Raw genomic sequence first — 60,928 nt, 5'->3', positions numbered from 1 at the left:
AAACTCACAGCAATCCTCCTGCCTCTGCTGCCTCCCAAGTGGCTGGGATTAGATGTGTGCACCACCATGCCAGGGAGAGAGACAGCGACAGAGAGAGAGAGAATGGTATGATAGGGCCTCTAGCTGCTGCAAACTCCAGACATATGTGCCACTTTGTGCATCTGGCTTCATAGTGGTACTCGGGAATAGAACCCCGGTGGTTAAGCTTTGTAGGAAAGCACTTCAACCACTGAGCCATACATATCTCAGCATGTTATTTTTTTTTTTTCTTTTACTTTTCTCTTTGGTTTTTCAAGGTAGAATCTCACTGTAACCCAGAGTGACCTGAAATACACTCTGTACTCTCAGTGTGGCCTTGAACTACCTCTGCCTCCCAAGTGCCAGGATTAAAGGCATGTGCCACCAAGAGCCTAGCCTCTTTTTTGTTGTTGTTGGGTTTTTGTTTTGCTCTGTTTGTTTTTTGAGGTAGGGTCTCACTCTAGTCCAGGCTGACCTGGAATTCACTATGTAGTCTCAGGCTGGCCTCGAACTCATCACAATACTCTTACCTCTGCCTTCTGAATGCTGGAATTAAAGGCGTGTGCCACCATGACCGGCTTTTTTTTTGAGTTTTTATTGACAATTTTCATAGATATCCATAGTGTATTTTGATCATAGTCCCCACCCAGTATGTGTATTTGTGTGTTTTCAAGGCAGGTGTCACTATAGCTCAGCCTAACCTGGAACTCACTTTGTAGCCCCAAGCTGGCCTTGAACTCACTGTGATCCTTCTACCTCAGTCTCTCGAGTGCTGAGATTAAAGGTGTGAGCCACCAAGCTCAGCCCCCATTACTTTTTGTCCCACCACCCCATCCCTTTTCCACTCAACCCCTTCTTCGGTCCAGCTAATCACTCTTCTATTTTGATGGCATCTTCCTGCCTGCCTCCATTATTCATGACATGTTGACGGGCCCAATATTATGCAGGTCTTGTGCAGGTGAGACAACACTATGTGATCATGAGTGCAAAGACCACTTTGTTTCTGGAAGACACTGTTCCAGAGCACTCCTCCCCGTCCTTTACCTCTACAATTCTTTCCACCACTTCTTCTACAATGGATCCTGGGTCTTGGAGGGTGTGATAATGATGGCTCATTCAGTGCTGAGCACTTAGCTGTCACTTCTCAGCACTCTGCTGAGCTCTGGGTTTCCCCAGTAGTCACTGTCATCTGAAGAGATGATTCTCTAACTAAAAGTGAAAGGTTAATATATGAGCACAACCATAACTATTTAGAGGGCATTTTGGTGGGTATAATCTATCTATTCAGCCAAACAGTAGTAGTAGCTTCCCCACTAGTGCTTATGACCTTCCCCAGCCATAAGCTTTTGACTAGATTTTCAGTACCAGGCAGGAATTCCCTCCCAAGAAGCAGGCCTCAAATCCATTCAGAGTGCAGTTACCTCCATAACAGACATGCCACTATGACACTAGTGAACACATTTTGCCTGGCTGACCAATTGAACAGATTGCAGGCTCCACTGCTGGTTAAGACTGTTGATGGGCTGCAGAAATGGCTTAGCAGTTAAGGTGCATGCCTACAAAGCCTTAGGTCCCAGGTTCAATTCTCCAGGTCCCACGTAAGCCAAATGCACATGGCGGCACATACGTCTGGAGTTTGTTTGCAGGAGCTAGAGGCCCTGGAGCACCCATTCTCTCTCTCTAATAAATAAATAAAAATAAAATATTTTTTAAAAATTTTGCTTATCTTTATTTATTTATTTGAGAGTGACAGATAGACAAAGAGAGAAAGGGTGTACCAAGGCCTCCAGCCACTGTAAACGAACTCCATACACATGTGCCCCCTTGTTCATCTGGCTTATGTGGGCTCTGGGGAAATCGAGCCTTGAACTGGGGTCCCTAGGCTTCACAGGCAAGCATTTAAACACTAAGCCACCTCTCCAGCCTCTAATATAAAATAGTTTTTTTTTAAAGACTGTTGATGACTTTTCTCCCCCAGCAGGCTGCAGAGCACTTTCCAGCACTATCTCAGCTAGTCAGCAAAGAAGAGGTTTCCAGCTTAGTTCTATCTTAATTTCTCAGTGACCTTCAACCGAAGCATGGGTGTGTTCAGCAATAGGGTCTTACCATCTGGTTCTGGTGGGCAACCACGAAGGAGCCTTAGTCCTATTTTTTGGAGGGGGGAGGAGGTGTTGAGATAAGGTCTCACTCTAGCCCAGGCTAACCTGGAATTCACTCTGTAGTCTCTGGGTGGGTGGCCTTGAACTCAAGATGATCCTCTTACTTCTGCCTCCTGAATGCTGGAATTAAAGGTTGTTATTTTTTTATTATTTATTTGCAAGCAGAGAAAGAGAGAAGAGAGACAGAGAGAACGGGCATGCCAGGGCCTCCAGCCACTGCAACTGAATTCCAGACACATGCACCACTTTGTGCAGCATCTGGCTTTAGGTGGGTACTGGGGAATTGAACCCAGGTAGTTAGGCTTTGCAGGCAAGTGCTTTAACCACTGAGCCATCTCTCCAGCCTGTACTGCCTTCTTTAGAGGCCCTCGAGTGCATACATAGAGGGTGAGCTGTACCAGTCAACAGCTTGCTCTGTCCCTCCAGCAGTGCTGAGCCATCTCCTGCAAACAGGTCAGGACAAGACTAAGAAGGAAGGACTTCCTTGTCTCCTCCCCACCTCCCCTGAAAGTTCTGACCTAGGACCTGGGACCCTCTTATAACTAACTACAGCGTTAGGACCTGCTCCCACCTGCACCCCCTTACCACCCACTGCCCACATCCCTCAGAGCACCTGGCAGGAAGTGCTGAAGGCCCCAAGGTCACTGTCAGCTGGTGTCACCCGGGACCCTGGATCTTCACCTACCTGCTCTCTTGTCCAGCCTATTTACCAAGTTCTAGCTATTGCCAAGTGCTGGGCTGAGTGCTCCACAGTGGCTCCTGCTGGGCTTGCCCTGGAAGGTCCCTCCTCTTCCTCATTTCCTTCTGTGGCTCTTGGCACTCCCCCCTGTCCCCATAATTCTTTCTTGCACACCCACCCTTGACCTTGCCTATTAGCTCCCAGGTCTCTCCAGGACAGGCTATGGCTCCCAACAGATGTCTGTCTGCCTGGCCCAGTTTCCTGCCCTTCCCCAGACTGGTTTCTGCTCTCTACTGCCTGGCTCGGGTAGTGGGGCATCCTGGCTCTAAGCCATCTCTTTGGTTCCCTGGCTTTGAGAGAAGTAATCTTTATCTTTCCCTTTCCTCCTTGTCCGAAATTTGTATGCAGGCTTTTTGGGGGACAAAGCTAGGGGGAGTTTGTACCATCACTTTAACATCTGAAAGGGTCCTGTGTCATCTATTTGCCTCCTCTCACCCTCCTGGGTTGCCCCTGCGGTGCCCATCCTCTGGGGAGTGGTGTGCAGGGCAGTAGATGAAGGGAAAAGCGGGTCACCCTGGTGACCTCTCCCAGGCCTCCTCCCCCTCCTTCCTTCCAGCTTCTAGGCTGGCACCAGCTTCACACCTCTCTGTGTGTCCCCACCACCCTCTGCCAGCACCTATGGGAGGTGAGAGAGAGCGAGAAAGAGAAAGGGTGTGTGTGTGAGAAAGAGAGAGAGAGAGTGTGTGTGTGGGGGGGGGGCTGCTGGTACCATACCAACACCCTTCCCCTTTGCAGGCAGGTGTAACCAGCCCACAGGTCAGGACCAGGGGCTCACAGCCAGAACCTCTGTTCTCCATCTTCCTAGGCTGCCAGGCCCAAAGCTGTGGATGAGACCCCCTTCAATATACTTCTAAGCCTTGGTTGGCCTGGTCTAGAGAATGGGTCTGTGGCACCATCCTTCGAATCACTTGAGGGAGTGAGCGCACGGTAAAGCCGGAGGCACAACCTGGCCACTGTGATCCCCCCTCCTGCCGGCCCTGCCTGCACTGCTTTCTAGGTCCCGTAGTGCCGACACCCCCTCCCCCTCTCCATCTTTCCCTTGGTGTGTGTCTTCTCCCTCCTCATCCTTCCAAGCCTCCCTGCTCCGAGGCTCTTCTCCCCGCGCAGGGCTCCGCGCTGCCCACCGCGCTCCCAGGCCGCTTTTCCCACCTCCTGCTCTCCCCAGCTCTTCTCCTCGCGCCCTGCCATCCCTTCATCATCATCCATTCCCCGCAAGTCTAGAGTTCTAGGAGTTTCTGCACACACACACCCCGCTTCCTTCTCTCCCTCCTCCCTGCACCGCCCCTTTCCCTCTCTTCTTCCCCTCGCTCTTCCCCCCTCTTCCCATACCTCTGCTCTCCTCCATCCCTCTCAATCTCCCTCTCCTTCCCCCTTTCCCCTCTTCCCTCCATCCTCTTCTCTCTCCCTTCTTCCCTCCCTCTCCTTTCCTCCCTTCCCTCCTCCCCCTCCCCGTGTCCCCCTTCCTCCCTTCCTCGCCTCTTCTCCTCTCTGCCCGCCCTCCCCAGCTCCCCAGGCCACTCTCCCTCAGCGCCCTCCCTCCTCTCTTCCTCCTCCTCCCTCCTCCATCCTCCCTCCTTCTCCCTCCTCCTCCTCCTCCTCCCGCTCCCCACCATCAGTATTCTGCTCGCGTCCGCGAGGCTCTCGGCTGCTCTCGGCGGCTGCCGCACCGTCCGAGGCGGGGGCCGGGGCCGGGGCCGGGGCCTGGGGGGGGTGGGTGGGGGGAGCCGGCGCCGGCGGCCCGCGAGGGAAGGAGCAGGCAGGGAGGCGGGCTGGAGGAAGGAAGGAGGAAGGAAGCGGGCGGCGAGGAAGGAGCGCAGCCCGAGCGAGCGGCGAGGCGGCCGAGCACCGGCGGGCGGGCGGGCGGGCAGCGGGCCGGGCGGGGGCGGAGCGGCCACCGGGACCCCCCCGCCGCCCGCCGCGGACGCCCCCCGGCCCAGGCCCGGCGGGGCATGCCGCCCCTCGGAAGGAGCCCTGCCTGTCCCTGCGGTGAGTAACGGGGCGCGGGGAGGACGGGGATGGATGGGGTCCCTGCGGGCGCGGGGTGGATGCGGCGGGCGGGGGGAGGCGTTGCGCTCGTTCCCGACCGGGCTGCGGTCCCTGCCCCGGCCCCATCCTCATCCTCATCCGCTCCATCTCGCCCCCAGCCGGGTCCCCGACCCCATCTCCGACCCAGTCCCGCTCCCCGGGGCGGGAGTCAGGCTCCCCGCCCTCCTCCCCACCGCCGGGGGGCGCGCGGGCGATGGGGAGGGGGAGAGGCGGGCACGGGGTTTCCTTGGTGACCGCGCCTGGCAGGAGCGGTTGCCGTGGCAACCTGGGAGAACCGGGGAGTTTGGGAAGTGAACACGGGAAAGCCGAGAGGGGGTGACTGGAGAGGGAGACGGCCTCGAACCCACTCCCCATTCCCCAGCCCTGCTGCATGGGGAGGGAGGGTCTCGGCCCTCGGCCCTGCGCCCGGGACCCTCTCTTTCCGGTGCTCCCATCCGCCCTCAGGGCCGCCATCCTCGCACTCGTCTCGCTGGGACCCCTGCTCGCTCCCACCTCGCCTAGCCTCTCCACTCCTCGTGGGAACCCCCACCTCCACTCCCCCATTTACTGCCTAGCCACCCTCACACCTGTTCTTCCAGGGCGTCCAACTGCCCCCGGAAGTCCTGTCCAGGAGACCCAGCTGGGGCCTCCCTGCCTCTAGGCCCCGCTCCCCAACCCTCTCCTCATCTGAGGACTCCAGCCTTGCTCCCTGACACCTTCCTGCCTTCCCAAGACCCAGATCTTTTCGGGGACCCTCTTGGGTGACTACCCTCAAAGGCCCTGTTTCCTACCCTGCCGAGCCCCCCCCCCAATTCCACTCATCCCCTAAACCTCAGATCCCCCTCTCCAGAACCTCTTCCTTGTCTCTTGTCTGGCGGTTCGTCGCGGGCCTGACGCTCCGGCTCTGCCTCGGGTCCCTTCCTTCCCGGTTTTCCCGGGCCTGCTTCTCTGAACTCCTCTCAGGCCAGGGGACCAGCCTGCCTCTCTCCTGGGTTCTGAATCCCCAGTGCCCAAGAGCACCCTCTCCTTCCCAGGCACTCCACCTCGGTCCTCCCTTCCCTGCCCTGCATCCACGGGTGACTCTGTCCCGAGTGAGGAATCCCCCTAGGGAGAGCCCAGTTAGGAAGGGAGGGACCCTTGGGCGCCCCTCGCCCCTCCCCGCCCCCTCCCCAGCTGGGAGCTGCAGCCGCGCCTCCCTCCGCAGCACGCATTGCTATGCGCCGCACATCCCAGGGCCAGCCGCGCAGCGCCAGACAGGAACTCGGGCTCCGGCGGCAGCTGGGAGTAGCCGAGTAGGTTTCCCTCCTGGTCCAGGCCGCCAGCAGCTTCACCTCCCCTCTCTCAAAACTGACGCACCCCTCCCCAGGACCTTCATTAGGATAAGTGGCTCCTCTCCCTGGTCGTTTTCTCTTTGATCATTTCTTACATACTGCATCTCATAGCTTCCTCTCCCCCACCTCTTTCCACCTTCATCCTCCACCTTCCTGGGTCTTCTGTGACTGTCCAGGTACACACAGGCGGAGCAGGAACAGAGAGGAAAACCGCAAAGATGCTTGCCGGGAAGATAGGCACTGTGACACCTGGGAGAGCCGGGAGCCAGAGGGAGACAGGGAGAAGAGGGGACTGGCCTCCGTCAGGGCCAACTGCCATGCAGTCGGACACAGCGTTACTTCATTTCCAAAAGAAAGGGAGATGGGAGCCCACACCATTCCCACAGGCAGCCAAAGACAGACTCAGGACCCAGTTGCATGGTGCCATCCATCCCTGGAGCAGAGGGTACCCTAAATAGGTGGAGAATGGTGCCTGTGGAGAAGACATAGTGTGCTGTAGGGGCACACACACACACACACACACACACACACACACACAGAGAGAGAGAGAGAGAGAGAGAGAGAGAGAGAGAGAGAGAGATTGATTGATTCACAGGGAAGCCCAGAGGTGGCCTTGGAACTGCCTGGACGGTAGTCTCACTGCTGACAATCTTGTAGCGCTGACGCTGAGCCGGACCATGAGTGGAGGGGGCATGCTAGGAGAGCACCAGGTCTCGGGGATCCCCAGCAGTCATCCTTCATCCCACCCTGAGCTGGGCAGGAGCCATGCTTCCCGCCTTGGAGGGCTGCACAAATGTCTACCTTCTTAGAGGCCAGTGGAAGTAAGACCTCAGGCTCTGGGGGGCCTTCTACAGCTCACAGTCTGGGCGCAGGCTCGGGAAGGCTGCTGTCAGGACCCACGTGGAGAAGGTTCTTTGCAGCAGCAGAGGGCTGCTTGGGGAAGGCGGCTCAGCCCAGTCTCCCGCATGGCATGCCTTGTGGCTTGGGCTCCACTGTCCTGCCAGGCTCACCTTCAGGGGTCCACTTCTGCTCCCCAACCCTCTTCTTTGACAAGGTTTCTATGGCAAGGTGTCACCCACACTTACCCTTGGCAGACAGGTAGCTCCTCTTACTCTGTTCTTCCCTGGGGCTGACCCATCACCCTCACCCCAGTACCTACCTGGACACTCCATCAGTCTTTTTCTCCCATCCCAACACTGGGACCCCCCATTTCTGTTTCCTTCTCTGAGTTCCTCTCTACCAGTTCTGTCACCTTTCTATATAGTCTGTCTGCTCCCCTTAATTCCACCCGATGTCCCTGACCGCTTCCTTGTGGAGGGGGATGGTGTTAGTGAACCACAAGAGTTATGTCCACCAGTGCCTTCAAAATATTCAATTTGTTGTTAGCACTTTTTTTAAAAAAAGATAGAAAAGAAAAGAAATTTCATGTGAAAATCCAGGGCTTTGATCTCTTTTGAAAACTTCTTGCTCCCGGGTCATAGGATGCTGTGCTCGGATTCCCAGGGGCCCCCGCCCTCCCTGCCCTGTCACCCCTCAGAGGTCCGCTGAGCCACTTGCCAGCCCTGCCACTTTCTCCTGGCTTCCTCTCGTTGACTGTGTCCTGTCGCTCCACAGTCTTCCCCTTGTGCCTTTGCCAGGGGTTCCCTTTGCCCGTCCTGTCCTCCGTCATTCTGCCCTAGCTCTGGGACTCCCCTGCATCTACCTGGGCCAGAGGCAGGAAGAGTCCCTTATCTAAAGGAGTAGTTCTTGGGAGCTGAGGGACAGAGGTTCCCAGCTAGGGTCTGGTTGGCATTCTGCAAAAAGCCACCATATTGTGGCCTGTCCTCCCCAACTGACCATTTTAGGAACCTTTAGTCTTGTCCGCTGTATGCCAGGGCACAGCCAGATGCAGGCTGCGCTTCCCTTGGGGTGGAGGTGGCTAGACGTTTGGATGTGGCTAGAGAACTGGAGTGTCCAAAGAGTCTGGGGCAGATCCCGGGGAGTAGCCACTTATCCCAGCACCAGGTCAAAGGCCCTTCAGTGTGTTGACAGCGACCAACGCAGTGACTCTGGTGCCATGTATTGTGTCTTCTTGTCCTGAGCCTAGGGACCTTCTGTTCCCACTAGGAAGAAGCCCTCTGCCTTCACTTCCTGGCCCTGAGACTAGGGCAGCTTTTCCAGACAGGGGATGGCAAGAGAGTAACAAGGGGGGCAGGATGCCCCTTGTTGCCTGGAAACACACACTTGGCTGTTGTCATGGCAGGCAGAGGAGTGATGGGGGTGCACAGAACTAGAGATGGGCCCGGAGCGCCTTGCTATCAGGGCAGGTAGGAGCCCATGACAGCTGTGGCTGACAATAAAGATGTGGGGAGCTGTGTTTATGGGGTCTGTGGGAACTTGAATCCTGCATGGGAACTGGAAGGGATGGAGGGAAGGAAAGGGGTGAGGCTAGAGACAGTGAGGGCCCATGCCCCTCCAGACCTGTGCCTGCGCCGCGAGCTGAGCTGGAGCCCAGCGCTCTGGTCCAGACTCTGCCAGAAACTTGAAAGCAGTACCAGCTCAGCTCTGGAAGGGTGGACCCCTGGAGGGAGCTGCAGAGGGCAGTGGCCCTGCTTTCGCACTGATTTCTGGGACAGAGAGCCCAGTGGAACCATGATAATGGTGAACATTAATGGAGCCATCCAGAACCATCCTTGTGCTAAAACTTCATGTGGATTCCTTTCCTCCATTCCTCGTGGTAACCCGACCAGGAAGGAACAGCCACCATGCCCAGCTTGACAGGGAGGAAACTAAGGCCCAGAGGGTTGAGATACCTTGCCCAAGATTGGACAGCTATAGAAAGGGCAAAGCTAGGACTTAAAACCCAGGCCTCGGATGCCTTTAAGTATGCTCTACCTAGCTAGGACCTCTGCTTTACAGGGGTGGGGGAGAACTGAGGCCCAGAGTTGGGTATATGCTGGGTCACTGGACTCTCAAGTAATAACTGATACTGTGGATAATAAAAAGAACCAGGAGGTCAATAGGTTGAATTTCTAAAAAGACATCAAAGGTCTCAGAGGGACCTGATGTCACAAGCTTGTAATACTAATTTTTTGAGAGGCTGAGGTAGGAAGATGGAAAGTTCAAAGCTAGCCTGGGATTTGTAGCAAGACTCTATATAAAAATAAAAAGAAGAGGGCTGTGATATAACTCAGCAGTAAAGTGCCTGCCTAGGATTCACAATGAGAGGCTGGGGGCGTGGCTCAGAGGTAGAGCTTCTGCCTAGAATCCACAGTGAGGGCTGGGGGCGTGGCTCAGAGGTAGAGAATGAGGGGCTGGGGGCGTGGCTCAGAGGTAGAGCTCCTGCTAGAATCCACAGTGAGTGCTGGGGGCGTGGCTCAGAGGTAGAGAATGAGGGGCTGGGGGCGTGGCTCAGAGGTAGAGCTCCTGCTAGAATCCACAGTGAGGACTTTGGGGGAGGGGGTGTGGCTGAGCAGTAGAGTGCTTGCCCAGCATGCCCAGACACACTGAATTCAATTTCCAGTACTGGGGAAAAGCAAGCAAATGAATAAACAAGCTCCCATAACTCAGCACTCTGCCTCTCTAGCCATGCTCGTAAACCTTGAAAGGACTAATGTGCCCGGCTGAGCATTAGTAGAGACTTGGCCCTTACCAGTGTGTGTGTGTGAAGGGGATGTGTCCTGTTTGTGGGAAGGGCAAAAACTTGGATCATGTTTTTAGGGGCATCTGATCTCTGACAAAGGAGCAGCTCTGATCCAACCGGAAATGATGAATTTTCTGATACTACCAGGCTGAGTCAAAGAACATGAATAAAATAACTTGTGCTTCTGGAAAAAAAAAGTCACTTTTTCCAGGAGGTTCAAGTAGGCCAGCCTGGGCTACATAGAGACACCTTGTCTCAAAAAAAATCAGAAATGTGCTGGAGAGATGGCTTAACAGTTAAGGTGTTTGCCTGCAAAGCCTAAGGACCCAAGTTCGATTCCCCGGTACCCATGCAAGCCAGATGCACAAAGTGGTGCATGCATCTGGAGTTTGTTTGCAGTGGCTGGAAGCCCTGGTGCACCCATTTTTCTTTCTTCTCTCTGTCTCTGTCTCTCTGTCTCTGTCTCTATATCTCTATCTCTCTCTTCCTTGTTCTCTCTCAAATAAATAATATATTTTTTTTAAAAGGAAACAATATCAAAAGTGAGTATGAATGGGACCTTTGAATGTAGCTGTGTCACTTACAGCCCAGCGCTGTACCCATCACTTTGAATCCTCACCAAGCTTGGTGTTGTGATCATCTCAGCTACAGGGGAAGAGGCAGAGTGAAAAGGGAACAAGTTTCAGCCCAGTCCCACTCACACACACCGCTGCCCTTTCCACCACCCTGATCTTCATCTTAGAAGGACAGTTTAAGGGCTGGGGAGATGGCTCAGCAGTTAAGATGCTTGTATGCAAAGCCTATGACCAGAGTTTGATTCCCCAGTACCCACATAAAGCCAGATGCACAAGATGGCACATGCATCTGGAGTTTATTGGAGGCCCTGACCTATTTTCTCTCTCTCTCTGCCAGGTATGGTGGCACTTGCCTTTAATCCCAGCATTCTGCAGGCAAAGGTAGGAGGATTGCTGTGAGCTGGAGGCCAGCCTGAGACTACATAGCGAATTCTAGATCAGCCTGGACTAGAGTGAGATCCTACCTCAAAAATAATAATAATAATAATAATAATAAATAAAATTTTTAAAAAGGACAGTTTAAGATACAAAGATGGATATTCTCAGTTATAAGATGATTTTTTAAAAAAAAAATATTTATTTATTTATTTATTTGCAAGTAGAGAGAGAGAGAATGAATGCACCAGGGCCTCCATCTGCTGCAAATGAACTCCAGTTGCTTGCAGCACTTTGTGCATCTGGCTTTATGTGGGTCCTGGGGAATTGAGCCCAGGTGGTTAGGCTTTGCAAGCAAGCTCCTTAACTGCTGAGGCATCTCTCCAGCCCAAGACGATTCTATTGAGAACATTCCCCAGGCCAGAGGTAGATGTGGAACATGTCTCATTGGTCTTCTAGGAGTGGACTACCACCTGTTCTTTTTCTCTCTTTTTTTAAAAATATTTTTTAAAATTTTTATTGATTTATTTAAAAGTGACAGACAGAGAAAGAAAGAAAGAGGCAGAAGAGAGAGAATGGGCACGCCAGGGCCTCCAGCCACTGCAAACAAACTCCAGGCACATGTGCCCCCTTGTGCATCTGGCTAACATGGGTCTTGGGGAATTGAGCCTTGAACCGGGGTCCTTAGGCTTCAAAGGCAAGCGCTTAACTGCTAAGTCATCTCTCCAGCCCTTCGCCTCCAGCCACTGCAAATGAACTCCAGACACATGTGCCACCTTTTGCATCTGGCTTTATGTGGGTACTGGGGAATCAAACCTAGGTCCTTTGGCTTTGCTAGCAAGCGCCTTAACCACTTAGCTATCTCTCCAACCCCTCTTGTTTTTTTAAGCAGGATCTTTCTTTTGTGATACTTGGAACCTCTGGCATCCATCCCCATGGGGAACATAGAACTTCACCCCAACCCTGGGAGCACCCTCAGAGCCTATATTGTGGAGGAGCCCCAGACGATGTGGACTACTCCAGTTGACAGGGCACACTCCAGGGTCTCCTGCCACTGCAAAGGAATGCTAGATGCACATACCACTTTGCATCTGGCTTTACATGGGTGCTGAGGAATCTAACCCAGGCCAGTGGGCTTTACAAGCAATTGCCTTTAACCATTGAGCCCTCTCCCCAGTCCAGCCTTCTGATGTTCATGAGTTTCACTATCACCTTTTTTATTTTCCTTTTCTTTTTTCTGTTTTGAAGATCAAAGCGATATCATTCCATAGCCCACGTTGGTCTGGAACTCACTGTGTTTCTCTGGCTGACCTCAGACACATCCATTCTGCTGCCTCAAGTCTCCTGAGTGCACGGATGACAGGCATGAGCCACTACACTTAGCTGCTAGTGCCCTTCCCCCACACCAAACACTGATGCACACTCTGAGACAAAATCAGGCCCGGCACCCTTGTCAGGCCAGAATCTGGGCTAGGCTGGCTTGGTGGTGTCCCTGCCCCCACGAAGACTCACCCTCACTCCCCGCCCTGAGCGAGCCTCAGGTGGTGAACATGGCTTCAGTGCCCGATGATGCCAGGCCAGGCCCTTGTCTTTCCTCATCCTGCTGAGTTAAGTTCAGGTTCTCTCCTCTGTGTCACAGAGAACAAGGACTTAAAAGTCTTGATTCTACCTCAAAGCTAGCCTGGGAGTGGGTGTCCCAGGGACCGTGGTGATGTTCCCAGACCTCAGTCTGCCCTTCTGTGAAATGGGTTGGTGTGGCTCTGCTGTGGGCTTCTGGACAGGCATGGATGTGCCTAAGAACACTGCCTGGTACAGGCCTGGCATCAGCAGCCCTACCCCAAACATGCTGCTGTCAGTCATGCTGCATTCTTGGAATTCATGGCCACCGCAGCTTTCCTGAACCCCAGGAGCCAAAACACCATGCCACCTAGAAGAGGCTGCTGCAGGCTCAACTGGACTGAGAGATGCTGCCCTGCATGGTGGCTAGATGTGTCTATTTCAGTTGAATGACAAACTCAGGCCAGGTGTGCTGTGGGCTAGAGTGAGACCTTGTCTCAAAAACAAACAAACAAATAAAAAGGGTCGGGGAAGATGGCTCAGTGGGAAATAGCACTTGCTGTGCAAACATGAGTATCCATATCTGATATCCAGCACCCACTAAAAATTTGAGTATGGCTACCCATGCCTTGGAACACCAAGACTGAGAGGGATGGAGACAGGATCTCTGGTCAGCCAGCCCAGCCGAAAAACAGAGAGTTCAAGGTTCAGTGAGAAATAAGGAAACAAGGAAATAAGGTGAAAGAGCCATAAAGGAGGACTTCTGACATCTTTCTCCAGTCTCTGTACTCGTGTGCACAGGGCATGCACATTTGCACACATATGCATACACCATGCACACAGAGAGAACATACTACACACCAAAAAAAAAAAAGAAGAAGAAGAAGAAGAAAGAAAGAAAGAAAAGGAAAGAAAGGAAAAAAAGAAAAGAAAAGTGGTACTAGAGGTGTGGCTCACGTGGTAGATGCCTGTCTAGTATGGACAGAGACCCGGGTCCAGACCTCAGCACTGAATAAACCAAGCATGGTGGTACATGCCTGAAATCCCAGCATTCAGCACTTAAAGGCAGAAGGATCAGGAGTTCAAGGTCACTCTCAGCTATATAGCAAGTTCAAGGCCAGCCTACAGGCTGGGCTCCATGAACCCTTGTTTCAAAAGAAAAGAAAAGAAAGAAAGAGAGAGAGAGAGGGAGGGAGGGAGGAAGGAAGGAGGAGATGGAGGGAGGAAAGGAAAGAAGGAGAGAAGGAAGAGAGGGAGGGAGAGAGAAAGGAAAGAATGGGGAAGAAAAGAAAAGAAAGTCTGGGGAGATGGCTTAGCAGTTAAGATGCTTGCCTGCAAAGCCTAATGACCTGGGTTCAATTCCCTAGTACCCAATAAAGCCTGATGCACAGAGTGGTGCATGCATCTGGAGTTTCTTTACAGTGGCTAGAGGCCCTGGCATGCCCATTCTCCTTCTCTCCCTCTCCTTCCTCTCCCTCTCCCCCTCCCCTTGCTCTCTCTCTCTCTTGTTCTCTACTTGCAAATAATAAGTAAATAAAATATTAAAAAGAAAGAAGGTAAAAAGAAAAAAACAGAGAAAGAAAAGAAGAGAAAAGAGGGCTAGAGAGATGGCTTAGTGGTTAAACGTGCTTGCTTGTAAAGCCTGACAGTCCTGGTTTGATTCCCCAGTACCCACATAAAGCCAAATGCACAAAGTGGCACATACATCTGGAGTTTGTAATAGCAAAAGGCTCTGGCACGCCCATATTCATTCATTCATTCATTCTCTCTCCTTTTATTCCTCAAATAAAATACATTTTTGTAAACTTTTGTATATTTATTTATTTGAGAGAGACAGGCAGAAATAATGGGCATGCCAGGGCTTCAAGCCACTGCAAACAAAATCCAGATGCATGTGCCCCATTGTGCATCTGGTCCTGGAGAATTGTTTGAAAAAGAAGAGCAAAGAACCAAAAAATAAAAACAAACCACCCAGTCACATCTGCAGCCCATGGCTAGCTGTGGCCATAGCCTCCTGTCACACAGCAAGGCCAGGACATCACTCCAGAGCTGTATGAGAAAGGATCAAGTTAAAACTTCTCAGTGGTCCTACACTAGCTGCCACCCTGTTCTGTCCTTGTCCCCACCCTCTCTGTCCTCTGTCTGTCATAGTATATCTGGGGAGGTTGCAGAGGAAAGACCAGGATCCCCCATCCTCGAGAAAATCCTTAGCAACAGAGGACAGAAGACTGCAACTTCTTTTTTTTATTTTTGAAAAATATTTATTTAAGAGAAAGAGAAAGAGAGAATGAACATGCTAGGGCCTCTATCCCACTGCAAATGAACTCCAAATGCATACACCACCTTATGAATTTGGCTTTACGTGGATACTGGTGAATTGAACTTGGTCCTTAGGCTTTGCAGGCAAGTGCCCTAACCTCTGAGCCGTCTCTCCAGCTCTGCAACTTCTTTTGTTGTTTTAAATATTTCTATTTATTTATTTATTTGTAAGAAGAGAGAGAATGGGTGTGCCAGGTCCTCTAGCCACTGCAAACGAACTCCAGATGCCTGCGCCACTTTGTGCATCTGGCTTTACATGGTTACTGGGGAGTTGAACCCTGGTCGTTAGGCATTACAAGCAAGTGCCTTAACTAGTAAGCTATGTCTCCAGCCCATTGTTGTTGTTTTTATGTTGCGACAGTCTAATGTAACCCAGGCTGGCTTTGAACTTCTGATCCTCCCACCTCCACCTCCTAAGTGCTAGGATTAGCAGCATGCACAACTCTGCCTGGAGGATGTGGTGCTGCGGACGGAGCCCAGGGCTTCCCGCATGCTACGCCAGCACTCTAGCCACTGAGCCCCTGGTTTTTCTTTTTCTTTTTTTTTTTTAATACATTTTTGCTTATTTTTATTATTTTTATTTATTTGACAGATAAAGAGAGAAGGAGGCAGATCGATAGAGAATGGGTGTGCCAGGGCCTCCAGCCACTGCAAACGAACTCCAGATGCGTGTGCTACCTTGTGCATCTGGCTTATGTGGGTCCTGGGGAGTCAAGCCTCGAACAGTGGTCTTTAGGGTTCACAGGCAAGCGCTTAACCGTTAAGCCATCTCTCCAGCCCTTCTTTTTTTTTTTTTTTTTTTTGAGATGTCATTATTAGCATAGGCTGGCCTTGAACTTGCAGCAATCCTCCTCCTCAGGCTCTAGAATACTGGGGTCACAGGTGTACACCACCACCCCCAGCCTCCATTGTCATCTTCTTGTTGTCACATAGTGGGTGTCCAGCTATTAGTATAAGAACAAAAGTTGTCACTGTGGGGCCTGTGCTCAAGGACTGTCCCTTGTCCTTGCCCTATTCCAGATCCTTGCCTTGGACATCTCCCTTCTGGCTTTAAGGACTTAACCCAGGCTACATGGGAGCCTGGGCCCTCCTCCTCCTCCCCTGTCCTGCATCTAGGTTTGGACACCTGGCTGCTGCTTGTCATTCTTCCCTCCTGTTCCCTTGTCCCCACAGCCTTGGCCCTTCTTCCCTCGGCTCAACTCCTCAGGCCTCCAATTTCTCCCATTCCCAGCACCCAGCCTACTTGGCAGGAAGGAAGTAGATGCACCCCGCCCCCCCATCTTCATAGTCTCCACACCTGAGCTGAGCTCCACACAGCTCCTCCTCAGCTGTCACCAGCCTCTGCACACTCTGGTCCTTTCATCTGCACCTCCTGGCTTGTCCCTCAAGTCTCCAGGTCTCAGCTGTGACAACCCCACCAGCTAGAGGACGCCTCCTGCTCATTCCTAACCCCTAGCCTGGGTTTCTTTCTCCCTTTCAGGGCCACTGACTCCCTGAACACCCAGCTGTCACGGGCCTGTCACTCAGGGGTCCTGAGACTTGGGGCTGCAGGTACTGCCACGCACCCCAGCTACTCCCCTCAGCAAATGGCCACTGAAGTCCCAGGACACACCACAGAAACCCCTGGCCTCTCTGATGGCAGACAGATGACCAAGGCACCAGGAAGTCACCAAGTACACTACCCAGAGGCCAGAGTAAGGGGACACCCCACAGCCCAAGGCAGAGGAAAGGCAGGAGAAAGCCACGTCCCTTCCCTTGGCCTTGACTGGAGAGAAGACAAGCCCACTGCGGTCACCCCGCCTCACCACCCCCTGGCCATACCGGGGTCTAGAGGGCCCAGGACTCGGCTCTGCCCTTTTCTTAAGAACCTACTCCCTCCAGGGTTATGGGACATCAATCACTGAGACGAAGGGCTCACTCTTATGTTGAAAACCCTCAGGGCAGGCGCTGGTGAAGAGGGAGAGCTGTGAAGTTATTTTATCCACCCCTGAGTCTGCAGCATCACTCCCCAACCCCCACCCCATTTCTTAACAGCTCTGGCCTTGCTTATGATGACTGTCTAGAAAGCAGCAAGTGTTCAGCTGTCCCCAGCTGTGACACCTCTTCACCCACCAGCCACACACAAGGAAGTTGCTCTTTAGCTTTTGCCTCCACCCCTCTGGCTACCGTCCTCTTTCTTCTTTTCTTTCTTTCTTTTTTCTTTTTTCTTGGTTTTTTGAGGTAGGGTCTTGCTCTAGCCCAGGCTGACCTGGAATTCACTCTGTAGTCTCAGGGTGGCCTCTAACTCACAGTGATCCTCCTACCTCTGCCTCCCAAGTGCTGGAATTAAAGGCATGTGCCACCACGCCTGGATGTCTTTTTTCTTTCACCTGCTGAACTTACCCAGAAAAAAATGAGTGTGCCTCACAGGACTGCTTCCTGCCTCCCTTTGCTCCTAGCCCTGCCTGCCGTCTGCATGAAGCTTCCAGGAACTGTATCTGAGATGAGAAGTCTCCTGGAGCTGGGGACTCTGGGGGTCTCTCTGTCCCTGTTTTCAGCCCCGCCTCTCACTGTGCCTACTGTGTGCTCTCCGCCCTGGCTGTCCAGCCTCTCTGTCCTTCTGGTCTCTACCATAGCATCTCTGCCTGTTCAAGCTGAGCGAGGAGCATGGACAACTGGCCAAGACCCAGGCCCAGAGTTGCAATCCCCCTGTATTGCTGAGGGGCCATGGGGTCTTAGCCAGTGACTCCAACCCTTCTGAATCTTCATCCCCATTGGTGCAAGGGGCAATGTAAACAGTCCCTACTAGTGGCTGAAGGAGTGGGCTACATTGAATGCTCTGGGACTGGCCAGTGGGGAGAGGGTTAGCTGCTTTGCTGCCCACCAGAAAACAACCTCTCCAATAGTGTTACTGTGGTCATGACAAGTCTGGGAAGACTGTAGGATCCCATAACTCTGATGAGAATAGCTTAAAGGCTCCATTTTCTTTTTTTTGGCAGTATTGGAGATTGAACATAGGGCCTCCTATAGACTACACAAGCCCACTACCAGTAAACGATGCCCACCAGCCCTCTGCGCCACGCCCCCAGCCCTCACTGTGGATTCTAGGCAAGAGCTCTACCTCTGACCCATGTCCCAGCCCTCACTGTGGATTCTAGGCAAGAGCTCTACCTCTGAGCCACGCCCCCAGCCCTCACTGTGATTCTAGACAGGAGCTCTACCTCTGACCCATGTCCCAGCCCTCACTGTGGATTCTAGACAGGAGTCTACCACTGAGCCACGCCCCCAGCCCTCACTGTGGGTTCTAGGCAGGAGCTCTACCTCTGACCCATACCCCAGCCCACACTCACTGTGGATTCTAGACAGGAGCTTTACCTCTGAGCCATGTCCCCAGCCTTCACTGTGGATTCTAGGCAGGAGCTCTACCTCTGAGCCACACCCCAGCCCTCACTGGATTCTAGATAGGAGCTCTACCTCTGAGCCACACCCCCAGCCCTCACTGTGGATTCTAGACAGGAGCTCTACCTCTGAGCCATGCCTCCAGCCCCTCACTGTGAATTCTAGGCAGGAGCTCCACCTCTGAGCCACAACCCTCACTCGGGATTCTAGGCAAGACCTCTACCACTGAACCACACCCTCAGCCCTCACTGGTGGATTCTAGGCAGGAGCTCTACCACTGAGCCATTCCCCTAACTCTCTGCTTTTTGAAACAAAGTCTCACTAAATTGCACAGGTTAATCTTAAAGTTACTCTGTAGTCCCAGACATTTTCCTGGTTCAGGCCTATAGTGAGAGGCCTCCTGAGTAGCTGAGGTGACAGGTCTAAGCCACCAGGCATGACATCCCTTTTAACTTAGTGTTTTGCCTTTGGGTAAATGGCTCTGCTTCCCTGGTCCTGCCTCAGTTTCCCTGTCTCTGAAGTGGAGACTTGTGAATCAAGGGCAGTCATTCCTGTAAGAAAATCAGAGCTGGGATAGCCATGCACTTTGCCCTCTGGTGCCAGTGCTATGCAGTGGGCTGGCTCCTGGGGGCCGTGTGCCCGGGTCTGGCTCTGGCATGAGTGCAGAAAATGCATTGAGTCCACTGTCTCTCAGTGCTGGATCCTCCCGCAGACCAGAATGTGGCTTCACAGACACAGTCTGCCTCCCAGCAAAGGTGATGCTTCCCTGGAGGTCTGAACACGTAGTAGGGCACAGGCCTTCACTAGGACCTTGCACAGTATTGGGACATAGCCAGCCCTTGGCATCATGGCAGAGAGGGAAACCTGGGCACAGACATCTATTAAAGGTAGTGGCTGCCTGGGGACCTCGAGTGTAGGTATGCGTCACGTGTGCTCAACATGAGCAACTATTGTAGTGAGCCTGGCCTAAGTGTGCAGAACCTGGGTGCATCTGGCAAGTGAGTGTGTGAATGGCATGTGGTGTACCTAGGATGGTGTGTAGACCAGCAGCCAAAGCAGTGTGCGTCTGTCTGTTCCTTCCTCATCCAGGATTCACTGAGCATGCCAGGCACCGTTCCAGAACCAAACAGTGCCTAAAGCAGACACAGGCTTGCCCACAGGGAACTTGCATTCTAGTGGATAGAGATCTAAGGCCAGGTAGTAACAAGTACTATAGAGTAAAAGAAAACACACAGGTTTCATAGCTGGGCATGGTGGCACATGCCTTTAATTCCAGCATTCAAGAGGCAGAGGTAGGAGGATTGTTGTCAAGGCCACCCTGATACCACATATGAATTCCAGGTCAATCTGGAGTAGAGCAAAAAAAATAAATAAATAAAAAATAAAAAACAAGGGCTTGGCAAAGGTGCCATCTACTGCTGATATGGGATGGTCAGGTAGCCTCAGGAAAAAAAAAGTGACATAGCAGCAAATGCTTAGCAGAGACAGGGAAGACTGTGGACAGCTGGGGAGGTGTGCAGGTAGAGGCAAGAACAGGACAAAGGACCTGAAGACCAGTGTGCGCAGGTGATCCAGGAAAGAGCTGGAAGCCAATGTTACTGGAGGCCAGCCCTTGGTGGGGCAAGCAGGAGGCGAGGCCAGAGGGCTGGGGAGTGGGATCGGGTCTGATTCTGGAGCCACAGGAGGGCCTTGAGCAGTAGAGGACTGGTTCAGGCTTCAGTGTCTGGCCACTTGTGGGAACAGACGCAGGGATGGAGGCAGGAGTGGGGAGTCCAGACAGGCGGGAGGTGGTGAGCAGCCCAGGTGCAGTTGGACGCAGGCTGAGACACAATGTGACCCTGGATCTGCTGGATTCCGTAGGGCCTGTGTTGATCGTGCAGCTTTCTGGAAGGGTGCAAGTGGCTCTCCCACCCTCGTGTAGCCCTGGGAGGCTGGGTCACTCCTGCTCACAGCAGAGGGAACGGGAACTCAGAAAGTTAAGTTGACAGCAAATAAGCCACAGATTCCAGACTCTGCCGCAGGTCCTCCCGTCCCCAGGGGCTGACCACCGTGAGCTGTCGATAGTATTGGTTGGCCTCGACTTGTCTGGCACATAGGGGAGACTCAAGAAATAGTTTTGGGTGGATGGAAGATGAGACCGACAATGGACACAGAGATGGAGGGGTGGAAGGAAAGATGGGTGAATTGATGGACAAATAGACGGATGAATGGATGGACAGAAGGGATGGATGGATAGATGGATGAAGGGATAAGTGAATGGGTGGGCAGAGGGAGGATGGAGGGGTGAGAAGAGGTAGGGAAGGGGATAGATGGATAGAAAAAAGGAAGGATGGGTAGATAGATGACAGAGGGATAAGGTTGGATAGACAAAGGAATGAATGAATATATAGGTGAGTGGATGGATGGATGGACAGATGGACAAAGGAAGTGTGGGAGGAAAGGCAGGAGGGAGGATGTATCTGTGAAGTGAATGGAGGAGCGTGTCTGTCCAGCCCTTTCTATTGAGGACACTAGGAGGCAGGTGTTAGGGTTTGGCGGAGACCAAAGGAGAGGGAGGCATGGAGTAGGTTTCTTTGTAGCAGGAATGAAGGCTGGTCCCAGCTAAAGGACAGGGTGCTGGGGACATGGGCCCAGGTTAGCCCACATATCGGGGTCTCGGGATCGACTCCATGGTGTGGTGGGGGTCCTGGAGCACGCCCAGCAGAGCCTGGGTAGGGGCTGGGATAGGGGATGAAGGAAGCGCCTTGGGTCAGCAGTGTAGAGTGAGCGCAGCGCAGCCGGCCTGGTTATGCAGCGAGGAGGCTGTGTGTGCCATGAGGCTCAGACTTGGCATAGTCCAAACACCCCTCCCCTGGCAGCGCAGCCGGCAACCTTCCTCCCCCGCTTCCCCCGACCTTCCCTGGCTGCCCAGAACCAACGGGTTAATTAGATAACGGAGCCTTTGATTAGCGGGGGAGGGGGAGGCCACCCCCTGGCCCTACAGGGAGGGGGAAAGAGAGAGAGAGGGAGGGAGGCACCCTCCCCCTGCAAGGAGAGAAAGGAGGGAGGGGGCGGGGAGGGAGAGAGCTTGGCTCTGCACTGCCGTGTGACTAGAAACTGTAATAGCAGAGGCAAGGAGCAGCGAGGCATCGCTGGGAGAGGGACAGAGACAGACCCTGAGAGGGACAGACAGACAGATGGGAACCTGACTGAGCCAGGCTCCCTGCCATGACAGGGTGACAGGGATGGGCAGGAGAGAGGGATAGTGGAGGAGGGCAGAGATAGAGAAGGGGTCTGGTGGTGCCAAAGGAGGCAAGGCAGAGAAGGGACACCAAGGAGAGGGACCGAGGCTGGGATCTGTGGGTGGAGAGGAAGGAGGCTGCTGGTGGAGGGAGACTGGGGTGGGGGGAGGACCAGCCCAGAGAAGGAAAGGGCTTGTGTAGTGGCCAAGGGACAAGAGAGGAGGGACGGCCTCCCCTAGGGGGTGGGAAAGGCAACAGGCCGGTGGGGGGGGGGCGCAGGGAGATCCAAGAAGCCCCTGCGCCCCCCCCCAGCACAAGCTCAACAGCAGAGCCCCCGGGGCGGCTGCAGGCATGTGGAGGGGGGGCCTGGGGCGCAGAGAGAACTCCAGCGGAAGCCGAGCCACCAGGGTGAGTGTCCCTCGGTGTGTGGGGTGGGGAATGTGGGGATGGGGAGACAAGGATGAGATGGTGGCAGGAGGGGCAGGAAGGGAGGGTGCAGTGGTGCTGCAGAAGCCGTGATGGGTGATGGGGTGCTGGCTGGCCCCACAGCGGTGGGGGAGGAGACAGGGCAACCAGGCCTGTAGGACCTTGCCGGACCCTCGCTAGAGGATGTGGACTGGGTCATTGACAGAGTCAGAAAGTGGGGGTGGTGGACCTAGGACTGACCAAGCAGAAAGCCCCCTGGCCACATGTGTGGGAACAAAGACCCCCACAACCCCTGTGAGATGGGCAGGCACAGGCTTGCGACCAGCAGCCCCCAGCCCGGCTCTCCCCTCTGTCTCTCGGTCATTGTCTCTGTTTCTGGCTTTGTCTCTGTTTCTCTGTCTCAGTCTTTGTCCCTCTGTCTCTGTCCTTCTGTCTCTGTTTCTGTCTTTCTGCCTCTGTCTCTGCTCCTGTCTTTGTTTCTCTGTGTGTCTCTCTGTTCCTTTATCTCTGTGTCTCTGTTTCTTCATCTCTGTCTGTCTCTGTTTCTGTTTGTGACCCTGTCTCTGACTCTTTGTCTCTCTCCTGACTCTACCTTTGGTCCCTGTCTGCTTTGTCTTTGTCTCTCTGGAACATTTCTGCCTCTCTGTCCCTGTCCCTCCCAACCTGTCTTCCTGTCTCTGCCTCTCTCAGCATCACCCCCTTCTCCCTCGGTCTCTGTCTCCCTCCTTCTCCCGCCCTGTCTCTCTTTCTCCCGCTCTGATCTCTGTCTCACTCTCCTTCTCTCTCTCTAGCCTTGCCCTCACACACACCCAACAGGGACACACACATTTCTATGTGGGCTAAAATGATCTTGGAAGCTGCGGGAGTAGATGTGTGTATATGTGAGTGTGTGTGTGTGTGTGTGTGTGTGTGTGTACACGCGCGTGCGCCTGCACACCTGAAGGGGGGCAGTCCAATGTCCATGGATCCAAGAGGCCCTGTGCAAGGGTGGCCTCTTCCTGCTGTTTGTGTGAGCAGGTGGGTGTTCATATATGCGGGGACCCCCACCCCCATCTTGTGGAGCATGCCGTGTGGGTGCGTTTGTTTGGACTCGGGGCTGCTGTGTGGAAGAGGGCCCTGGAAGCCAGTGGGAGGTGTCCCAGGACAAAGCCTCCCCTCTGCCACTCAGCTGCCGGGCCCCAGGCCCTTCACACCCTGCCCCATAGCTTCCCCCTGGGCTAGGCTAGAGCAGTTGGTACCCAGGAAGCCCACCCTGGCTGCAGTCATTTCATTCCGGCACCCCTATCTGGTTACCCAAGTTGCTCCCCTCCCCTCTGGGTTCTTAAGGAAATAAGAGAACAGGCTGCAGAGATGCAAACCTGATTTCCCAGGAGGGTCTGAGGCAGGGGTCCTCCCGCAGGCCCATCCTGTCCTGCAGCAGCTGCTGGCAAAGGTCTGCCTGGAGCAACTGCAGTCTTGGGGCATGGGAGGAGCTGCTTGGAGTTTCCAGCTGTGCCACCCCCTCAGGGTAAAGGGGTATCCCTGGCCTCCGATCTCATCTCTCCCTGCCTCCCAGCCCTCAGCCCATCCCTGCCCACACACATCGCCTGCCACCCCATTCATCCCTCAGGCTGAGCCCCTGAGAGCCTATGCAAGGGCACAGGGTCTGTGCAGGACAAGGAGGAGTAACCCTGAATGGGAAGGAGGGAGAAAGACTTTGTTCTCACACCTGGGAGGGGGAGGCAGGGAAGAGGACAGGAAGCTGTGGCCCACCTCCCAGGGAAGCTCTGTGGGTGTGATGAGAGCCAGGGCTAACATGGGCACACTTCCCAGCTTTCTTTGCATCTTTAGCCTTTAGCCTTGCTGTTCTGTCCATCCCTCCATCTTTACACACTTACTTTCTTTGTTGAAATCATGCAAAGACATACAAAATGTTTTGCTGTTGTTTTCTTGAAATCCTGGGGCTGGATCCTCAAGTATGCTAGGCAGGCACTCTACCACTGAGTTACTTGTTTAATTTTTTATTTTGTGACAGGGTCTCATTTGTCTAGGCTGGCCTTGAACTTGCAATCCTCCTGCCTCAGCCTCTTGAGTAGCTAGGATGACAGGCTTGAAAGAGCCCAAGAAAACCTAAGGGCAAAAAGAAAATATTTTAGGGATGGAGAGATGGCTTAGCAGTTAAGCACTTACCTGTGAAGCCTAAGGACTCCAGATAGAGGCTCGATTCCCCAGGACCCATGTTAGCCAGATTCACAAGGGAACGCACGCATCTAGAGTTTGTTTGCAGTGGCTGGAGGCCCTGGTGTGCCCATTCTCTCTCTCTCCCTCCCTCTCTCTCTCTCTCTTTCTCTCTCTCTCTCTCTCCTTCCCTCTTTCGCTCTCTGTTGCTCTCAAATAAATAAATTTTAAAAATTTATTTATTTACTTGTTAGAGAGAGAGACAAAATGGGCACACTAGGGCCTCCAGCCACTGCAAACAAACTCCAGACACATGCACCACCTTGGGCATCGGCCTACATGGGTACTGGGGAATCAAACCCTTTGCAGGTAAGTGCCTTAACCACTAAGCCGTCTCTCCAGCCCCCAAACTAAATTTTCAATCTGGATAACTTTACCATTTACTGGCCTAGTGACCTTGGATGTGAAAGTACTCTCTCCCAGCCTCGGTTTTCCTTCTGTAGAATAGCCGAAAAGAGGGTGAGGAGGGCTCAGGGCAGGCCTAGCCCTGCCCTTGCGGTCTTTTGAGTCTGAGCATGGGGCGACCCTGGCTCTGGTCCCCTTGGCTTCCTAACAGTCCCCTCTCTCTTCCCACAGCCCCCCAGCGTTCCCACGGAGTATGAACATTGAGGATGGCGCAGGCCCTGGGCTCCCTGTGCCTCCCGCTGCCACCTGGTAGGATGTCCTGGCCCCATGGGGCACTGCTCCTCCTGTGGCTCTTCTCCCCACCCCTGGGGGCCGGTGGGGGCGGTGTGGCCATCACGTTGGCTGCTGGAGGAGGCTCCCCACCAGCCACCTCCTGCCCTGCGGCATGCTCCTGTAGCAACCAGGCCAGCCGGGTGATCTGCACACGGAGGGAGCTGGCTGAGGTTCCCGCCAGTATCCCAGTTAACACTCGGTACCTGAACCTGCAGGAGAACAGCATTCAGGTGAGCACCTCCAAGGGTCATAGGAGGGCCGACCTTGACCTCCCTCACATCCACCCCTATCTCCCATCCCTCCTGCCCCCCAACCTTCATATCGGTGAGCTGCATGTGTATCTTGAAGTCACTGGGAACAGGCCTTCTGCCCTTGCACCCTTTGCTGACGTTGGTCCAGATGGCATGCCCTACGCCTCAATTTCTTCCTCTGGAAAATGGGGACATGAGCCCCTGCTTTGGGGAGCTGTTTGGAGGGTGGATGGAGCAAATGCATTTATCTATGATTGGCTCTGGCATGGCAGTCAGGTACTGCAAGTGACCTTTGTGTTTTTAATTATTTATTTATTGGAGGGAGAAAGAGAGAAAGAGGCAGACAGGATGAGTGTACCAGGGCCTCTCACCACCTTGTGCATCTGGCTTTACATGGGTCCTGGAGAATCGAACCTGGGTCCTTTGCCTTTGAAGGCAAATGCCTTAACTGCTAAGCCATCTCTCCAGCCCTGCAAGTGCCTTTTGTTGTCCCTCACTGGTGCACAGTCCTGTGGGATAAGAAGAGAACTGGAGGTGGCACTGGGGAGGGAGGACTTGGACTGTGGTGAGGACAGGCCACTGCCCTTGGGTGAAGCCCTAGACAATGCCTCAGGGGCAAAACTGGGCTGCGGGAAAGCCACTTCCACACCTTCACCTGGCTGGCATTGGGGACAGACCTTCCTTCATTGTGAGCTGTGAGTGGAGGCCATCGTGGCATGACAGAGTGTTCAGGCAGTTTCCCTGGCCACTAGGTGCCAGTAGCACCCTGACCCTAGTTCCACAAGTGTCCGTAGACACTGCCAGGTATTCTGGGTGGCAGGGAGGGCTCACACACGATTCAGAGAGACTGAGTCTTTGTTGTTGTTACTTGGGTCTTGTTTAGGTTTGTTTTAGTTTTTTGAAACAGAATCTCATTCTGTAACTCAAATTGGCCTCAAACTCCACCAAAAAGCCCAGGCTGACCTGGAACTCACTCTGTCACCCAGGCTGGTCTCAAGCTCACAGCAATCCTCCTGCCTCAGCCTCTCACTTGCTGGGATTATAGGCATGTGCCACCATACCCAGTTGGGTCCCACTGTTTAAAGCTACCTAGTCCATCCTCCATACACTCCTACCCAGCTCACAAAGGTGGGAGAAGACCCTAGACCTAAGGCAAGGGGTCATAGCCCCACCTGATGCTCCTGGAGAGGCAGACTCAGGCAGGCAAGAGTGGGTTTCCTCAGGGGCAGACTTTTTCAGGTGGCTGAGCTGAACCAGAGAAACCTAGTGGGTCCAGTGTTGCCCCGTCCTTAGCACATATCTTCTCCAGGCCCATCTCACCAGCTGCGTCCTGAAACAGGTCACAGGTCTCCATGTCTGCTGGTCTGCTTTGAGTCTACTGCACAGCCCTCCAGCGTTGGCTGAACTGTCTACATCCCCTCTCAGGGTGGGGCCTCGGCCACTAGGATAGAGGTTATTAAAGGTCAGGAAAGCAGGAATAGAAATCCTAGCACTCTCACCTGTCACTTTAGGGGTTTGCACCCCACAATGGAGACCCAGACAGCTTGCCCTTGAATGCAGAGCCCAAGTCCAGAACAGGAGGATGAGCCTCCCTAGGGGGATACCTTTGAGAGAACAGGAACAGTGGGCACCCACGGGGCAAAAGAGGCACTTTAAAATGTATACTTGTGTCATTGAGATGCCTTGTACCTGTGATGCCAGCACTCAGAAACCTGGGGCAGGAGGATCACCATGAGTTTGAGGGCAGCTTGGGCTTACAGAATTGAAACCCCATCTCAAAAAAAAACAAAAAGAAGAAGAAGAAGAAAAGAACACTAAACCAACAAAATAAATAATGTCTTTAATCACCCAAATTAAAAAAATCACCCCCATTCCACCACCTAGATATAAATAACTGCTGTTTAAATTTGTTTTAATACCTTTCTGCGCTTATGTAAATGTACTTTTTAATTATTTATTACAGAATGAATACAAATTAATTTTAGAAAATACACCTAGAAAAGCACACAAACAAAAGCTAGCTATAAGCACATAGGCACAGATAGCTCACCTTCGCACTGGGAGCCCTGTGCCTCTGTGTCCTCAGGGCTCTCACTGCACAGTGGGTGCCAGGTGGCACATAGACCCTCTGTTTTCTTTAAGCATAAAGGGAATCACAGTGTTTCAAGCTGGTCTGAAATTGGGTTTGGGCACCTAGTGGTGTAGCCATCAACTTCTTTCTCTGAGATATTAGTCTTCTCTGGTGTTATGCTTTTGGGTATTAATTTGTTTTTGTGTTGCTGGGGATTGAGCCCAGGACTGCACACATGCCAGGCAGCAGATACTGCTGAGCCGCCCCTCCACCCCTCAGAGTAGGTTCCAGGCAGGTGCTCCACCACTGAGCCACACTCCCGGCCCCTCATTGTGGATTCTAGGCAGGAGCTCTACCCAGAGGCATGCCCCCAGCCCTTTTTTCACTTTTTATTTTGAAACAAGGTGTTACTTGATTGCTCAGGCTGGCCTTGAACTTACTATGTAGCGTATGTAGACCTTGAACTTGTAATCCTGCTTCAGCCTGTTGAGTATCTAGGATGCCAGGCCTGTGCCACCAGACTTGGCTTGTTTGTTTTGTTTTTTGTTTTGTTTGTTTGTTGGTTGGGTTTTTGAGGTAGGGTCTCACTATAGCTCACGCTGACCTGGGATTCACTATGTAGTCTCAGAGTGGCCTCGAACTCATAGCAGTCCTTCTACGTCTGCCTACCAAGTGCTGGGATCAAAGGTGTGCACCACCACACCTGGCTTGGTTGGTTTTATTTAATACTTTATTTTTATTTATTTATTTGAGAGAGAGAGGTGAGAGAGAAAGAGACAGAGAATGGGCACATCAAAGCCTCCAGCCACTGCAAAGGAACTCCAGACACATGCGCCACCTTGTGCATCTGGCTTACGTGGGTCCTGGGGAGTTGAACCTGGATCCTTTGGCTTTGCAGGCAAACACTTTAACTGCTAAGCCATCTCTCCAACCCTTGTTTTATTTTTTGAGATAGGATCTTGCTGTGTAGCCCAGGCTGACCTGAACTTTGTCTCCCAAGTTCCTGACATTACAGACATGTGTCTGCATGCCTGAATTCTGGTGTCACTTTTAATGACAGCATAGAATTGTCCTTAAGAAGAGACTAGTTAAATAGTAGGACACCCATGCCCTGGAATGCTATGCAACCATTAAGAATACCACTAGAGGGACTGAAGTGGGCGTGGTGAGGCTCTGTGGTAGAGTGCTTGCCTGGCACACGAATCCTTATTTGATTCCCAGCACCGCAACAAAAACAAAACCAGGAAGAAGCACAAAGAAGAAAAGCGAGCCCATTCTCAGCTTTAAGCTTCAAATCGACACCAACACTGGTGACTCGCCTGGCACTCCATCTTTCTAGCAGTCTGGATTCCACCCTTGGGATTCGTTCCTAGAAGTAAGCTGGCTGGGTCAGAGTTGGGAAGATCAGAGGAGTGCTGCCCTGTGGGCTGTGTTTCTTACTCATTACACTGTGCTCGCCAGCCTTCCCACACGCGTGTGCGCGTACACGCCACAGCCCCCCACCAGAGCATTAAGAGAGACCAGATGGATCTGGAGATTCCAAAGCCTTCCCTGTTGCCTGGTTACTTGGTTGTCACCCAGCCTCCCAACTGTACTGTCGCCGTTCCCCACCGTGTCCCCAGCACCCTGAGCAAGAGCCTGACACACAATAGGCACTCAGCAGATACTAAACGGTGGATGGAGGACCAATGGAGAGATCCGTCCCGGTTCCTGCAGCAGCCTCCTCTCAGGAATTGCAGAGCTCAGAGTTCCCATTTCTGGTCTTCACTCTGGTCTGGGGTGTAGTAGGGGCAGCAAGCCTACACGTTTTTGCAGGATGACAGGGACACTGGGTAGTTCCTATAGGTATGATGGAGAATTTTTTTTTTAAATTTTTATTAACATTTTTCATGATTATAAAATATATCCCATGGTAATTCCCTCCCTCCCCACCCCCACACTTTCCCGTTTGAAATTCCATTCTCCATCATATTACCTCCCCATTACAATCATTGTAATTACATATATACAATATCAACCTATTAAGTATCCTCCTCCCTTCCTTATGATGGAGAATTTTTTTCACTTTTTTTCCTTGTGTGTATGTGTGTTCATATTGTTGGGGGTGGAGAGACACATGTGTGTTCCTGAATGCACATGTGTGTGTGTGTATGTGTGTGCGTGTGTGTGTGTGCACGCACATGCCTCTGGAGATCAGAGTTAATATTCGGTGTGTGTCCCTCTACCACTCTCCATCTGAAGTTTTTGAGACAGGATCTCTCCCTGAACTAAGACCTACTGATTCCACTAGGATAGCCAGGCAGCCAGCCCTGAAGGCTCTCCCAGCTCCACCTCTCAGCGCTGGGGTTACAGGCCTGCACCACCACGTCCAGTATTTAAACGGGCGCTGGGGATCTGAACTCAGGTCCTCACACTTGTGTGCGGCAAGTGCTTTACCCCTGAGCTATCTCCCCAGTCCTTTCCCCCCTTTTAACATTTTCTATTATTTTTATTTTTAGTTTGAAAGAGACAAAGAGAGAGGGGGAGGGAAAGAGAGAGAATGGGAGCACCAGGGTTCCAGCTGTTGGAAATAAACTCCAGACAAATGCACCACTTTGTGGATCTGTCTTACTTGGGTCCTGGTGAGTTGATCCTGGGTCCTTTGGCTTTGCAGGCAAGTGCCTTAACCACGAAGTCGTCTCCCCAGCCGCCCCCCCTTTTAACGTTTTAGTTGTTTGTTTGTTTGCTAGAAGTGAAACCCACGCATTTTCTTTGTCTCAAGCCAGCAGTGTTCTACAGCTAGTCGGTGTGCAGATGGACAGGGTTTCCCAGACCCAAAGCTCATCCTCGCCTTCCTGCCACCTTGAAGTCCCAGGGCCACTCAGCCAGGTGACAGGCCACCCGCCAGCCCCTGGAGAAGTTGTGGGGTGGGGGGCTGGAGCAGAGGGTGGGCAGGTAACCCCTGCATCTCCTCACCTGCTCCCGATGGTCTGAGGGATGCTGCCGGCCGTGCTGGCTCCTCCTCTTCAGTGCCTGACCTGTCCTCCTCCTGCCACCCCGGCCTGCCCCGCTGCTTCTGTGGCTCTTGCGGCTGCTGTGCGCGCCCTTCTGCGCAGTGCCTGAGACCCTGTGGGCGTGGACTTTCACTGTGCATGCCGAGCTGTGCCGGAGCGGTGGTGTTCTTGGCCTTCCTGCGCTCCCTCCTCCACAGGCGCGGCTGCAGCCGTCGCACCTCCACTGTTTCTCAGCTGGCCTCAGAACCCCCCCCCCCAGGCTCCTCCTCCTGGCTTCGCCACCACAAAGCCTGGGGGAACAGCAGGATTTCTTTGCTGGGTCATAGTCTTTGCATGCATTTAACTTAATGGAGTGCAACTGCATGGGCTTCAGAGGACTGCCCTGCGCCCCTCACCCCCCGCAGTCCACTATTAGGCCCGAGGGCAAGGAAGGAGGGCTGAACCCACCATCTTAGTAAATAGTCATGGCAGAGACATGCTCACCGATGTCCTGGCAGCTGCCGTTGCACAGTGCGGGGCTGGGTGAATGTGCTGGCCCACCGTCCCACCTTGGAATATTAGGAGATTGCACGACACTGAGGAATGTCCCAATCATAATTCTGAGGGGCTAGCTCCACATGGTGGCTCACGCCTGTCATTCTAGCGCTAAGGGACCGGAGGTAAGAGGATTGCTGTGAGTTTGAGGCTAACATGAACTATATACTGAAATCTTGTCTCAAAAATAAGGTCAGTGGATTAAGTGCTTCTTGTGAAAGTGTGAGGGCCTGAGTACCGATCCCCAGCACCAACATTAAAACAAAGTTTTCTTGCCAGGTGTGGTAGAACACATCTTTAATCCCAGCACTCAGGAGGCAGAGGTAGGAGGATCGCTGAGAGTTCCAAGCCATCCTGAGACTACATAATGAATTCCAGGTCAGCCTGGGCTACAGTGAGACTGTACCTTGAAGAAGAAAAAAAAAAAATTTTTTTTAATGTTGAGCATGGTGGTAATGCCCGAGCAGGGGATGTGGAGACAGGAGGACCCCTGTGGCTTGCTGGCCAGTTAGTCTAGTGGAAACTTTGAGCTCTAGGTTCAGTGACAGACTCTGTCACAATAAATAAAAATAGATAAAATAAGGTGGAGAGGGCTGGAGAGATGGCTCAGTGGTTAAAGGTGCTTGCTATCAAAGCCTGATGGCATGGGTTCAGTTCCCCAGTACCCACATAAAGCCAGACGTACAAAATGGAGCATGTATCTAGAGTTCATTTGCAGAGGGCAGAGGCCATTTCCTCTCTCTCATTCTCTCTCTCCTTTCAAATAAATAAATAATATTAAAAAATAAGGTGAAGGGCTGGAGATGGCTCAGTGGCTTAGGCTCTTGCCTGTAAAGCCTAACGACTTGAGTTCGATTCCCCAATGCCCACATAAAGCTAGATGTACAGATGGCACATGCATCTGGAGTTTGTTTGCAGTGGCTGGAGGCCCTGGCGCACCCATTTTCTGTATCCCTCTCTGTATCTCCTTTCTCTCTCTCTTTCTCTACTTGCAGATACATACATACATATGTAGTGAAGAATATGACTGGCATCAGCCTCTGGCCTCCACATGCACAGGTGCACACATGAATGTATGACAGCACACACAGGAGCCCACATACATATGAACACACACACCTGCACACTAACACCTGCACACTAACACGTACACATCACACAAGAAGCAATGCTTCACTTTCAAGTGATACAAGGAGGATCTCCACATGATTTTGAAAATGCCTGAGAGCCACCTAGGAATACTGGCAGCACTTACTACACACACACACACACACACACACACACACACACACACACACATTGTGTGGGGGGGTTCGAGGTTGGGTCTTGCTCTAGCCCAGGCTGACCTGTAATTCACTATGTAGTCTCAGGGTGGTGGCTTCAAACTCGTGGTGATTATATATATATATATATATATATATATATATATATATATATATATATATAATTTTAATTTTTAATTTTATTTTGAGAAAGAGAAAGAGGCAGAGAGAGAATGGGCATGCCAGGCGTGGTGGCGCACAGCTTTAACCCCAGCCACTTGGGAGGCAGAAGTAGGAGGATCGCCGTGATCGCCGTGAGTTCGAGGCCACCCTGAGACTCCATAGTGAATTCCAGGTCAGCCTGGGCTAGAGTGAGACCCTACCTCGAAAAACCAAAAGAAAAAGTAAAAATTCACATTTTGGGAAGATGGCACAGTGGTTAAAGGTGCTTACTTGCAAAGTTTGACTCCCGGGTTCCATCCCCAAGCCAACCACATAAGCTAAGCACAAAAAGTGGTACAAAAAGCACCTGGTATTCATTGCAGTGACTGAAGGCCCTGGTGCACCAACACACACACACTTAAAAAAAATTTAAGCTGGGCATGCATGGTGCCACATGCCTTTAATCCCAGCACTTGGGAGGCAGAGGTAGGAGGATTGCCATGAGCTCAAGGCCACCCTGAGACTCCATAGTGAATTCCAGGTCAGCCTGGGCCAGAGTGAGACCCTATCTTGGAAAAAAAAAAAAAAAAAAAGAAAGAAAAAATTAAGTAAAAATTAGCCCAGTGTGGTGGCACACACCTTTAATCCCAGCACTGGGAGGCAGAGGTAGGAGGCTCCTATGAGCTGAGCTACAGAGTTCCAGGTCAGTCTGAGCTAGAGTGAGATCATACGTCAAAAAAAAAAAAAAAAAAAAATTCAGCACAAAGCAAGAGCCCTGTAAATCCTACCTAGGTATAAGACCTCTAGCACATCAAGAGCCCCTCTCCCTTCCCTCTGGCCCTCTTGAGGGTGACTTGGGGTCCCATGCAGGAGGTGCAGCCTGTAGTCACCCATGCCTGGCTTCTTTGCTCTGCTCTGTCACTAGTACCTCTGAAGCTTCCCCTTCACTCATGCATCGCTGCGTAATATTTCCTCATGCTGTGACCTGTGTAGGTGCCACCAGTGTGCAAGGAACTCCCCAGAGAAAGAGACCCCCACCACCATACCAGGCCACAGAATGGGTCTACGTACTTCGGTTGATTGTTGTTGTTTTGTTTGTTTGGGTTGTTGTTGAGGTAGGGTCTCATTCTGTAGCCTAGGCTGGCTTGGAACTCACTGCAATCCTCCTACTTGAGCCTAGTGAGTGCTCAGACGACAGGCATTAGCTGCTGCTTTCACTGTTGTCTCTGAACTCCCTGTGTGTGGACCCTGTTAACCCTGTGACCAAGAAGTCCCCTTCAGGACACAGCATGTGCTCTCTCCTCCTCACACCTCATGCTGGCATCTCCCAGTCTCCCATGCCTCTCTGGCTCAGCTTCTTCTCATGGGCTGGTCCTTCCTCCTCAAAAGCCCTTGTCTGGTCCATTCACCCGTGTTTTTGTCATGGGTGAAATGGAGATCATAACAGTCCCTCCATCTCAGAGCTACTGAGAAGTTCAAGGACTTGGAACTGGTTCTCAGTGGGTGGAGTCCTGGCCTAGCATGCTTGAAGCCCTGGATCCCGTTATCAGCACTGCATAAACTAGGTGTGGTGATACACATCTGTAATCCCAGCATGTCCAATGTGGGGGCAGGAAGATCAGAATTTCAAGGTCATCTTGCTATATAGCAAGTTCGAGGCTAGACTGGGCTAGATAAAACCTGTTACAAAGAAAAAAAATTGGGGGACTTCATTTAAAAAAATTTTTTTTACTTTATTTATTTACTTGCAAGAAGAGAGAGATAGAGAGAAGCAAGACAGAGAGAATGGGTGTACCAGGGCTTTTAGCCACTGCAAATGAACTCCAGACAGATGCACTACTTTGTGAATCTGGCTTTACATGGGTACTGGGGAATTGAACCCAGGTTGTTAGGGTTTGTAGGCAAGTGCCTTAGCCACTGAGAAGTCTCTCCAGCCTCAGCTTCATTCTTTGAATAATCAGAATTTGAGGCTCCTGTGCTCAGCAGCTCATCAAGAAGCACATGATGACAGAGGGCATGGGTTGTGCCATAGGGTCAGCTGCTAAGACAGCCAGCGAGTGTCAGCAGTGAGATCAGAGCTACCTTCATTGAGCCCCTTGCTCACACTCTACAGGGCCCCCCCCACTGTGACCCCAGGTTTGATCACACTTCATGCAATCACTTGCCACTGGCCCCAGGACATAGCACAGAGTAGAAACCAAATGCAGCTGTCAGACAAAACTCAGGATTGCCTGCTACCTTGCAAGAAGTCAGCTGGGGAACTGGAGAGATGGCTCAGCAGTTGAGGTGCCTCCCTGCAAAGCCTAATGATCCAGATTCAATTCCTCAGTACCCACATACGGCCAGATCACAAGGTGGTGCACGTGTCTGGAGTTCATTGGCAGTGTGGTTAGAGGCCCTGACTTACCCATTCTCTCTCTGCTTGCAAATAAGTAAATAAACCATTTTAAAAAGCCAGTTGGCAGGCTGTGGACATGGTTCGTGGCTAAAGTGCTCACCTCGCAAGCACGAGGACCTAAGTTCAGATGCTCAGAACCCAGGTAACAGTGCTAGGTACAGTAGAGTGCTTGTGACCCCAGACCTGGGGAGGGGCCCTGCAGCTCACTGGCCAGCCAATCTAGCGTATTTGATGAACTCCAGGCCATTAAGTGTCCCTCTCTCCAAAAAGGTAGATGAGGGCTGGAGAAATGGCTCAGCACTTGCCAGCAAAGCCTAACGACTGGGGTCGGATTCCCCAGCACCCGCATGGATCCAGATGCACAAAGTGGCACATGCATCTGGAGTTTGCTTGCCTCAGCCAGAGGCCCTGGCATACTCATTCTCTTCTATCTCTTTCCCTATATCTCTCTCCCAGGAATGGTGTCACATGCCTTGAGTCCCAGCACTCAGAAGGCAGAGGTAGGAGAATTGCTGTGAGTTTGAGGCCAGCCTGAGACTGGTCCAGTTCCAGGTCATCCTGGGTTAGAGCAAGACCCTACCTCAAAAACAACAACAACAAAAAGGTGGATGGCATTCCTGAGGATGACACTCGAGGTCCACACACACGTGTAGCCACATGCGCCTGCACATATATATTCATTTTTAAAAAGTCCAGATGACCTCTGGGCCCCGGGACAACCCCAGGAGAAAATAGCCAGATAGTCCACCCCACTCTCACTTGGGTATACTGAGGCCCTGAGAGGAACAAGACCCACATTTCCTAGTCTCCATGAAGATGAAAAGGCCTATTGTCATCCGTAGAGCCTTCACTCTATCTAGAAGCCAATACCAAGATGTCCCACAGCCCAGGAAGGGAGGGGTTTGGATACAAGCCAGTCCCAAGCCCTCAGCACAGCCACCTAAACTCAGCTTTGGATGACCCTGGGAGTCAGTCCCATTTGTATGACCATTTTACAGATGAGAAAATGAGGCATGGAAGAGTAAAACTTTTAGGTATGTTAGCATAATTAGTAAGTAGAACAAGAATTCATTTTTTTTAAAATTTTTATTTATTTATATTTACAAGCAGAGAGAGAATGGGTACACTGTGGCCTCCTGCCACTGCAAACAAACTCCAGACACCTGTGCCACTTTGTGCATCTGGCTTTACTTGGGTACTGGGCAATAAAACCCAAGACCAGCAGGCTTTGAAAACAAGTACCTTTAACCTCTGAACCATCTCTCCAGCCCTGGTGTTCACTTGTTTTTTATTTTTTAATGTAATATCTTATATATTTCTTTTTTTAAAAAAATTTTTATTAACATTTTCCATGATTATAAAATATATCCCATGGTTTTTTTTTATTTTTTTTATTTTTATTTTTTTATTTATTTATTTGAGAGCGACAGACACAGGGAGAAAGACAGATAGAGGGAGAGAGAGAGAATGGGCGCGCCAGGGCTTCCAGCCTCTGCAAACGAACTCCAGACGCGTGCGCCCCCTTGTGCATCTGGCTAACGTGGGACCTGGGGAACTGAGCCTCGAACCGGGGTCCTTAGGCTTCACAGGCAAGCGCTTAACCACTAAGCCATCTCTCCAGCCCTTCACTTGTTTTTAACACAATTCCTGACCCTTCCTAGCCCATAGATGTGTAAGGGAGTCCAGCAGACTGGTGTAGAACTGGATGGTCCAGTTGTCAGACTGGACACTAGCTAGCCATGTTCTAGCAGCTAAGGAAGTCCCTTATCACATGCCAAGGACAAAATACAAGAAGCTGTCATAGAGACAACTGGTGCAAAAGATAGCAATATCTTTTAAATATGAGGGCAAAAAATTAAGGCAAAAAAATCACCCTCAGAAGCTTACTCAACTTTTTTTTTCATGGTTTATTACATTCAAAACGTATAAAAACAATTTATCTTAATAGCATTAAGACAAACGGTTCACTTAATCACTTTCCTACCACAGTTAAATTTTTAATAAAGGATCTCTTGACAGTTTGTTTTCTTAAAAGCCCCAACAGAACACAGTGGGATTCTCCCAGCTCTGGTAATGGTTACCGACCGTGATGGAAGTAGCTGGGGCCAAGCCGCAGCATAGGCAAGGAAGGAGGTCCCCAGCGGGAGGCAGGCAGAGGTGCCCTTGTCACCTGAGGCCCCACTGTGCCCTCTTCCCTAGCAAGGAGCCAGGCAAGGGCTAGCACAAGGAGCTGAGGGACAGAGGGATTGAGATATGGCCAGCCCAGGACTGCTTTCTGTTGTACTGCAGACTGGTCATCAGTCAAGGATGTCAGGAGAGAGGTGGGGGTTTCTGCTTCCAGAGCCTGTCCCTACCCTGTGTCAGTGGCCTTGTGACTCAGACCCTAGGAGCCAACTGATCTGGGGTATTTTAGAAATTGTGCAATGAGATACCCAGGCCTGTCCCCTCCCCCCCCCCACAGCCAGGCAACTCCACACTTACACCGTCACTGGTGGTTAATTATTTATTACTGGGATGACAGGACTGTGTCTGTCCAGTCCACAGTGTCCACCTCCCACATAGCAGCGCTCACCCATCAAAGCTGGGTGTGGTGGTGGCCACGTGGAGGCTGAGGCAGGTGGATTATGAGTTTGAGGCCAGCTTGAGCCACACAGCAAGACCCCACCTCAAAAAAAGAGGGGTGGGTCTGGGGAGAGGGCTCAGTGGGTAAAGTGCTTGCCTCACAAGTGTGTGAGCCTGAGTTGGATGCCCAGAGCATAAAAATGCCATGTGTAGTGGCTCCTGCCTATAATCCCAGCACTGAGAGGCAGAGACGGGCAGAACCCTGGGACTCACTGGTCAGCCAGTCTAGTCACTTGGCAAGCTCCAAGCCAATGAGAGGTGGCAGCATGCTTGAGAACCACATCAGAGATTGTCTTCTGGCCTCCACATGCATACGCACATCCACATACACGTGGACATACACTCACAAATTGTTTTCCTGTTAGGCGTGTATATGGTATGTGTGTATGCCTGAATGCATGTTCATATGTGTATAAGTATGTTTGTGTGCATGTGATCATGCTGCTCTTTGTTTACTGGGTCCCTCACTTGAACCCAGAGCTCTCTGCCCCAGGGATGCCACCTCTACCTCCTGAGAGACGGGGATTACAAGCAGGAAATCATGCCCAGGCAGCATGTATGTGGATGCTGGGGATACAAATTCTGGTCCTCACACTTATTTAACAAGTGCTTTTTCCATTAAACTATCTCCCCAGCCCCCACTCCAGTTTTTTTTTAATATTTTTAAATTTTTTATTTTTATTTATTTGACAGAGAAAGGGAGTTAGAGAGAGAGAATGGGCGTGTCAGGGCCTCCAGCCATGGCAAACCAACTCCAGACATGTGTGCCCCCTTGTGCATCTGGCTAATGTGGGTCCTGAGGAGTGGAACCTGTGTCCTTTGGCTTTGCAGGCAAGCACCTTAACCATTAAGCCATCCCTCCAGCCCTTTTATAATATTTTACTTTATTTATTTATTTGACAGAGAAAGAGGGGGAGAGAGAGAGAGAATGGGCGCACCAGGGCCTCCAGCCACTGAAAACAAACTCCAAACGCATGTGGCCCCTTATGCATCTGGCTAAGGTGGGTCCTAAGGAATCATCAAACCTGGGTTCTTTGGCTTTGCAGGCCTTAACCACTAAGCAATCCTTCCAGCCTGACTCTAGGTGTTTTTTTTGTTTGTTTGTTTGTTTTTTGGTTTTTTTTTTTTTGGTTTTTCAAGGTAGGGTCTCACTCTAGCTCAGGCTGACCTGGAATTCATCCTGCATTCTCAGGGTGGCCTCGAACTCACGGCGATCCTCCTCCCTGCCTCCTGAGTGCTGAGATTAAAGGCGTGCGCCACCATGCCTGGCTTTTTTATTATTTTTTTTGGGGGGGGGGACTCTAGGTTTTTTAAAAGACACGTATATTTATTTATTTGCAAGCAGAGAGAGATAGAAAGAGAGACAGAGGGAGAAAGAGAGAGAATGGGCACACCAGGGCCTCCAACCACTGAAAATAAACTCCAGATGCATGTGCCACTGTGCACCCAGCTTTACGTGAGCACTGGGGAATCAAACCCAGGTTGTTAGACTTTGCAAGCAAGTACCTTAATGCTGAGCTCTCTCTCCAGCCCCACTCCAAGTTTTCATTTAAAAAAAAAAAAAAGGCTGGAGAGATGGCTTAGTGGTTAAAGCATTTGCCTGCAAAGCAAAAGGATCCCAGTTCAATTCTCCAGGACCCATATAAGCCAGATGCAGAAGGGAGCACATGCATCTGGAGTCTGTTTGCAGTGGCTGGAGGCCCTGGTGTGCCCATTCTCTTCCCCTCCTCCCTCTCCCTCTGCCCCCTCCCCCCCTCTCTCTCTGCCTCTTTCTCTCTCAAATAAAGAAAGAAAATATATTTTAAAAAAAAACATCAAAGCCAACATGATGGTGCATGCCTGTAATCTCAGTGCTTGGGAGTCTGAGGCATGGGAATTGTGAACTCCAGGACAGCCTCAGCTACCTAGAGAGATGCTGACACCATACAACAGCTATTAACATTCAGGTCAGTGCCTGATACTGTGTGGCCAAATGGTTCCATAGCTCACACAGCATGTGAGACCCCAGGGCAGCCCAGCTCCCAGTGCAGATGGTAGATGTGCTAGAGTCCGTGCTTAGATCCAGAAGAAGCTGTCTGGGTTCTGATTCTGTTACGTTGACAGAAGACAAAGAGCCTTCATTCCCTCTGCAAACCATCCAAAATGGGTGGGGACAGGGGTCATGGATGCTAAGCTCCATGAGGTACAAGTTCCCCAAGGAATAAATGAGACCATAGCCTGAGAGCTTTTAGCAGAGTCTGCCTCTGTAACCTGCTTGCATTTACCATGAAGGGGACTTGCCCAGTATGGTCCTGTGCTCCACAGTCTGACATGGGATCAGCCTTGTATTTCTTGGGAGGGGAAGAGAGGAACTGACTGGCTTTAGTCTTTAGGAATGGATGTTCAATTTTAAGGGTACTGGAAGTGGTAGGGAACACCTGTACTCAAAGCACTTTGGGGGCTGAGGCAGGAGGATTGCAAGTTCAAGACCATTCTAGGCTACATAGCAAGATCAAGGCCAGGCTAGGTTACATAATGAAACTCTGTCTCAAAAATAAAGAAAAGCTGGGCATGTTGGCACACACCTTTAATCCCAGCACTTGGAAAGCCAAGGTGTAATAATTCCAGGTCAACCTGAGCTAGAACGAGATCCTACCTTGAAAAAACAAAATATAACTAAAAAGAAAGTTTTAAGGGGAAAATTTAAGACAATAAAAAATAGATAAATTATAAAATGATGCAGAAGGGAAATGGAATCAGAAGCAATCAATTCACACAAAAGACAACATAAGACCCAGGTGTGGTGGCGCACACCTTTAATCCCAGCACTCAGGAGGCAGAGGTAGGAGGATAGCCTGGTGTTCGAGGCCAGCCTGGGACTACAGAGTGAGTTCCAGGTCAGCCTGGGCTTAGAGTGAGACCCTACCTCAAAAACAAAAACACAAAACAAAAGATGACACAAGAAATGAAAAAGAACAAATACAGGGGCTGGAGAGATGACTGAGGGGTTAAGGCACTTGCCTGCAAAGCCAAAGGACTTCAGTTCAATTCCCTAGCACCCACAAAAGCCAATGCACAAGGTAGCACATGCATTTGGAGTTTCTTTGCAGTTGCTGGTAGCCCTGGTGCTCCCATTCTCTTTCTCCTTCCATCCCCCCCCCCTCTCCTTCCTTCCCTCCCTCCCTCCCAAATAAATAAATAAAAATTAAAAAGAACACATACAAAAATCAGGGTAAATAAAACCTCAAAATATGGTAGGAGGGCTGGAAAGATGGCTTAGCTATTAAGGTGTTTGCCTGTGAAGCCAAAGGACCCAGGTTTGATTCCCCAGGACCCACATAAGCCAGATGCACAAGGGGCACATGTGTCTGGAGTTTGCCTGTGGTGGCTAGAGGCCCTGGTGTGCTCATTCTCTCTATCTGTCTCTCTTATCTCTATCTCTCTCTCTGGTTGCAAATAAATAAATAAAAATTTTTTAATGTCAGGAATTACAAATATAATCACAATAAATATAAATGAACTAAAATTTTCATTAAAAGACAGAGACTTTTCTGATTAAATCAAAAACAAAATCCATGACTGGAAAGATGGCTTAGCAGTTAAAGCTCTTGTCTGTGAAGCCTTAGGGCCCAGGTTTGATTCCCCAGTACCCATGTAAGCCAGATGCACAAGGTGGTGCATGTGTCTGTAGTTTGTTTGCAGTGGCTAAAGGCCCTGGTGCACCCATTCATTCTCTCTCTCTCTCTCTCTCAAATAAATAAATAAAATATTTTAAAACTCCAAAAGCCATAACTGAATCATGAGTAAAATGAAAGTGAAAGGAGAGCTTAGATACTAGCCAGAGGAAACAAGCTATAGCTTTTACTGCAAAAGTCAGAATCACCTAGAACTGTAACACCATACTTCCCAGTTCCCAGCTTCTTTTCTTCTTAATTGTCTTCTTTTTAAAAGCAGAATCTCAATATGTAATGCAGGGTGGGCTTGACTCACAGAATCCTCCTGCACCAGACTCCCAAGTACTGGAAGGATGCATTGCACCACCTCACCTGGTTCTGTCACTGAGGATCTGAACATGTTGGTATTGTCATCCAAGCAGATGGTCTGCCTGAACAACCGGCTGTTGTCCATTTTGAGCCTCTTCTACCAGCAGACCTGGTGAGGCTAGCCATGAGCTAGGCATTGCACCTGGTGCTGGGAGTATAGACCTCATCACAGCCCAGGAAGGGACACAGACTTGTTAGACCAATGGCAACCACCAGGGTGGGTCTTTGTAGTGGGTGACAATGAGTGTGGTGGGTGAGAAAGCAGAACTCAAAGAGCGATTTCCTGGGATTGCATTTGGAATTTACAGAGGACTGAGAGGAAGACTGTATTCCAGGAAGACTACCAATGCACTAGGCACCTCTCAATCACATTAAGCTGACAATATTTTTTTTGAAATTTTTTGGTTTTGTGCTATTGTTGTTCTTTTTGAGGTAGAGTCTCTTACTGTAGTCCAAGCTGACCTGGAATAATCCTCCTAGCTCTGCCTCCCTAGTACTGGGATTAAAGACATGCACCACCACACCTGGCCAAGCTGACACTATTAAACATCACAGCAGGGCATGGTGGCCGCATCGCTAACCCCAGCTACTCTCCGCAGGATTAGGCAGCATTGCTTCCATTCAAGATCAACCTGAGCTACAAAGTGAGACCTGTCTTAGCAAGCAAACAAAAAGATTAACCATCTACCATCACACATGCCACAAAGTGACTGCAACGGGATACAACAAATAGTGGATATAAGCTAACTCTATTTTCACTGATTTATCTTTACTTTTTGCAATTCTTGTTTCCTAAGATGAGTAACTTCATTACCAGGAAAGAGTGGCCTGTGAACACTTGTTCTATTTGTGGTTTCACCTCGGTACCAACTGGGTCTGATGCAAAGGGAGGCCAGTCAGCTCGGTGTGTCTTGAACCCCGCTCCCCTCCTCCAGCCCTTCCACTGTCTTCTCCCTGCTTGACATCTCACTCCAGATTCCAGTCACTGGACCTGTCACCATCTCTAAGACTGAGAATTCCAAAGTTCTTTTTTTCTAGGCTAGGGAATGGTCCTTAAGACAAGATCTCACTATGTAGCTCAGGCTAGTCTTGAATTCTCAGGCTCAACCTCCCAAGTGCTGAGATCAAAGCCATGCATTACCACTCCCAGCTAGTTCTCACAGTCAAACATACTTCCTTTCTGTCTCTTTCCCACTGAGACCACACTGCTTGTCATGAGTGAGCAAGATTCCTGGGTTATTTCACTGTCCTCAGGAAATGTGGTTTACACAGATGGTGGCATGACCTAGCTGTAGAGCACCTACTTAGAATCCACAGTGAGGGCTGAGTGTGTGACTTACCAGCAGAGCTCCTGCCTAGAACCAGCAGTAAGAGGCTGGGCCATGGCTTCTGCCTAGAGCCCATAGTGAAGGCCAGGGGTGTGGCTCAGTGGTAGAGCTCCTGCCTAGAATCCACAGTGACAGGGACTGGGGTTATAACTCAGAGGCAGAGCTTTCAGTTCTGGCCAAGGAGGCCACAGTGGGTTACAGCATGGCTCAGCGGTCAGATCTTTGAGTATCCTTGGGGTCCTGCATGCCTCAGCACCAAAATTGAGGGGGTGCCCCAGACTGGAGTTCCAGGAGGGGCTACTTTCAAATCCACCCCACTATAGATGTTTGCTGGGAGCATACCATCAGACCCAGGGTGTGTACTATCCTCAGAATCCTGTGGCCCAGGCTTTGATGGGTTGAAACACAGGTCCATCAGCAACTCATGCACATAGGGAGTATGTTGCTATCCCAAGTCAATGTCCCTGACCAGACACCAGATTAGGGTGGGAAGATGCAGCTTTGGGTAGCTGTGATCCCCCAGCACCTGGCAGTACTAATAATGTTCCTGTGAGGAGACCCAGAGTGTACAGGAGTTCTGCTCCTGCCTGAGTACCCTGCTCATTTAACTCCCCTCCACCACCCTCCCCTTCCTGGGGATGGGACCCCAGAACGTGCAGGTGATACACTCTACAGCCAGGAATGAGTTGGCCTGGTGTGAACACTTTGCTGTTCACACCACAATCTCAGCCTCAGTTCTAGCCTCTGTCCAATGGAAACAGCTAGGTAATAAGAGGAGCAGGCTCTGACCATCCCTGCTCTATATCCCAGCTCAGTCTCCAAGCCAGCCTTTCTGTAAGCCTCTATGCACTCCTTCCAAAGCAGAGCCAAGGGCTTGGGAGATGGCGCTGTGAGTTAAGTGCCTGCAACTCCATTCCTTATGGTCCTAGTCTGGATACTCAGAACACACATAAAATCCAAATGTAGTAGTGTGAACCTGCAATCCATACACTGACAAAGCTGAGACAGATGGATCCCAGAGGCTAGCTGAATCGAGGAGGTCCAACCCTGCCTCACAAACTAAGGTGAAGCTGGGTGTGATGACCCACACCTTTAGTCACCACAGTCAGGAGGCAGAGGTAGAGGATTACTGTGAGTTCAAGACCACCCTGAGAGTGAATTCCAGGTCTGCCCGGGCTACAGTGAGACCCTACCTTGAAAAACAAAACAAACAAAAAGCTAAGGTGAAGGATTATTGAGGAAGACATGAGATGTTGACTGCTGGCCTCAGCATGCACGCACATACATACATACATACGTGTCCCTATACACATACCTATACATGTGCACAAAAATAAACTAGGAGGTAATAATCCTTGTTTATAGAATTGCTGGAGGATAAGAGGTGGCCATATGCAAATTGCTATGGGTACACAGTCATGAAGACATAAGCCTGCTTCTCACCCACTGAGAGAAGCATGACAATTTGAGTTTCCGGACTGCCTGAGCAACTAAAGGAGAGCTGGGGTTTGGCTCAGCTCCTGCCTAGAGTCCACATGAGGGCTGGGGGCGTGGCTCAGAGGTAGAGCTCCTGTCTAGAATCCACAGTGAGGGTGGGGGGCGTGGCTCAGAGGTAGAGCTCCTGTCTAGAATCCACAGTGAGGGCTGGAGACATGGCTCAGAGGTAGAGCTCCTGCCTAGAATCCACAGTGAGGACTGGGGCCATGGCTCAGAGGTAGAGCTCCTGCCTAGAATCCACAGTGAGGGCTGGAGGCTTGGCTCAAAGGTAGAGCTCCTGTCTAGAATCCACAGTGAGGACTGGGGCCATGGCTCAGAGGTAGAGCTCCTGTCTAGAATCCACAGTGAGGGCTGGAGTAGTGGCTCAGAGGTAGAGCTCCTGTCTAGAATCCACAGTGAGGGCTGGGGGCGTGGCTCAGAGGTAGAGCTCCTGTCTAGAATCCACAGTGAGGGCTGGGGGCGTGGCTCAGAGGCAGAGCTCCTGTCTAGAATCCACAGTGAGGGCTGGGGGCGTGGCTCAGAGGTAGAGCTCCTGTCTAGAATCCACAGTGAGGGTGGGGGGCGTGGCTCAGAGGTAGAGCTCCTGTCTAGAATCCACAGTGAGGGCTGGAGACATGGCTCAAAGGTAGAGCTCCTGTCTAGAATCCACAGTGAGGACTGGGGCCATGGCTCAGAGGTAGAGCTCCTGCCTAGAATCCACAGTGAGGGCTGGAGGCTTGGCTCAAAGGTAGAGCTCCTGTCTAGAATCCACAGTGAGGACTGGGGCCATGGCTCAGAGGTAGAGCTCCTGTCTAGAATCCACAGTGAGGGCTGGAGTAGTGGCTCAGAGGTAGAGCTCCTGTCTAGAATCCACAGTGAGGGCTGGGGGCGTGGCTCAGAGGTAGAGCTCCTGTCTAGAATCCACAGTGAGGGCTGGGGGCGTGGCTCAGAGGCAGAGCTCCTGTCTAGAATCCACAGTGAGGGCTGGGGGCGTGGCTCAGAGGTAGAGCTCCTGTCTAGAATCCACAGTGAGGGCTGGGGACATGACTTAAAGGTAGAGCTACTGTCAAGAATCCACAGTGAGGAGACTTGGGGACGTGGTTGAACAGTTGATTACATGCCTAAAATCTGCCAATAAGGCCCTGGGGATGTGGCTCAGCGATTCATGGCCTTCCTATCATGTTCGAGTCCCAAATTCCAATTCCCACCACTACAAACTGATTACACCATCTCCTTCTCTCTCCCTCCTCCCCCACCCCATGAGTTGGAGTGCTGCTGTGGCACCCCGGGCCTGCTCGCTGTACTGACTCGCGTGTCCCCACAGGTGATCCGCACGGACACATTCAAGCACCTGCGGCATCTGGAGATCCTGCAGCTGAGCAAGAATCTGGTGCGCAAGATCGAGGTGGGCGCCTTCAACGGGCTGCCAAGCCTGAACACACTGGAGCTGTTCGACAACCGCCTGACCACGGTGCCCACGCAGGCCTTTGAGTACCTGTCTAAGCTGCGGGAGCTGTGGCTGCGCAACAACCCCATCGAGAGCATCCCGTCCTACGCCTTCAACCGCGTGCCCTCGCTGCGCCGCCTGGATCTGGGCGAGCTCAAACGCCTGGAGTACATCTCGGAGGCGGCCTTCGAAGGGCTGGTGAACCTGCGCTACCTCAACCTGGGCATGTGTAACCTGAAAGACATCCCCAACCTCACGGCCCTAGTGCGCCTGGAGGAGCTGGAGCTGTCGGGGAACCGGCTAGACCTGATCCGCCCGGGATCCTTCCAGGGCCTCACTAGCCTGCGCAAGCTGTGGCTGATGCACGCGCAGGTGGCCACCATCGAGCGCAACGCCTTCGACGACCTCAAGTCGCTGGAGGAGCTCAACCTGTCCCACAACAACCTGATGTCACTTCCCCACGACCTCTTCACGCCCCTGCACCGCCTCGAGCGCGTCCACCTCAACCACAACCCGTGGCACTGCAACTGCGACGTCCTGTGGCTGAGCTGGTGGCTGAAGGAGACGGTGCCCAGCAACACGACGTGCTGCGCGCGGTGCCACGCGCCCGCCGGCCTCAAGGGGCGCTACATCGGCGAGCTGGACCAGTCCCACTTCACCTGCTACGCGCCCGTCATCGTGGAGCCTCCCACGGACCTCAACGTCACCGAGGGCATGGCGGCCGAGCTCAAGTGCCGCACCGGCACGTCCATGACGTCGGTCAACTGGCTGACGCCCAACGGCACCCTCATGACCCACGGCTCCTACCGCGTGCGCATCTCCGTCCTGCACGACGGCACGCTCAACTTCACCAACGTCACCGTGCAGGACACGGGCCAGTACACGTGCATGGTGACCAACTCGGCCGGCAACACCACCGCCTCGGCCACGCTCAACGTGTCGGCCGTGGACCCCGTGGCCGCCGGGGGTGCGGGCGGCGGCGGCGGCCCTGGGGGCGGGGGCGGCGGCGGGGGCAGCGGCGGCTACACCTACTTCACCACGGTGACCGTAGAGACCCTGGAGACGCAGCCCGGAGAGGAGGCCCTGCAGCCGCGGGGAACGGAGAAGGAGCCTCCGGGGCCTACCACGGATGGAGTGTGGGGCGGAGGCCGGCCTGGGGACGTGGCCGGCCCGGCCTCGTCGTCCACCACAGCCCCGGCCCCGCGCTCCTCGAGGCCCACGGAAAAGGCGTTCACAGTGCCCATCACGGACGTGACAGAGAACGCCCTCAAGGACCTGGATGACGTCATGAAGACCACCAAGATCATCATCGGCTGCTTCGTGGCCATCACCTTCATGGCCGCCGTGATGCTCGTGGCCTTCTACAAGCTGCGCAAGCAGCACCAACTTCATAAGCACCATGGGCCCACACGCACCGTGGAGATCATCAACGTGGAGGACGAGCTACCCGCCGCCTCTGCTGTGTCCGTGGCCGCGGCCGCTGCTGTGGCTGGAGGCGCTGGCGTGGGTGGGGACAGCCATCTGGCCTTGCCCGCCCTGGAGCGTGACCACCTCAACCACCACCATTATGTGGCGGCAGCCTTCAAGGCCCACTACAGCGGCAACCCAGGAGGTGGGGGCTGCGGGGGCAAGGGCCCCGGTGGCCTCAACTCTATTCACGAACCTCTGCTTTTCAAGAGTGGCTCCAAGGAAAACGTGCAAGAGACACAGATCTGAGGCCATATCCCCTGGCCCGGCCTGGACACGAAGGGCAGGGGATGATGCCCACGGGTCCCGCCTGTGACAGGCTAGGCTGCAGGCCTGCACTGTAGCCCTCCCCAAACCCACCCATCCTGGCCATAAGAAGGGACCTAGGGTTCAGGAGAGGCGGCTGAGCCCCCTGCCTTGTTCCCCATCATCCTGACCACCCACCCTGCCCACCACCGTCCAGGGGAGAGGAGCTTTTTTGAAGGGTGCCCTTTCCCCTTACCCCCCCCCCCACAGCCCTCCTTTTATGGTTTTGTTTTTGTTTTGTTTCTTTTTTGTTTTTCAGTACGACGCCTGCCCTTCTGGCCCACTCCTCCACTTTGGAAACCCAAGAAATAGACAATGGCATCAGAGTCCTGGTGACAACCCCTGTGGTGTCCCCCAGGCTGAGTTCCACTCCTGGCCCTGACCTAGCTGGGGGTGGGGAGTCCCTATCGCCCAGCCCCTTCTGCCCCACAGACTCTTTTGATACTGAAGGGAGGTTTGCGTCGACGACTACCTGCTCTGTAATTACTTTAAAAAAAAACACGGAAAAAGTAAAAAAAAAAAAATTAATATATATTTTTTTTTAGTCATGAAACAGCACCAAGGAGACAGTAAACAAAGTGGTGGTGGGAAGGGACTAGACCAAGAGACACAGCCAGCGCTGCTGGAGGCCCGTCTTGGAGGATTTGACACCTGCAGAGGTCACAGGCCCAGAGAGGGGTGGGGCCACAGCAACACTGCTTCCCCTCCCCCAGAAACTCTTGGGTTGCCTCATTAGGGACTTTCTCTGTGTCTGGATGACTCTCCCCTCTCACTTTTTCTGTCTCCATTTTTTTTTTTTTTTTTTGCATGCCTCTCTATGTGTATGTGGTATGTGTGATCTGATGTGTGTGTGTGTGTGGGGGGGGGTGCTCGTGTGTGCAGAAGATTGCCCCACATGCATGTGTGTGTGTTGCAGCCAGAGGAGACATCTTCTATTGGCCATTCGTATTTCCTTAAAGGGAGGTTAGTCCTTTGGCCTGGAGCTGCCATATTGAGTCTTAAGTCTCTCCCACAATGCCCCCAGAACTGGGGTTACAGACATGCATAGCTGTGCCCAGCTTTTTATATGAATGTTGGGGAATTAAACACAGGTGGTCTCAGGCCCTCATGGTCGCTCTTGCCTGAGTCATCTCCTCAGCCCCTCTTGATTTTTTTTTGTTAATATTTTATTATTTATTTATCCAAAAGAGAAAAGAGGCAGATAGAATGAGTGGACTAGAGCCTCCAGCCACTGCAAACAAATTCCAAACACATGCATCATCTTGTGCATCTGATTTTACATGAGTCCTGTGGTATTGAACCTGGGTCCTTTGGCTTTGTAGGCAAGCACCTTAACTGCTAAGCCATCTCTCCAGCCCTTGATTTTTAAAAAAATATTTGAGAGAGAAAGGGACAGATAGATAATGGGCATACCACAGCCTCTAGCCACTGCAAACTAACTCCAGATGGCATGTGCCACCTTGTGCATCTGGCTTTATGTGGGTACTGGGGAATCAAACCTGCAACCTTTGGCTTTGCTGGTAAGCACCTTAACTGCTATGCCATCTCTCCAATCCCCCTCTTGATTTTTTGAAGGCGGTGTGTGCATGTGTGTGTGTGCAAATTCATGAGCCCCATACACAGGTGTACAGAGGCCAGAGGAAGAGGTCAGGCATCTTCCTCTATCACTATTCTGCCTTACTTCCCTGAGACAGATCTGTCACTGAAGCTGAGGCTCTGTGTTTTTTAGTTAGACTGGCTGACCAGTGAGCCCCAGTGATCTTTCTGTCTCTGTCTCTGTCTCCCTCAGTGCTTGGGTTACAGGCATGAATGCTCAGCTTTTTAATTCTTTTTTTATTTTTTTGAGCCAAACTCAACAGACTGGCCTTTTTATTTTATATATATATATATATATATATATATATATATATATATATATATATATATACATATATATATATATATATAATTATTTTTAGAGGCAAGCCCAACAGACTGCCTTTTCTTAATTTTTAGATTTTTTGTTTATTTTTATTTATTTGAGAGCAACAGACAGAGAGCGAGGCAGATAGAGAGAGAAAATGGGCACCCCAGGGCCTCCAGCCACTGCAAATGAACTCCAGACTCGTGCGCCCCCTTGTGCATCTGGCTAACGTGGGTCCTGGGGAATTGAGCCTTGAACCGGGGTCCTTTACAGGCAAGCACTTAACCACTAAGCCATCTCTCCAGCCCCAGACTGCCTTTAAAAAATACTTTATTTATTTGAGAGAGAGAAAGAGGCAGAGAGAGAGAGAATGGGTGTGCCAGGGCCTCCAGCCATTGCAAATGAACTCCAGATGCTTGCGCCCCCTTGTGCTTCTGGCTTACGTGGGTCCTGGAGGATAGAACCGGGATCCTTTGGCTTTGCAGGCAAATGCCTTAACCACTAAGCCATCTCTCCAGCCCTGCCTTTTGTTTTTAATGCAAGAGTGTGTGTGAGAGAGGGGGAGAGAGAAAACATTAATGCACCAGGGCCTCCAGCCACTGCAACCGAACTCCAAACATGTGCACCCCCTTGTGCACTTGTGCAACTCTGTGCACTTGTTTCATTTAGTGTCTGGCTTATGTGGGAACTGGGAAGTCAAATGTGAGTCCAGTCCTGGCCTTTTTTTAAAATGAGAGATTGAGAATGAGCAAGCAAGAGAGAGTGTGTGTTGGTACACCAGGGCCTCTAGCCACTGCAATCGAACTCGATGCATATGCCACCTTGTGCGCATGTGTCACCTTGTGCATGCGTCACTTTGTGCATCTGGATCTGGAGACTCAAACATGGGTCCTGAGGCTTTGCAGGAGAGTGCCTTAACCACTACGCCATCTCTGCAGCCCGTGCTCAGCTTTTTTACGTAGGTGCTGGGGATCAAACTTAGGTCCTCCTGCTTGGGCAGCAGGTGCTATTACCTGCTGAGCCATTGTCCCAGCCTTCTCTGTCTCTGTCTGTCTCCCTCTCTCTGTGTGTCATACACAACACACTGCATGAGAGCAGTGACCCAGAAAGGACCTAGGACTCCAGAGCACCAAGGTCTGGGTGGCTTGGACTAGTGAAACTGTACTCAAAGCTGTAAGTCCAAAGTCATGGTAAAGCAGGCTCCAAGCTTCCTCAAACCTGGGATGGAAGGGTCCATTCTGTTCCCTTCCAACTGACAGTGGCCATAGTGGCTCCATGGCTTGCCACAGTGTCACCCCATCTTCTCCTTCTGCATGCCCCTCTGTCTGAGTCCCCCTCCCGTATACGAACACCACCATGCTGGATATGGGGCCCCTGCCATAGCAGAACCTTTCCTAATCTGGCCATCTGCAGATATGTGGCTCAGGAGAGTCCATGGCCCAGGGCTCTAACTTAGGTGATTCAGTTGAGCAATGGCAGTGTGTCTAGCAGAGTCTTCCACCGCAGACCCCATTCTCAGGTACTCAGAGATGGGTTGAGAGAGTAAACAGTGGGGCCCGGGCTGCAGGAGGGGGAGCGGCACAGTGCAGAAGGACTTGGAGGACATGGAGGACGGAGCCCTGTGATGATTCACAGCCCCTGGGCAGGAGACTGCCATGCTCAGCCAGGACTGGGCAACTACTGGAGTAGGGCCAGTGTGTGACACTTCTGAGGGGCAAAAGTATGCAGGGCTCAGCGGCCAGATAGCTGGTGTTCCCAGACCTGCCGCCCCAAGAAGTCTGGGGAGGCACAGGGCAGCAGGATGTAGCCAAAACCGGGCAAACCTGGGCATCTGGGTTGGGTCAAGGGACAGCCTGGCTCGGTCCCTTCTCCCCTTTCCTTGGCCTGGCTTGTTACTTAGGCTCTGGGTCCTGTGGGGACACAGAAGATAGAGGAGAGCAAGAAGTCCTCCATTTCCCAGAGTCCTGCCCGATCCTCGTCCTTTTGTCCCTGATCGTGGCACCCCAACTGCACCTTATCTCTTCCTCGTCCCACCCTAAGGCTGTTGAAGTGCTGTCCTTATCGGACAACTGTTGAGGGTCTGGCCCTATCTCCTCTGCCAGTGCACCCAGGATGGGGCTGCATTCTGTGCTGTGTTCTGTGTTTGTTCTTTAGGTCCTTCATACTCTCTCTGCTGCCATCTCGGGTGCAGATCCTGGTTGCCATGGTAACACTGCGGCGGTACCAGGTGGCTGTTGGGGGTAGGGAGCTGGCTTGCCGCAGCCCGCCATGTCCTGTGCCAGGCCTGCCAGGCAGTGGCTGGGCTCATCTTGGGGCACTTGGGGACTTCCCAGGCCACCCCACAGGCTCCTCCTGGGTAAATGGGAGGGGAGACAAGAGGGTAGAGATGAGAATGGAAAAATAAGGGAGCAGGGGACAGTGGGCTCAAAGTAGGACGAGAAGCTGACAGTCAAGGTGAGCTGAAGGGCATTTAGAGACAAGGGAAGGGGCTCTGGCCAGGCTGAGGGTCATGGAGATGCCCCACCATAAGGCTGAGGGAGACAGGACCTACTGAGACTGGGCACCCAGGGCAAAAGGGACAGGTCCTAGCCCCTCTTTGGTTTCTGGACAAACGGAGCAGAGGATCTTCTAGGGGCACAGAGTCCCTGTCACCATTCCTCTCCCATCCCAAGCAAGATGCAGTTTCCATGACAACGTGCTGGCCTGCAAGGGGCGGGACTGCAGAGGAAATTTTCCACAGGACAGGGAGGCTGGGCTGGATTGCAGAGAGAAGAGGGAGCCACAGGGAAGCAGGGGACCACCCAGGGCCCAGCCCCAAGTCACCATCTCCACTGCTGGAGTACAAGGCTCGTGGTACTGGAGCCCTCACGTGTCCCAGTCCTGCCAACCCACCCCCTCCTCTAGCCACGGTAGAGAGGTTCCAGAGGGCCAAGGGTCAAATGTCCAAAGAGAAGCAACTTCCCTGGCCTGGTGCAGAGGGCAGCAAGCCTCCAGGAGTTTGTCCTTCTTCAGAGAACTACGCTCGAAGGCATGGCCCCCAAAAAAGTCCTGCGGAAAGTAGGCGTGGTGGGCTACGGCCGCCTGGGTGAGTCCCCACCAGCTTAAGCTTCATCAGTCTTCAGGCTCTGTTCCAAAGCGTAAGAAGTTCCTCTGAACACACACACAACCTACCTTTGACCCCTGTCTGTCCATCCCACGTCTGCCAGCCCACCCGGCTCTGGCCCAGCCCCTGGGTCTCTCACCCTTTCTGGGTCTGTATCCCTCTCTTTGAGTCAGTCAGTCTCCCTCTCTGGGTCTGTGTATCTGCACTCTCTCTGAATCCTTGTCCCTCTCTCCCTAGGTCCCTGCCCCCCTTTCTCACTCGGGGTCTCCCTCTCCCCACTCTCTCAGTCCCTGTTTGCTTTGTTTTTTCTCTCTCCCCTTGTCTCTTTGAGTCTCTGTCCCTCTCTCTGGGTCTCTAGCCCTCTCCTTTTCCACAGGACAGTTCCTTGTCTCCCGCCTTCTGGCTCAGGGATCAGAACTGGGCCTAGAACTTGTTTTTGTTTGGAACCGTGATCCTGGACGAATGGCAGGCAGTGTGCCCCCTGCCCTGCAACTCCAGAGCCTTGATGCCTTGGAGGAAAGGTCAGTTGGCTTATGGTGAGAGAAGTGCTTCCTAAAGCACCTGTCTGGACTCCCTCAGCTGCTGGTTGACATCAACAGCCCCTTCCTTCCTCTGTGCCTTGGTTCACCCAAATGTGAAGTAGGACAAACCCACCATCCCATTTCCTCTACTAGGCGAGGGTGAGGAGGGGCAGCCCTCTGCAGACTAGAAGGGACCTGGGGGACCCGAGACCCAATTCCTCTCCAAGGCCCTCCCCCATATCTCTCTCAGGCACCCTGACCTTGTGGTAGAAGTGGCCCATCCCAAAATAATCCATGAATCTGGGGCACAAATCCTGCGCCATGCCGACCTCCTGGTGAGCCCCCCTTAACTCATGGTCTGCTTCCCCCTCTGCATTGGTCCCACTCCACCCACAGCTGTGATCAGGGCCCTGGTTTCCCCCTTTCTTCCCATTTCTCTCCCCCCAGGTGGGGTCCCCTTCAGCCTTAGCTGAGCAGACCACAGAGCAGCAGCTTCTGGAGGCCTCAAGCCACTGGGGCCATGCTGTGTTTGTGGCCCGAGGGGCGCTGTGGGGGGCTGAGGACATCAGCAGACTGGACGCAGCAGGGGGCCTTCAGGTGAGGGCTGGCCAGGCTGCAAGGTGCGGGAGGTGTAACCTGCCAATATCCCAGGCCCCTGACCCTTGCCCCTGCTTCCAGAGCCTGCGTGTCACCATGGCCACACACCCAGATGGCTTCCGTCTTGAGGGAGCCCTGGCTGCTGCCAGCAGCACTGGGCCCCGCACAGTGCTCTACGAGGGCCCTGTGCGTGGGCTCTGTCCCTTGGCCCCCCGAAACTCCAACACCATGGCAGCTGCTGCCCTGGCAGCCCCCAGCCTGGGCTTTGACAGTGTCATTGGGGTGCTTGTGGCAGATCACAGGTGAGCCGGGTGTACAGAGCAAAGGGTGTCCAGCTGGGTCCCAGCCAATAGGACTGACCACCCTTTTTGCTTTAGCCTCACAGACATGCATGTGGTGGATGTAGAACTGAGAGGCCCCCCAGGCACCACAGGGCAGAGCTTTGCTGTTCACACCCACAGAGAGAACCCAGCCCAGCCTGGAGCTGTCACAGGCTCTGCCACTTTTTCAGCCTTCTGGCTCAGCCTCCTGGGTAGGCCAGGACCCTCCCTCAGGCCCTAAATTCTTGTACTCCACAGAGCACCAGGCTTGTAGATCTGGGTCTGTTGATCCCTAGTTCTGACATTTCCTTAACTTTCAAATTCCCCAACCTGAATCTTTGTACATCCTCATGTGTGTCCTCTCCCTCCATCCCTCTTCCTCTCTCTGGATCTATTTCTACTTGCATGTGTACATCTATTTGGACAGGCCTAACAACCCAGGTGCAAAGACCACCTTCCTCCCACCACTGTGGACTCAGCTCTCCATCTCAGTCTTTCTTCTCCCGTTTCTTCCCCCAGGGTGCTGCCAGCTGCCCTCCAGGCCTGGAATCCAGCTCCGCTAAGAAGCCTTCTCCTCCTGATGTCCCCCTCCAAGGCTCCGCTCTACCCCTAGCCGCCCTCGAGTCTCAGTAAAGATCAGAATTTTCCCCTCTACTCCCAAGTGGCGTCTCTGGCTGCTCGTTCCTCTCTATGACGTTACTGCTTCGTCTACGCCCCGTGCATGACACCCTAGCAGCAAGTGCTTGTCCAACAAGCTAGGAGCGATCACGAAATCCTCAACACTACATTTCCCGGAATCCTCTAGGCAGCAGTAGGCGTTGGACCTACCGCAAGGGGTCGGGCCTCCGAGGCACATTTCCAAGACTTGCAGAGGGGCCCCACGGGAGTTGTAGTCCTGAGTGTTGTAGCGGGCTGCGGCGGACTTCCGGTCCACGCGACCTGGAGGAGAGCACAAGCGCCCCGCGGAGGCTTCCGGGAACCGTAGTCTATCCAGCGCGCGCGCGCGTCACCGGGAGCTGTAGTCCGTCCCGCCTGCCCAGTCAGTGCGGTGCTGCCTGGCCGGCCCTTGGAGCCCAGAGCCGCCGCCCAGGGGGATGCGGGAACCCCTGGCTCGAGGGAGCGGAGAGGAAGGCGGGGTGAGGGGAAGGGCGAGCGCCGCAGACGGATGCGGGTCGGGAAAAGGCTCTGGTACTAAATATCCCGGGAGAGGGCCTGGTTGCCAGGTGACAGGAAGGCGGGTGGAGGGGGGGATCATGTTGCTTAGTGACTGGGTAGGGGGCTTGGTTGCCAGGTGACAAGATGAGAGATCCTAGATTAATGACAAAGGGAGTCTTTAGTTGCTAGGCGACCAGAAAAGACCCTGCTACCTAGAGACAGGGAAGCAGGAGTCCTCTATAGGTAGGTGATCATTAGAGGGACATGGTTACCTAGTTTGGGGGGGGGGGGGTTGCTCTGTTGCTTGGTAACCAAAAAGGGATTCGGTTACCTAGGGACGGGGGGGGGGGGGAATCTTACGTTGCTAGGTGATGATGGTCACTACTCTTATCTCTTATGCTTAGAGACATGCAGTAGAAAGTGGTTCTCTGTTGCCAGGTGAGCAGAAAAGAGGCTTGTTTTTCTAGAAGGAGATGGAGCTGCTTCTGTTGATAGAAGACAACACAAGGAAGGGGATCAGGGCTCACTGCCCTCCCAGGATGGCTCCAGTCCCCATGTCAATGGCAGTTACTGCATGTCAGACCTGGGGCTCAAGATCCCGGGTCCCTAGCACCTTCTTCCCCTCCCACCCCCAGCAGAAGCTGAGAAGGGCATGTCTCAGGCCCAGGAAGCACGACCAAGCCCGTCCTCCGTGTACCATGAGCGACAGCGCCTGGAGCTGTGTGCAGTCCATGCTCTCAACAACGTCCTGCAACAGCAGCTCTTTAGCCAGGAGGCTGCCGATGAGATCTGCAAGAGGTGACTGTCCTCCACACTGGCCCCTGACAAGCAGGGCTCCAAGAGGCAGAGCAAACCCCCTGGGGCACCTCTAGATCCTGGGGCTGCACTTGCCTCTTCCACCTGTTGGTCCTCAGCCCCAACTTAGGCTCCATCCTATCTGTCCCTTGTCAGAGCCTCCCAGCTGCCAATCTTTCTCCCCCAATCCATCTTACACACAGCTTCATAACTGATCCTGTCCCCACCCCTGCCCACACCCTCTGTGGCTCCTCAGTACTGGGGAATGACACGGGTTCCTCAGCCTGTCACCAAGGCCTTGGGTGCTTATTCTGCCTGCCTCTGCCACCTCCCCTCTTGCAGTTCTCCTCCAGCCAGACCCTGAGTGAGCTTCACTGTCTCACTGCCTCCGGGCCTTTGCACAGCTGTTCCTTCTGCACAGCATGCCTTACCCCTCTTGCCACCTGGCCTCAAGATTTATGGCATCTCTTCCTTAGACTCTCTTCCTCACTTCCTCCTTTAGGCCCTACAGTCCTTCCACCCAGCCTCCTCCAGTCAGTGACTACAGCCAGAGACATCCCTGTCTCCCTCCCTCTCTCTGCTCATCCAGCATCCTCAGACTGATGATTGTGGAACTTACTTTGTCCCTGTTATTCATCAGCTCTTGTGTGCCAGGGCCATGTTGGGGAGCAAAGCTAAGATATAAGCAGGGGGGAGAACACAGAGAACATACATGAATGGTCCTGTCTCCCATCCTGCCACCCAAGGGCCCAGCGCTGCAAGGAGCAGAGCTACAGAACTCCCCACACTGGGGAGCATTGCAGGGAAGGCTGGACACAGGATGACTGGGGACAGATAGCTAAGAGGCACTGAAGTTATGTGGGGTCTGAGTGCCACTGGAGGACTTGGGCTTTGTTCTGGGGAGATGAGACATAAGTGAGGGTCTGTGAGCAGTGGACAGCAAGGCAGCCTTGAGGGAGAATCACTTAGTGTTCAAATATAGTGATGTGGGTGTCAGTTTCACCCATGTGGCTCAGTTGCTTGGCAAGTCCAGGAGATCCCAAGCAAAGCCCGGGGGTCAGGAGGCCCCTCAGAGGAAGTAGTTCTACAAAGACAAGTCACGACAACAGCACACTGGGGAGCCATGGGAGAGGTGTGAATGGGAGAGGGGCAGGCCAGTTTGATGCCCTGCTTGGTAGGATAGGCCGGAGGTTTGAAGGTCCAGGCGAAAGAAGACAAAAGCCTGAGGCAGGCTCTGGGGACAGGGCTGTGGCAAGGACTGGTCTTCAGGCTCAGTGAGTTGCGTGCATTAAGGAGAAGGAACGAGCCAAAGACTGGGCTGTAGACCCTCATGCTGTGTGGGAAGCCTCGCAGGGCCCGTACCCTAGCTCTGACTGCTGCCCTCACACTAGGTTGGCCCCAGACTCCCGGCTGAACCCCCATCGCAGCCTGCTAGGCACTGGCAACTATGATGTGAATGTGATCATGGCTGCCCTGCAGGGCCTGGGTCTGGCCGCTGTGTGGTGGGACAGGAGGAGGTAGGACACAATTTTAAGCTATGCTAACGTTGGGCTTGTGGGGTGAGGGGTGTAGTGGAGGGTTGAGGCTTGAAGACAGATGGGAGGGGTTTGCAGCCGTAGTGACATGAGGGAAAGAGCTGAAGGGACTGTGGGGTGGGTTTATGGGCAGGTGCCAGGCATAAGGGTGATGAGGGCCCAAATGGATGGTGATTGACGGGGAGGAGATGGAAGCTGGGCTAGGAATGGTGGCACACACCTACCATTTCATCATTCACAAGACTGAGGCAGGAGGATTATGGGATCTTGATCAGTCTGGGCTACATAGTGAGACTCTGGCTCAAAATAAATAAATAAATAAATAAACAACAAAAAGAAGCCAGGGCTGGGGGTGTAGCTCAGTTGGCAGAGTGTTTGCCTAGCATGCAAGAAGCCCTGGGTTCCACCCAGTATCACACAAACCAGGGTTGGAGGCAAAAAGTCGAAGCGAGAGGATCAGGAGTTCAAGAGCGTCCTTAGATACATAGCTTAAAGTCAGACTGGCTATGTGAGATCCTGCCACAAAACAACTTTTTTACAAAGCTGAAAGTTGGCAGGTAGTGGGTAGCAACTGAGTAGATGGGTGCATGCATTGAGGGTAGGAAGTGGATTCAGGGGACCTGGACCTCAGGAACTTTGGGTCTTGATGCTGTGTTCCTCTTCTGGCTCTCAGGCCTCTGTCCCAGCTAGCCTTGCCCCAGGTGCTAGGCCTAATCCTGAACCTGCCCTCCCCTGTGTCGCTGGGGCTGCTGTCCCTGCCACTGCGCCGTAGACACTGGGTGGCCCTGCGCCAGGTGGATGGCATCTACTATAACCTGGACTCCAAACTGCGGGCGCCTGAGGCCCTGGGAGATGAGGCTGGTGTCAGGTGAGTCACAGCTAAAGTGAGGAACCACCCTGCGGGGACATGTGGCTGAGGTTAGCCGGACCTCAGTCTCCCCATTTCTCCTGCCAGGGCCTTCCTGGCAGCTGCCTTGTCCCAAGGCTTATGTGAGGTGCTACTGGTGGTGACCAAGGAGGTGGAGGAGACTGGCTGCTGGCTACAGACAAGCTGACCCACTGCCAATGACCAGCTGTCCTTGCTACCTGTTCTGAGTGCCTGAGAAGGGCCTGCACTTCCAGGTCCCCAGGAAGCCCATGCCTTGCCCCAAGGTCCCTTTTCCCCAGTGCCACTGCTGCCTCAATAAATAAGCCTATTTGCCATCTGTGTCTGACTGTCCCAGCTGCAGGGGTCAGAGAGGCCAGCAACAAACTGGTCTCATTTTGTGTGTTCAGTGAAGTCGCAGTTCTAGTGTACAGAGGAGGAGGCAGACAAAACAGTGGTTCCCAAAGATAGCTGTGATTTCCTGGGCACTGGGTAATGGGAGAACAGGTGGACCCAGTTGTAACCAGCCAGTTGTTTTATAGAAATGACCCTGGACTCTGTGGGTAAGGTCACAGCAATTTAAAAGGGAAGAGCCATGGGCTGGAGAGATGGCTCAGCAGTTAAGGCGCTTGCCTGAAAAACCTAGTGGCCCTGGGGTTCTGGTCACCAGTACCCACATAAAGCCAGATGCACAAACTGGCACATGTGTCTGGAGCTCATCTGTGGTGGCTGGAGGTCCTGGAGTGTCCATTCCCTCTCTGTGTGCCTCTGTCTGCTTGCAAATAAATAAAAATATTAAAAAGTGGTGGGGGGCCCAGTTCAGTGGAACCTCCAGAGATGAGGGGATTGGTATAAGGTCAGAAGCCACAAGGAAATGGAGACGTCTCACAGCAGCCCCAGGAAGCTAGTATGGCTATTGCATTCTCAGGGTGCTTCCCCCAGAACGGCCAGCTGGGCTCACACTTGAAGGAGGTGAGGTATTGACTATGAACCTGCAGGAAGAAAATCTCGGGTGTTCTCCCTCACCACAGCTCTCTTGTCCCATGGGAGCCACTCTCTGGTCCCAGTCTGTGTTCACGGACAACTGGGCCAGAGCAATCAGCCAACCACACTCCTGACCACAAGCTGGAACGTAGCACCAGAGGACAGAAGACACCAAGGCTCCCAGACAAGGGTGTAGGCATTAAAAGGGGTCTCACAGAGCCACTGGGAACAGGATGGGGAGAGTTCGTGGACCTGGAAAAGGTGGCAGATCACCTGTCACAGCCCAGAGACAAGAGTGGCTGGGGAAGTCAGTGGGCCCCAGAATTAGAACCAGCTGCGTGAACACTGCTGACCTGCCGCTATCTTGGCAGTTATTTGGGGAGGCGATGACAGATGTGTGGGGGTCTGGGACAGAGTGGGGAGGGCTGGAGCCAGAAGACGGCCCATGGGAGTGCCCTAAGGAAGGGGCTGGGCTGGTGGAGTTAGAGGACCAGAAAGGGGGAAAGAAGATGGCCAAGAGTCTGGTCCTGGGCCCTAGAGCCTTTGGTGGGGGAGATCTGCACAAGTGGGACAGACCTGAGACATTCTGGAGGTGGGGACCCAGGAGATGGGCTCAGGGATCATAGGGACACAGGAGAGGGCCCAGCTTGGGGTGCAGGGCTCCACCCCAGCAATAAACTCATCCTAGGACTGCAGGCCACACCCTGGCACCCCAGGGCCGGGCAGACACCTGGCAGGACGCTAGTAAAAGCCTTAGAAGGCTTGAGCTCAGGCTGCAGCCTCCTTCCCAAGATCCCAGAGGTCAAAGGGCAAGTTGTAAAGTGAAAAGCTTCTCACCCTGGGGACCTGTACCCCTGCCCATCCGGCCCTTCCAGTTTCTGCCTCTCCAAAGTCCCAAGCAAGCCCTTCCTGGGTGTCCTAGCTCCCTAGCTCTCCCTGTGTCCACGAGTGTCCCTTTGTCTGTCTTTCAGGATGGTTCTCTTGGACTCAGTTCCTCCCATCTTTGTATCTCCATGTCTACTTTCTTTTATTTTTTATTTTTTGAGGCAGGGTGTTGTTCTAAACAAGGCTGACCTGGAATTCACTATGTTCAGGGTGGCCTCGAACTCATGGTGATCTTCCTACCTCTTCTTCTGAGTGCTGGGATGAAAGGCGTGCGCCAGCATGCCCAGCTACCTTTTTTTTTTTTAAATTGTTCATGTGTGTGTGTGTTAGGGTCACGTCAGAGCTGCAAATGAACTCCAGATGCATGCACCGCTTTATGTATCTGGCTTTATGTGGCAAACGTTGCAAGCAAGCACTTTTAACCACTGAACAATCTTTCCAGCCCTTCTACTTCTTTTGCTGTCTCTGAATGCCTCTCTCATCTCTGTCCTTTCTTGTGTATGTGTGTTCACATGTGCGTGGAAACTAAAGGCTGATATTCGATGTCTTCCTTAGTTACTTTCTGCTTTATTTACTGAGGCAGTCTCTCACTTGAATCCACAGCTCACCAATTTGTCTAGTCTACCTAGCCAGCTTGCCTTGGGCATCTGTCTAACCTCCCAAGCTTGCAAGAGGGCTGCTATATCCAGCTGCCATTTTTGTGAGTGCTAGGGATCCAAATTCAGGTCCTCACGTGTGCAGCGAGCGCTTTTGTTTGTTTTGAGACTGAGTCTCACTGTGTGTCCCAGACTGGCCCAGAACTCACTCTGTAGGCCAAATTGGCGTCAAGCTCATGGTGCTCCTCCAGCCTCAGCCCCTGTGTGAGCTACCACCCAGGCTTCTCTGTCCCTTTTCATCTCCCAGTAGTCCCTCTGGGACCTCTCACCTTGTCTCTGAGCCCCTCCTTTCTGCTTCGACCCCGCCTGTGGCCTGTCCATCCCTGGTGGAGGACAGCTGGCAGGGCTCTCTGCATGTTTCTATTCCTGGCTGGGTGGTAACAGCCTGTGACCTCTCAGGTGCTTCCTCAGCTGTGGCCAAATAAGGCTGGAGTGAGCAGTCCATGGAGGGAAGACAGCCCTCCAGCCAGGCTAGGCCTGTACCTCCTGTTTGACCCTACTGTCCTGACACTGTCCATTCGATTACCCCACCCATTGATGCCCTACTTCTCTGGGGAGCACCCCTTACCCCAGCAGGCCCAGCCAGGTGGGCTTTCCAGGGTCCCCTGCTGCTGATTTAGGGGCACCTAC

The 60,928-nt window shown here is 52.5% G+C and overlaps 3 protein-coding genes across 11 annotated transcripts; all 3 read left to right on the top strand.

Annotated features, from left to right (window-relative positions):
* The first annotated feature begins 4,829 nt into the window (after positions 1 to 4,829).
* Positions 4,830 to 47,511, top strand: Lrrc4b (leucine rich repeat containing 4B). Of its 3 annotated transcripts, none has more exons than XM_045133533.1 (3): positions 4,830 to 4,902; positions 24,539 to 24,870; positions 45,084 to 47,511. In XM_045133533.1, exons 2-3 carry the CDS (start codon positions 24,574 to 24,576, stop codon positions 46,920 to 46,922), a joined length of 2,136 nt encoding a protein of 711 aa, XP_044989468.1. In that variant the 5' UTR covers positions 4,830 to 4,902; positions 24,539 to 24,573; the 3' UTR covers positions 46,923 to 47,511. The 3 variants fall into 3 exon arrangements, with proteins under 3 accessions (XP_044989468.1, XP_044989469.1, XP_044989467.1); XM_045133534.1 differs by lacking the exon at positions 4,830 to 4,902 and adding an exon at positions 8,437 to 8,578; XM_045133532.1 differs by lacking the exon at positions 4,830 to 4,902 and adding an exon at positions 21,162 to 21,727.
* A 2,278-nt stretch (positions 47,512 to 49,789) lies between these two features.
* On the top strand, positions 49,790 to 54,084 carry Aspdh (aspartate dehydrogenase domain containing). 3 transcript variants are annotated; one of them, XM_004672558.2, is made up of 7 exons: positions 49,790 to 51,967; positions 52,362 to 52,506; positions 52,757 to 52,841; positions 52,954 to 53,103; positions 53,185 to 53,405; positions 53,481 to 53,635; positions 53,943 to 54,084. In XM_004672558.2, exons 1-7 carry the CDS (start codon positions 51,913 to 51,915, stop codon positions 53,984 to 53,986), a joined length of 855 nt encoding a protein of 284 aa, XP_004672615.2. In that variant the 5' UTR covers positions 49,790 to 51,912; the 3' UTR covers positions 53,987 to 54,084. The 3 variants fall into 3 exon arrangements, with proteins under 3 accessions (XP_004672615.2, XP_044989471.1, XP_044989470.1); XM_045133536.1 differs by having other exon boundaries at positions 49,790 to 52,019; XM_045133535.1 differs by lacking the exon at positions 53,481 to 53,635.
* Positions 54,085 to 54,418: 334 nt separating this feature from the next.
* Josd2 (Josephin domain containing 2) lies at positions 54,419 to 58,111 on the top strand. 5 transcript variants are annotated; one of them, XM_004672557.2, is made up of 5 exons: positions 54,419 to 54,559; positions 55,214 to 55,376; positions 56,765 to 56,890; positions 57,582 to 57,776; positions 57,864 to 58,111. In XM_004672557.2, exons 2-5 carry the CDS (start codon positions 55,231 to 55,233, stop codon positions 57,961 to 57,963), a joined length of 567 nt encoding a protein of 188 aa, XP_004672614.1. In that variant the 5' UTR covers positions 54,419 to 54,559; positions 55,214 to 55,230; the 3' UTR covers positions 57,964 to 58,111. The 5 variants fall into 5 exon arrangements, with proteins under 5 accessions (XP_004672614.1, XP_044989474.1, XP_044989472.1 ...); XM_045133539.1 differs by having other exon boundaries at positions 54,422 to 54,559; positions 55,217 to 55,376; XM_045133537.1 differs by having other exon boundaries at positions 54,467 to 54,611.
* Positions 58,112 to 60,928: the final 2,817 nt, after the last annotated feature.

This window comes from Jaculus jaculus, chromosome 14, assembly GCF_020740685.1.
Source record: "Jaculus jaculus isolate mJacJac1 chromosome 14, mJacJac1.mat.Y.cur, whole genome shotgun sequence".
Taxonomy (NCBI): Eukaryota; Metazoa; Chordata; class Mammalia; order Rodentia; family Dipodidae; genus Jaculus; species Jaculus jaculus.
Note: the sequence above shows the minus strand (reverse complement) of the source record. Positions and strands in the feature narration are given on the sequence as shown.

Excerpts from the sequence above, each read along its gene's own strand:
- Lrrc4b (XM_045133533.1), top strand. The coding sequence starts at position 24,574 with ATGGCGCAGGCCCTGGGCTCCCTGTGCCTCCCGCTGCCACCTGGTAGG. Across the intron at positions 24,871-45,083 it reads TGCAGGAGAACAGCATTCAG|GTGATCCGCACGGACACATT; the intron begins GTGAGCACCTCC and ends GTGTCCCCACAG.
- Aspdh (XM_004672558.2), top strand. The coding sequence starts at position 51,913 with ATGGCCCCCAAAAAAGTCCTGCGGAAAGTAGGCGTGGTGGGCTACGGC. Across the intron at positions 53,104-53,184 it reads ACGCAGCAGGGGGCCTTCAG|AGCCTGCGTGTCACCATGGC; the intron begins GTGAGGGCTGGC and ends CCCTGCTTCCAG. Across the intron at positions 53,406-53,480 it reads GTGCTTGTGGCAGATCACAG|CCTCACAGACATGCATGTGG; the intron begins GTGAGCCGGGTG and ends TTTTTGCTTTAG.
- Josd2 (XM_045133537.1), top strand. The coding sequence starts at position 54,518 with ATGCGGGAACCCCTGGCTCGAGGGAGCGGAGAGGAAGGCGGGGTGAGG. Across the intron at positions 54,612-55,213 it reads CGGGTCGGGAAAAGGCTCTG|CAGAAGCTGAGAAGGGCATG; the intron begins GTACTAAATATC and ends TCCCACCCCCAG. Across the intron at positions 56,891-57,581 it reads GTGTGGTGGGACAGGAGGAG|GCCTCTGTCCCAGCTAGCCT; the intron begins GTAGGACACAAT and ends TCTGGCTCTCAG.